The following is a 72,089-nucleotide window of genomic DNA, read 5'->3' on the forward strand; positions in this document are numbered from 1 at the left end:
CCTATCATAATGAAAATATAAAATTGAAAATTGATTACAATGGTTGCAATTATTAGTATCTAAAATTGGGAATGAAAAGCTGATAATATCTATAATATTCTCAAGTACTACAATATATATTTAACATAGCAATACATAGTTGCATATGAAGACAGCAATAAGAATACATAAATAATTAATGATACCAAAAGTTATCCTTAGTGTTTGGGTTTTGCACTCTTATTCAAATCTAATGTCAAATTTGGGCCAGATATACACAAATTAAGTAGTATTTTAGGATTGAATGTTCTATATCTTTCTCTTAAACTACAATGTTACTTTTTTTACAAATTTTTGGTAGAATTGGTGTTGTTATTATCATTATTTTTTTTTATCAAAATTGAATATTTCAAAAAAAAATTTCCACGTCAAAAGGCTAGTAGCACTTTGTTTTTTATTTAGTGATTTCATAATTTGGATTTCACAAATGGTACCATTCTTGATTTTTTAAATCCACGACATTATTTCATGAATATTTTTTTTATTTAATTTTGCCCTTTTACTTAGGATTACTAAGTTAAAAGATAAAATATTGTCATTTACTTTTTTACTTTTACTAAGTTTGGCAATGCTTTTTTTTTATTTACCCTCCCACTAATAAACTTCAAACCAAATTCCTATATAAGTGGAGTCACTACTTTTTTAAATTAGAAAGGCATGGAAGCTACTTCTTACTTAAGAAAATATTATTTGCACTCCATTTTTTATTATTTGCAATTCGACTATTTGTTTTATCATTTAGTATAATTAATGAAAATTATATAATCAAATTGATTATTGAAGTGTGGATAACAAAAATGGAGTTTAAATAATCTTACTTATTTAAATTAATAAGAAAGTATGAAAAGATGTTATATTTCTTATCTCTTCTTATGGTCTTATAGAAGTTTTAATTGTTGTAGAATCATAAATGCCGCAAGGCAATCGGAAACGTGATGGGTTGAAGTTCAAATAGGATAACATGCATATTAACCAACAATTTGAAATGAAATGATTTTAAAAAGTAGCCAACAATTTCAAATGTGAAGAGTAGATGTGGAAGTTGAGAGAAATATATTTTATAAATTAAATTAAATGTGAAATGCTAGAAAAATGGAATTGGTAGTGGGAAGATGCGTAGAGGCTTGTTGCTAAAAATCCCTTCTCAAATTTATATAGATATAGATTACCAGTAGTTCACCAGAAAATAAAACAAATTTTCCATCGAGAAAAATACAAATGATTCTTGTAATCGCGGTATTAACTGCTTCGTGGTGGAAAAAATAATTCCTCATTCCTTGGAGAATGAATATCATAATTTATAGTCTGAATATAAACCAAAAAAAAAAAAACTAAATGTTCCTCGAGATATACACAAATACTTGTAAGTTAAATTTGGTGTTAATTCCATCATGATGGAAAATATAATTCCTCATTCCTTGGAGAATCTCTATCTTAATTTAGAGTCTGCGTATAAATGTAATAATAATAAGGTAAGCAAAATGAATTATATAGCGAATAAATTGAAAGAATTATCTGCAAACGTAGAGGTAGAGGGGCAGAATTTTTTTTTTTTTTTTTAAGTTTACAAGCACGATAAACATATTTAGAAATGTCAAAAACATGAGTAGATTTGTTACATGTTTATTTTCAGCAAAACATGTAAATAGCTCATGTCTAATTCATGTTTTTTTCAAGGTCCTAATCCATGTTTCATCACATAGTTTTCCTTTCACAGAGTGTTAATTTGTTAACATATGATGAAATGATAAGACCAGAAAATAATTTACAAATAGTAATTAGAATTCTTTATAAAAGATAGATAATGCCTATATATGCATCATTTTTGTTGGCAACATTCTTTTCTCACCTTTTTTTGGCAAAACACTAATTTATTTATATGCATCATTCTGATTGTGGTTAACTATGCAAAGAAGTCAACAACAATAATATAAGAAATAAATTACTATCTACAAATTGAAAAGATTTTGAAAATTTTAAAATAAATTATAGCATATGAAAGCACTGAACAAAAAACGGATGAACAACTATTCCTTCACAAGTTGCTAAAATTTTTCTGAAAAGAAATTAGTTATTACAATGTTCTTCAGCTATTAAAATAATGTACCAACAGTAGCCAGCAAATATTTGTAGCATAACTCACCAATTAAGATTGATGCATAAGCATCATCTACCTTAAAAAACAACAAGTCCAACTATTTATTTGTAAATAATTTGATTTTTTTCTCAGTAATTGTCTCGTTTCTTTGTAAATAAAATTAAAACAAAATTGTATATTTTTTTTCCAACTTTTTTCATCTCTAGCAACAATTCCCTGGCATTTGAGTAATTTCAAACATGAAACTGGCCATTATAGAAATGTTAAGAAAGTAAACTTTAGGAAATTTAAAAAATGCACGTTTGTGTTAATTTCATAATTTATACTTTAGTTGTCAAATCTCTTAGTTTTTTTCATAGACACACACACACTTAATGTAAACGAACGCAGAGGTTAACACCGAACACACCGGTCCAAACGAGCAATCTAAGGTGGGAGCCACGAGAAACATCCAGTCAAATCTCTTAGTCACGTTTATGAATTCGAAAGTCAGTAATTAATTTTTTAAGGAAATGGTCGTTGATTTTGAAACTTCAAATAGGGATTAGGGTTTGTCAAAATATCAAAAGTCCTTTGGGCTTGGAAAAAAAAAAAATAGGAGGAAAAATAAATTTTGCCATGCAGAAACACTAGTCAAACTAGCCCTGTATTATTCATCATAGCTGATCAATTAATTGCAATTGTCGGTTTGATTTTGTTATGGATAAGTTGCTTAAACCTGACTTAATTGTGTGATGCTTTGCAACAAATTATGTGGCAGGAAAAGCAAATCAATTTACTACAGTACATGTTTAGAGTTTCTTCTTGGCTGCCCTTAAGTTATTGATACATTATGTACGTAAGCAGTTGTATTTGGACAGAAAAATTATTGAGAAAATTTATATAAATTTTTTTTCTCGGTAATGGTTTCGTTTCTTCATAAATAAAATTAAAATATATCATGAAACGTTTCTTTCCAACACTTATTTCATCTCTAACAACAAATCCAAAGCGTCTAAGTGATTTCAAATATGAAGTTGGCCATTATAGAAACGCTAAGACAGTAATTAGCTTAAGTACGTTTCAAAAATGCAGACTATAGTGTTTGTTTTCCATGATGACAACTCTGCTCCTTTCTTTTGCTTTTAACATTAATTTATGATAATATTGTTGGAAATTGTTTTACACTGGTTTTCATTCAAGTTTTATCTAACTCTCACTCACCATCCGCTTCAAATCATCTATCCCGGATTTTGGCTCTGTCCGTCTATCTCGATTTTGTTTAACTTCCACGTGTATTGTGCTGTTGGACTTATTCACAATAGAATCTTAAAAGCTATTAATCATTCTTCGATAAAATCCTAAGAGTTATTGATTGTTGGACTTATCCACAACAAAATCTTAAAAACTATTAAACAATATACTGGTAGTTAAGTAAGGATATGATAGAATGGTCAAAGACAAAAATAGGGACGAGAGAGACGGGACAAAGACAAAATTTGGGACAAATGATTTCAAGTGGGCGTCATTAAACCTAGTGTAAGTTTATTACAAGTAGATTTTTTGAAAAGCATTTCAAATCTTGGTTAGCAAGATTTGCAAAAAAAAAAAAAAAAAATCAAATTCTGTTCTGCTTATATCGCAAGCACAATTTTCAATCACCCTTTTTTATCTCACAAATATTATATCATAAAAAACGCTACAGTAATTATTTCAAATAAATATTTCAAATAGCCTCCTATCCAAACACGCTCATCAACTTCACCCTGAATTTTCAACAAAATACTGCACGATATACTGATATCAGATTTTTCTTGCGAGTGCCCCGAGCACTCTTTAAGACTGGATTTGTCTTGTACCTTTCTACTTTGAATTTCATCTCGCTAGAATACTTTAATGGCCTTAGCTTACCATTCCTCAAAATTCTCGTCATTGAATTCATCACTGATTGTGCATTGATATGTATTGAAAAGATACAGAAGGGATTCATTGTACGTAAATGAACCTTAATCTTGGGAGAAAGAGCTGGAAAACCCACGTGATCAGCATGCTTGATTAGTTTAGATTCCTATGATGCATTATTGGTAAAAGTATTATGATTTAAAAAAGTATAGGGTAATTTTTTTTTCTCTTCAAATTAATTAAATAATTGTCTCTAAAAATATCTACCAAACTTTTGTATAATTTGCAATATTTGATGAATATTATTACACTACCATGAATTTATATAAAAAAAAAGTTTTGAAAAATTGACATGGTAGCTCGATATTTAGAAATTTGTGTTTGGATTACACATTATTTTCACCTTATTTACACACACTGAGTTGCTTGCATCACCAACACGTTTTTCAATTACATTTTTATCTCACATATATCACATTAAAAAAAAATGCTACAGTTATTTTTGCACAAAATTATCTCAAATAATCTACCATCCAAACATTAATTTTTCTAAAATAAGTATTAATACGTTTGTAAGAATTTGTCTTTTATATCTCTTCTCTTGGATATGCAGGGTTGTACAGGTTGAGAACTAATAATAAAAAAAAATGAAAAAAAAGGAATCCATGCCATATAATTGTTTGGTCAATGTTCTGGCTTTCTGTTGGGATCAAATATTCAAACTATGTCCAAATTGAAAACAACATCTATTCAAAATTGGCAATCCAAAGCTTACTAATTCTATCGTCAACAGCATAGCCAGATTAGTTTCCCAATTTTTCCTAGTTTATATCGGTCTTCGCTGACTCATTCTCACGCTCGTATCTATTAGATTAGAATCAATTTGTTGGTATCGGATAAGATCTTAGTAAGTTACAGTTGTTCGCTGACTCATACCTACCTCAGCTGACTCACGCCCTTGCATCGAATCAAGGAGGCTTGAATTTAGTACTTTCTATTTGCAATTATCTAACCCTCTAACAAACTTTAGTAATTGATTGAAAACCAATAAAAATATTCGAAACAAATTGTGAACCTCATTAATTCTAGATTAGATTATAGATATAGGCCACGTTTGATAATATAATTCAACATTTTAATTTAATGGGTTCAAATTTTAACATGTTTGGATTTGTTTACTAACAAAAAAAAACATTTGAATTAATTAAATGACACTGAAATTTTTAGGTAAAACTTACTCCAAGAAATAAGTGATGAATTATTTACTTATCACTTAATATGATATACATTTAAATATATTAGAATTAGTGGTTAACAAAATAACTTCAGATTCTATTTTTTATCAGATGCATTCGTAATCGAGGGAGAAAGGATGAGTTGAATGTTTAGGAGGGGAGTGTAAGTAAAAGGTCCCAGTTTAAGATATCCTACTTACATTAAAAAGAAAAAAAAAACCCATAATTTGTTCTTTCTATATATAAAGAGAGAGGTAGAGATTTGAGGTTAACACTTTTTTGTCACTTTATATACTTTGCCCTTATAAAAATAACTTACTAGCAAAATATTAACTTTGCCTATAAATATTGGAATTATCAAAATAATCATTATTTAATGGGAAAAAAAAAGGTTAAAATGCCACAATTTGTTCAAGTTTCATGCAAAATTAATTCATAAAAAAGTATTCTCCTCGATTCAATTGCACACACATGACATGACACATTGCATGTGCCTTTTAGCACTAGTTCAAAGCAACATTATGCGACCGGTAACTAATTGATCAATCCTTTTCTATTGCGTCTTTTTTTCTCCTGACTTGTAAATAGGGGAAGTTATCCGATTAGCCGACAACAACTCCTGTAGTTGCAATTTCCGTCCAAATTAGCAATCCAAATTCCTACTTCTACCGTCAACAACTCCGCAGATTTTCATCAGCCATTAATACGATTACTTTTCCAATTAGCCTATTATTTACTGGCTGACTCATGGTTACATCTGTATGCTGTAGATGCCATTTGTTTGTATTCGATAAAATCTTTTGACTTTCTCTTATTCGCTGACTCATACTTGACTCAGTATCTCGGATTTTGCGTGACAAGATAGTATTTTATCCGAATGGAATCAGCCACCTAACAAATTTATTAATTGATCAAAAATCAACAAAAAATACTCCTAATCATATCTCCAGCTTCTTCTCAGTTAGATTAGATAGATGTAATTGGATTAAGATTTTATGACGGTTATTTATCCATATCAATAAAAACTTGTCTAATTATCTCCTTATTATTATTATTCTTCTAGAAGCAGACCTTCTTTCGTGCGAGCTGGCAAACTCTCTTTCACACCCAGCTTACCCATGAACGTTGGAAGTTACCTTTTTTTTTTTTTTTTGTGGCTAATCTTCATATTATTCCACTCTATAAATAACATGCTGCCTCAACTCATTGCTTCGCTCTATAAATAAGATACCTCAACTCAGTTGCTACTACTACGTCTTACGTTGTTGGTGATAGTTTGTTTTCATTGAGAGACTAAGTATTCGCTTCCTCATTGAGAGACTCGGGATTTGTTCATTGCAATGGCGCAGACACAAGAAGCAAGCAAGACTGCTGGGAAGCCCATCCGTTGCAGAGGTAAATCTGCAGCGACGACTAGCATATTCGTAGTGTAATATATTACTTAGCTGTTGAGTTGCAAAAGTATGATGGATTGTCATTGTTTAGTTATTATATGTTTTGTCATAAATGTTATTGTTCTTCCATTCCCTGGAAATTTCTTCCCTCTTTTTCACAGCCAGGAGGCTAGGACTATGTTTAAACTCTGTGTGTGTGTGTGTGTGTCTTTCTCTCTCTCTCTCAATATCAGAATCAATGGTTGGTTGGTTGGTTGGTTGATATACATTCATGGGCCTGTTTAATTTTTTGAACCATGATTTTAAGTTTCTTTAATAGCCCTTCTGCCATGGAGTACTACCTAGTTTGTATGAATTAATTTTTCTCCAACTCAAGTAACACATTCTTGTGCATGTGTAAATCTATTGGTATTCCTTTCTCAATTCAGCCTTTTTCATTACTTCATTCTTTTTATCAGTCAGCCTCTCCAAAATCCCGAAGTTTGTTTTCTGTGATTTGATACAAGCGTCATTGTGTGTATTCACTGTGTATGTTCTCAAACGAATGGTTTTTCTTCAGAAACGTTGAATTTCGATCTTTTCTTGGCTCCTTAAATTGTATAAGGTCGTTCCTGTCAACTTTTTTGGTACATGATCTCTGTTACACAGATTCGTAAGTTTCTCTGTTAAATAATAGATCCTATGCTTGCCATCACGGGATTCCCTTGTGTGTATACTTGTTTCAACAAACAGATGTCGATTTAGTTGTTTCATGAATCTGCTAGAAGATGTGTATTTACTTTGTTTGTTGGATGCAGCTGCTGTTGCCAGGAAAGCAGGGGAGCCATTAGAGATAGAGGAAATTACAGTTGCCCCTCCAAAAGCCCGTGAGCTTCGCGTTCGAGTCTTGTGCTCCGCCCTCTGCTTCAGTGACATCCATTTCTGGAGGCTCAAAGTATGAATCTCTTGTCCTTTAATCACACACGGATCAGCATCACACTGCACATGAATCTATACTCAGCTCATATTCTGACATATTTTCTTGTTCTGTTTGAAGGAACCTCATGGGTATTATCCAAGAATTTTTGGTCATGAAACTGTTGGGTGAGTTTTTTCATCCATGCTAAGTACTAACAAGGTCATGACTTTGCTCAAAGCATTTTAGTCGATTTCTGATCATGTTTGATTTTGTTTAATGTAGGGTTGTCGAGAGCGTTGGAGAGGGAATCGAGGATGTAAAGGTGGGAGACACTGTCATCCCGTCATTCTTGGCTTACTGCGGAGAATGTCCTGATTGCACATCCATCAAAAGCAACCAATGCTCCAAATTGAGATTCGAATTGTCTCCTTATATTAGAGATGGGACTAGCCGGTTTTCTGATACCAAAGGAGAGACAATTTACCACTTTGGCTACACATCAGGTTTTAGTGAGTATACTGTGGTTGACATCACTCACGTTACAAAAGTAGATCCTGCAATTCCACCGAGTAAAGCATGCCTGCTTGGCTGTGGAGTATCGACTGGTAATGCCATTCGCTTCGATTCTTCCTGGCACAATTTGATTCATTTTGAACTTGTTACTAGGACCTATTTACATTTTCGATCACAGATCTGAAGAATATAGCTTACTGGTACATTTTTTCTATTGAATCTACTGCTAGAGCCATGACTTACCATCTTGAAAACCTGAACTCTTCTTCCAGGTGTAGGTGCTGCGTGGAAAACAGCCGATATTGAAGCAGGTACAACTGTAGCTATTTTTGGACTGGGAGTTATTGGATTAGCGGTAAGATCTTGCAGCATTCCTATAAGTATCAAAGTTTCTTCATTCTTGCTGCATTAGATCTGCTATAGTAGACCAACAAAAAGTATTGATTGAGGATTGGAAAATTTAGGTTGCTGAAGGAGCAAGACTTCGTGGAGCTAAGACAATTATCGGTGTGGATTTGAACCCTGATAAGGTTGAAATAGGTAAATACTATTACATACTATTTGAGAAGTCTTCAGTGTTTAGTTTATTCATCATAGTCTGGGAGTCTGAGTTGAAGTTACAATCCCCCATATTTGATTTTCTTCAGGTAAAAAGTTTGGCGTCACTCATTTTATCAACCCAAAGGAACTTGGGGGAAAACTTGCTAGCGAGGTATACATCTGCTGATATTGTTCCCGCAATCTCCAATGTATTTTTACTATATGGTATCAGCAACGACAGGGCTACTGCTTTTGTAAAACAGAGATTATTATGTATTGCAACTATGCTTTTTCACTACAGCCCAATATTCACAATTGGTTTGTTGATGCCAACTGCTTGCTCTTTTTCTGTACAAATTAGGTGATTCTTGGGATGACTGACGGGCTTGGTGCTGATTACTGCTTTGAATGCGTCGGCTTACCATCCCTATCACAAGAAGCATTTGCTTGCTGCAGAAAGGTTCGTCTCTTGAATTTTGCACATCTTGATCTGTCCTATAGCATTTGAAAACAATATGGAAAGAAAAGAGAACTTGCTGTTTTGCAGCTACTAAAAATATGAGATTTTCTGTACAATCTTTAACTTCAGGGATGGGGCAAGACCGTTATATTAGGAGTGGACAAGCCAGATTCAAAGTTTATCCTCAACTCCCTAGTGAATAATCATAGTGGGAAGACCATCACAGGAGTCCAATATGGTGGTCTCAAGCCTAATATTGATATTGCCATTCTTGGAAAGCGTTATTTGGACAAGGTACTAATCATTTTCTAGGCTTTATCTTCCTAAGCATATTAACTTTACAAATTCAAAAAAATGACATCTGTTCCTGATTGCTTAAATCTTGAACACCAATGCAGGAGCTTCAGCTGGACTTGTTTGTCACGCACCAGATCAAGCTTGAAGACATCAACAAGGCTTTCAAGTTACTTATTGAGGGAAAGTGCCTCCGGACTGTGATTTGGTTGGATCGGGAGAGGGCAAGTGCCGATGGTGTGACCTTTGATGAAATATAGATAGCTAGATTCACAAGTATTAGGCTTTGTTCTTTCGTATTTTCCCTTGAGGAATATGTTAAATGGTCTCATCTAATTGAGAACCATAGTTCTGAATTTGCTCAACGTTTGTTACAGAAGCAGCTTAAGTTATGGTCTTAAATTACAAGTCCTATGCACCTTCTTTTGTTTTCTTTGATGAGGTTCTCTTTCAATTTGTTCTGCCGTGGATATTGATTCTTGAATTATTGGGATATGGGCTTGCAATATGAGGACTCTCGTTCAACCATCTGTACAAGATTAATGTTTCTAGGCATCGTTCCTGTATTGCATATTACCTAGAGGTATCAATCACAGTCCATTTGTATTGACTTATTCGAACCAAGTGAGCAAGCCAACAAGGGACGTAAATAAGTGGACTTAAGACACAAGGGACTTGGATATGCAATTTCCTTTGGAATGTGTTTAAATGGGTAACTCAATTATAGACCCTTTTAATTGATGGATGATGGGTTGACTTGTTTTATTCGTTTACATTGATATAAAAATAATTACAATTTTTGGTAGATTTTTAAAAAATAAACTTGAATTTCTAATCTAATAACAATAGAATATGTTGTTATTTCTATTTCAAGTGAATCATAAATAGATAATATCCATATCCATTTAGTAAATAGGTATAAATAGATTGTTGAAACTCACTCGAATCACCTATTTTAATATCTCTATTATTACATACGGACTATACTTGGCCAAAAATAGAGGAAAAGAATGAGAATTGGTAGAACTCTGCCCAAGATTCAGAAGAAGAAAAATACCGCAAATCAAGTTTCAGTTCTCTTTCATCTCAAGTCTAGAAAATGAAACCCTAGCGTGCGCGCACATATATAAGGCGTGGCTTTTGTTTTTTTGCCCATTTCTTAAGCAAAATAGTCTCATAAGAAACTAAGGGTGGATTTGATAAAACTGAAATCTAAAAATTGTTTGATAAAACTGAAATCTAAAAATTGAAGTCTGAAATCTGAAGTTTGAATCAATTAAATTATTAAATTATTAAGTATTAAATCTAATACATTTCAGTATATATCACATTCAATGATAAGTGAATAGTTTATCACTTAATTTTGAGAGCAAATTTTGTCTAAACAATTCAATGTCACTTAATTAATTCAAATATTCAAATTTTGGTTATCAAACGATCTGAATATGTTAAGATCTGATTCTATTAACTTGAAGTACTGAATTGGGTTATCACACATGGCCTAGGTTATGATGCTTTTTTACCCGGTCCACATTTTCAGGACAAAAAATGATTGAAACGATATTTGAAGAAGATTTTTTTTTTGTTTACACATGGGTGTCCAGGTCAATCCTTACGGAGCCCGACTAATCCCCTGCGGCCCGACCAAGCGGCCCAGCCCAACCCAAGCACGATATGTGCGCGGAGGAATCCAGCAGAGCAGAGACTCGAACTTGGGACCTCTCGATATTTGAAGAAGATGCTTGGGCAAAATATTCCTTGATGGTTCATGTGAGAGTTGGCTACTTTCAAACGTGTGATATATAACCATGCTGAAGTATTCCAAAACGTGTGATATATAACCATGCTGATGTATAATGAAAGAATTCCTTCAACAGCTAGACATCACTCATTAGCAGGCACGTTTAAAGCCTGAAAAAATGATTCTTAGCTAGTGAACTATTTTGTTTACACGCTTTGATCTCTGATGAGAGCCACGAAGGTGTCACCGAGTACTGCAACGTGCTAAATCGAAAGTCATCCAAGAATGCGAGAAGTTTCAAGAAAGAGTTGGAAATGAGATTGGTCTAATTCATATGAACGACATAACATATGCACCAGTATCTGTGTTTTGCAAGAATGGCACCGCTAGTCTGGTAATTAAGCAACTTAATTTTCCCTTTTCTCAAGCACTAAGAACAATTTAAGGACCTTAAACCTCTTGAGTGGAATGGTTCCAACTTCCAAGGAGATTTGGTCCCTCAACAATGTACAAGGATTCGGTGTGGTCGTGTTTTGTGCGATTTTGTTTGATTATTATACATGTTTCAACTTTTTATTTACAAAAAAAATACATTTTAACGTCATATTGAATATATTTCAAGTATTTTATTTATATTTATCACTTTTACTCTAAAAATAACAATTATTTCAGTGTTTGGATACCAAAATTATTTTAAATAATATTTTGTTTGCATCACAAACACATTTCTCAATCTACTTTTTTATATTTACAATCACCTTTTTATCTCACATACATTATATCACAAAAAGTGTTACAGTAATTATTTCAAATAATACACTATCCAAACAAATGTAACATAACAATCGTATAGCAAATAATGTAACGAGTATAACAACCAGATCGAAATTGCACGAACCCAACAACACGGAGTCCATTCTCTCCAAGAAGGGACGGTCCTTGGTATTTGAGTGACAAAATATTGCAATTAGGCCCAACAGAGAGTCAACAAGTGAATGGATCATGCTTTTTCCTTTTTGGGTAGATGAAAAACATGATACCAATTAGATTTAAGATGGCTCTTTGCTGGCTTTTTTTTTTTTTTTTAAGGAAAACTAGAAAAGACTTGTGGACCTCGCACTGATGCAAGTGTGAACAATGATCTTTAAACAGCAGAAGTCCAATCCGCTATTCATGCAATACCAGAGACAGGAGTCATTGCAGGGCAAATTCAAGATAAATTGACCTTCTAATTTGCTTCCATTACTCAAAAAAATGTGCAGTTATATCGACTCATGGGCTGGTCCATTAGATACCATTCTGCCAACCATTAATCAGCTCGGCAAAGAGGGCATCAGGCTCTTGCTGTATAGGCTGCTATCAACTAAAAATTGTTCACAACCTTTGATAAAGTGGTCCTTTTGCAACCCTCCAATACAATTTGCATGCCAAGGTTTCTTTTAATTTTCCATACATCCTAGCTAGTGTGATGCTTGTAAATTGAGATATCTCAAATTGCCCCATCATATCAAACTTTCAAATAAGGGTAGACATGAGGTTATAAAAAAAAAAAAAAAAAAGGAAGGAAGGTAGACAAGAGGTATTTTTGTCTTTCCCTCTGGCCATCTACTAGTTGGGATGCACGGGTTACACTTTCTTCCCTCTGTTAGCGTGTTTGAATAGTAAATTATTTGAGATAAATTTTTTAAATAAACACTGTAGCACTTTTTTTTTTAATGTATTGTATGAAAGATAAAAAGACGGTTGAAAATTGTGTTGATGATATAAACAAATAAAATTGTACAATTTCTTTGGAAGTAAAAAAAAAGGCCAGCGACTGTGGCAACAAATAATTTTTTTAAGTGTAACTAAAAGGTCTCAAAACTGGAATCTTTCATTACACTTTCTTCTTTTATTAGTTCTATGCCACTCAACCTATCCCTCCTGCCAACAAATAATTTTTCTCAAGATGTACCCCTGTTTGGAAGCTGAGTTTTTTGGGAGTTTGTCTAAAACTTTACTGTAACTTACTATAGAAGTTTTTAAAAAATTTTTTTGAAATGTGTAGATTTTTGAATATTTTGAAGTGTATAGTTTAAAAATTTTGAAATTTTTTTTGAGATTACTGTAGCTAAAGTTTTTAAAAAACTTGTAGCAGACAAACTTGACAAAAAACTTAGATTCCAAACAAGGTTGCATCAACTAGGTATGCCTTAAAAAGTCTTCAGCTTCCAAGCACTAAACCTTGGTATCCGTGGCATTCTGGTGATGATAATGAGGTAATCATTTTGCATTACAGTAGCTTTCATAAATTTAATTAGGTGGTTTTTCAGTGTTTCTTGGATGTTATCATTTTGAAGATCTAAATTATGACATCTTGATTATGGCTAATTACACACGTGTGAATGAAGCACAAGATCATATACCATAAAATTTAGATATTATGTTACACTAATATCACTTTTAAGTTTTTATACATGTTAAGAGACTTTGCAATACTTGAATTTTATCACATTTCTATCACATGATTTATATGAATATAATGTAAAATGTAAATAAGTGTTATTTTGCACATGAATTCATAAACTATATCCATATCATAATCCAAATTTATCACAAGGGTTAGTATAATTTGAATCGCTCAAGTACAAAAATTTTATTAGGTAATTCGAACATTAAATTAAGGTATATGAATAATGCAAATGAATGTGCAAAATACCAATTTTACATGTTATATATTAACTACAACTAGCACCATATTTACAAAAAAAAAAGAGATTTCTTTCTAAAAATGTTTAAATTGTGATATTGCTTATATCATTTTCCCCTCTTTTTTTTTCTTTACAAATTGCAAAACAAAATGAAATGAAAAAAAAGAGGGCAAAAAAGAGGAAGTAGAATTAGAAAAAAGAAAAAAGAAAAAAAGAAAGAATTATATATATAATTTTTTTTCCCCTCCTCAATTCTGATTTCTGACTCACCCGTCAGTCACTACCGCTCAATTAAAAAGCAAAACCTCCCACCAAAAATAAAATCCCCCAAGTCATCATTTCCTGCCCCCAAACTCAAAACCCTAATCCAACGAATTGTTCCTCTCGTCTTCCACAAATTTACCCCTTTTTTCTCAATTAATCCCTCCATTTCCCGAATGATCATTCCCTGGTGAAAATTCGCCTCACATTCTCCCAAATTTCCCCCAAAAAAAGTCCGTCACCGAAATGACAGACCCCCAGAGGCCAGCTGCGCCGTCTGCGGACAACAAAAACGCTCTTTTATCTCCGACAAGCTCCCGCTCCGTCACTGAGACGGTGAATGGGTCCCATAAGTTTGTAATTCAGGGGTATTCTTTGGCGAAAGGCATGGGAATCGGTAAGCACATCGCCAGCGATAATTTTACAGTCGGAGGGTATCAATGGGCGATTTATTTCTACCCTGACGGCAAGAATCCCGAGGATAATTCGACTTATGTGTCCGTTTTCATCGCATTAGCGAGTGAAGGCACCGATGTTAGGGCTTTGTTTGAATTGACGCTAATGGATCAGAGTGGAAAAGGGAAACATAAGGTTCATAGTCATTTCGATCGCTCGCTTGAGAGTGGACCTTACACCTTAAAATACCGTGGGAGCATGTGGTAAAATTTTTACTCACTTTTTCAGCTTCTTAGCTGTCTTGAATGAGATGTTCGAATTCAGGAACACTTTGATGTAAATTTTATATTTTTTTTTTGGGTTTGTCGATAGTTTATTTATTATATGTCTAGACATACATTTGCTGTATATAATGGCAGCATTTAGTAGATAGTTTTCATTGGCATTCCGATTCAAACTGTATGATTTATTGCTGAATTGTGCTTTGTTATGTTGTTTGATTATTGACGATCATGTGCTGAAAATTGAAATCTTTGCGGGCATGTGTCACAGGATTCTGTTTCATTATAGCTCATGTATAGGCAAATGAGAGATTGAGAGGGTTAATTATCTGTGAGTTTCAAGTACATGTTTGTTTTATGCAAATTCGTGGCAAGATGTCATGCACAATGATTCTATATGATAATGTTGCGATTAAGTGAAGCAGGTGATGCTAGTAGATAGAGAGATTCACTATTTTTTTGGAGTTTGCTATGCACATGCACAGATGCTGTAGACTCTGTTGATTTTGTTGTACAAATATTTTGATTTATTTGGAAGAGTTCTTTTGGTGATATTGAAACAGTGCTGATTTCACTGCATCAACTTGTGAAATCAACCACATTTTAGCACTTCTTCACCAGCGTGTTCAACTTGCAATGAGGTCATTTAATATGTCGTGTTAATTTTACCTCAGGAAAATCAGTCGTTACTTTCTTTAAGAAGTTAAGTGATTGACAGAAAGTCAAATGACTGGCGGTTAACTGGTAAGATAAGGACGAGAACAAGTTCTAGTGCTGGAAAAAGTACTTCTGACCCAATATTTTATCTCCTGAATTGGACAAGTTGGAGGAGTGAAGCAGAATATTCTCCTATTGATATTATTTTGTATTCAAAATCTAAACAAGTAGAATACATGATGGATAAGGAATGGAGGAAGGTGTGGTTGACTGTGACGAGGTTGCCTATTGCCTTCTCTCCAACTGAAAGGCATCCTCTGAGTTCAGCAGATAAAGTGCAGTGTGTCCTTTAAATCAGTTATATATTGATAACAATAAGTCTCCTTTGTCCTCTCAAGAGAAAATTTTCCTGGACAGAATCTTGCAAATTAGGTGACTTTTTAATCGTAGAAGTTGGGGAACCTGGTCGAGAGAAGGATCTAGACCTGCATTTGCCAAGAAGGTCGAGGTATAAGTGATTTGGCGTAGTTGTATTTATCAAAAAAGCAAGCTAGTGGCAGAATACATTAGGCTCAAGAACTTGCCTTGTTCGAGTTTGCTATGTTCATGACCATGCGTAGTTGTACACGTGTTTATCATATGCTTTGGCAATGCCCACTGTGAAGATACATCCCTTGTCATTTTCCAAGGGTTGCCTTCTTACTTCATTCATTTTTATGTCACCACTTTAACATAGAAACTATTTGCCTAGTTTTCATTTTTTTGGTCATACAATTCGCATAGATTTTGGGGATCAACAGTGTTGACTGTACAATTAGATCATGGTTGAGAATAGTGACTTCTTTTCTTGGTTTCTTCTGCTGTATAGAGACATTGGTTTTGCTGTTAATGCTTGCTTATTTTTTGTATAAGATATCATCTTGTTATGACTTATAAAAGGGTGTGATGTGGTCTATGTTTTTGTATATGGTTTTTTGCTCGTGTTGTAGAATTATATGGACAAAAAAAACTTTCTTAGAATATTTAATTAGCCCAAAGAAATATAAATGAATGGGAAGTATATATTTTTTCTCATGTCTCTTTTTCATCTTTATGTGTCCTGAATCAGGAAGAAGAAACCGAGAGATTGGGAGGAAATTGGATATTCTGCCTTTCCAATCTTTAGTTTCTATATTGCTGCAGGTCACAACTCATTAGTTACTTGGAGCTGAAAAATGCGGGCCCATTGTGAATGTTTGAAGAAGAGTCCTATGCTTACGCTTTTGCAGTTTGAGCATTCTGGATGATGGCGTGATTTAGTAGTGATCTTTAGATACATTTTAACTTTATTTCCTTGCACTTCTACTTGGACTAAATGTTTAAAGATGACCTTTCTGACTGATAATGTAGCTATAGTGCTTACTTATTGCTTGCACACATTTGGGGCATGTCTTTGAACTTCTCCCTGTCCCTCCCCTCAAATTTCCTTATGTCTTTTCTAATCCTTTTTATAAAAATGCCACTAACTGTGTATAGTTGTAATTATTTGAAGGGGTTATAAACGGTTTTTCAGACGAGCAATGCTTGAAAGTTCAGATTATCTCAAGGATGATTGCTTGAAAATCAATTGTACTGTTGGAGTCGTGGTCTCTGCAATAGACTGTTCAAGGCTACATTCAATTCAGGTCCCTGATTCTGATATTGGAGCACATTTCGGCATGCTGTTGGAAAACATGGAAGGTTCGGACATTATTTTTAACGTGTCTGGTGAAACATTTCATGCCCATAAATTGGTATTGGCTGCTCGTTCCCCTATATTTCGCTCCGACTTTTTTGATGGTTCAGAAGGCAATCTTCAGGAAATTATGGTTACCGATATGGAACCCAAGGTCTTTGAGGTGATGAGTTGAACTTATACTATCAAAACAATTTAATTGCTACTTATGTTCTGTATGTGTGTGTGTGTGTGTCTCTCTTATTCTGGTTTCCTGTCTGTGTGTTAACTGCTGGAAAATCAATATTTATTCCTCTTCCCTAGCAAGAGTAGCTAACTTGGTTACTGATTCTCTCATTAATTTCACCCCAATATTATATATTGTGGCACAGGCTATGCTGCATTTCATATATAGAGATACTCTTGTAGAAGATGAGCTGGTAGCTTCTAGCTCTTCTTCTAATCCTTCTGATTCATTGACGGCGAAGTTGCTGGCAGCAGCTGATCGATATGATTTGGGAAGGCTAAGAAGGATGTGTGAATCCTATCTCTGCAAGGAGATATGTGTGAACTCTGTTGCTAAAACTCTTGCCCTGGCTGACTGCTATCATGCTGCAGAATTAAAAGCTGTTTGCCTCAGATTTGCTGCTGAAAACCTTGCTGGTAAGATGCTCAATTTCTATTGGTTTACTAGTCATGTAATTACATGTAATTTGAGTAAAGACTTTGTTCTTTTTTTTTTTTTTTTAATCTTCAACATAAATTCTTATCAGGAAGTTCTATTGCGTCACATTATTTCCCCAAAAGTTGACCAATGCCAGAAGGGATCATATCTTTTAGCATCTAGCTTTAAATTTGAACTTGACATTGGAATATGGAAATGTTTTGTAACTTATTGCATACGTATCTTAGCATATGATTTTAGCAACTTAGTGTTTATACACATTCTAATCTTGGTGCCCATTATTTTGAATCAAATACTGCAACAGCAAACTGGAAATATGAGCATTGGCATTCAGACTATTCAATATTTCATGTTCTGTGGAATTAAAATCCCAGATCACATTCCAGTGCAGTTTCACTTCCTGCCTATCAAGCAGTCCTAAGAGGATGAAGCTGTAAACTGTGCTTTCTGCTTCACTAAAAAAGAGTCTCCTATTCAGGAAGTCAGACTAATAATCCTAGCGACTTGTTTTTAGACTTGAGATTTAGCTACCTGTCATCTTTGTTTCTTGGTAAACTTTGAGGCTGGTTGATACAAAACTTTCCTTGCTGTTGTTTCTTCCTTTTTAAAGGTTAATACTTGTTTGATAGCTCGAGGGATGAAGTTGTACCTACACCTACTGCATCCTTGTTTAGTTCTTTTCTTCCATTCAAGTCTCTTATTTTATTATTATTTTTTTAGAAAGCACTAGTTGTAATTTTTTTATGTTCGCTAAGTGGCTGTATGAAGAAAATATTTGACTCATCGGGATGCAGCTTCAACTTGCTTAAAGGGCACACATTCATAATGTGTGGCTTGTCATGTGGTTTCTCAGGTCCACTGGAAAGTAACGTCTTTTATCTCCATTTGAGCACAATAAGTAGATTCTGGTGCTGCATGTGAGAGATTGTGTTTTGAGGAAAACTTGTGCTGACAGGCTGTTAATCCAAGTTCATTTACTCTTGATGACTGAAAGTGGAATGAAAAGTAATATTAAGAACGTGAAAATAAAACTTACTGCAGGCCTCTGAACCTCTTTTCAGACACAAGCCATGGAGAAGAATATTTATATTTCCATTTTGTGATAATGTGCTTAACAATCAGCCTGATTCTAGCGGTGCATGTGTAAGATATTCTACATTTTTCTTATCAAGTGGCACAACAAAAATGTAAAACTCAAAACAGAAGTCATTGGCAGAAATTACTTGTTACGGAGGTTGCATATCTTGCGTATGGAAGGCATTTACTGCTGATAAACAGAGATGTTTAGGTGTTGGGAAATTGGAATCCTCAATTCTAAAACCCAAAAACCCTTGCTTCCTGCTTAAGAATGTTATGTCCCAGCTGCAGTACCAATTAACAGCTAATTATCCATTTGTTTTGTTTCCTTTTGTTATTGTTTTTGGGAGAGATAAGGGAGCTTTACAAGGAAAAGGCATTCTTTTGAATAGATTCCTGTTTCTGGGTGTCATAGTATTTGGCTAATGCACTGAAGATGGGATCTGTGTTTGTAGAGGTCCTTGTAGAGTAGCTTGGACATTTTGCTGTTTCTATATATAACCAAGAAACTTGCGAAGTCTTAAGCGTTGCATCTGAGGATTATATTTGGTGGCAGAAGCATAGAGGGGTCAGACAGATTTAAGCATTTTTTGTTGAGATTTCAGGATCAACTATGCATGAGGTTTTAACTGCTGAGGCTGTTGAGTTCAATAAGAGGATATTGCAGTCTGATTTTTCAGACAATTGTGTAATATCAATGACTGAGCACACAAATGTTTCTGTTTCTGTTTCTTGTGATTAATATTCTTCCCCATTTACCCAATTTCTTCTCACGCAGCTGTAATGCGGTCAGATGGCTTTGAATACCTCAGAGAGAACTGCCCTTCTCTGCAATCTGAGATCTTGAAGACTGTAGCTGGTTGCGAGGAGGATTGTAGCAGTGGCGGTGGGAAGTCTCGAAGTGTCTGGGCCCAGCTATCCGACGGTGGTGATACCAATGGTAGGAGAGTAAGGCAAAGGACATAGTTTTAGATGTAGAAAACTGTTAATTGTTGTACCTTATGATACTGTAGAAATAATTTTTTTTTCAAGGTTATATCATGTCTTCGTGAATAGTACTTCTGTGGTGAGCGTAAATTGGAAAAGCAAAAAAAAAAAATGTAAACTAATGTCTTTCGAAAGTCTTCACTATGAGCTTAAATATAGGCTGATGTGGGCTGACATCTTAGCTTGCTAATTTTGCGAGGATCGGTCGTTTTCCAATCATCATAACCTTGGATCGGATCGACTATGGAAGATGGTTTAGGTGTGGTTGACCCGAGTTTGATGCTCATAGAGTTTCAAGTTCCCTCCTATTAGCATGCCTTGCAAGGTGCCAGCCTGCAACAGCTAACTTGATGGTAATAATCTCCTATAGTATTCAACATGTTGGCTTATGCTTTTGCAGACCCTTTTCAGTCAAGAAATAAGCAAGCCTGGTATCAAATAGCGAGTTAACGTACGTATCGTGCAACTAATCCAGTGTATATGGACAATAGATATGTATACACATACTTATCTAGACTAGATACGCACGTGTTTAAACCAAAAAAAAAAGATGACTAATTGTTTATTTAGTGACTTTTCCTCCCTCGGCCATTGATGTGTCATACAATTGGTCCAAGCTGTGAACGACGCAATTATTGAAGAAAATGGTGAGGAAGATTATTTTAAATTGAAAGACGAGACTAATTTTCATCATTGCCCCCTCTTATTGGACATTTTGATAGCACGTGAAGGATTAAACCATGCCGCGGAGGCATATTTGCACGCATAAAGATACGTGTGAGAAGAGGAGTTCAATAATCATAAACGCGTGAAGCACATCTGACTCTCGTATCGAGATCGACATAAATTATCTAAGCTGAGTTGATTATACAACAAAACGATACTAAAACACCCCACGTACGGTCAATATGACTTGATAATTAAAAAATTATTAAAGGTTCACTGGGGATTGCGGTAATTTATTGAAAAATATTTTTCCGATAGAGTTTTTAATAAAAGTGCTTATTATGCGTTTAAGTGCTTTCAAGTATATTGTTTGGAAGTATAATTCAACGAGTACTTATTGTATTGGATAATGTGTAATTTGAAACTTTTAAATGTATTTATCTCTTTATTAGTTGATAAAATAGGATAAAATTATTAAATCTTAAACAAGTAAACAACTAAAATTTGACTACACTTGAAAAACTTCTAAATAGAAAATAAGAAGCATCGACTATTAAAGAAGCTTGATACAATTATGCCAACACATTTGAAGAAACTGTATTTAGCTGCAGCCTTGATTAAAAGGACGCTATCAGCTAGAAATTAAAAATTTATGGACTAATTTAACTGAAACATACGAGTTTAGGGACTATAATTGTTTTAATAAAAAGTTTAGAGGACCAAACAAAAGATTTTGCCCATGCCTTTAGTCTCACCAATAGTTCCCTTTTCTTCTATTATCTTCCTCAATTAGAAAAGGTAAAAGGAAAAATATCACAGCTTTTTTTTTTTTTTTATTGGAAGATGGATAAATAAATATACTCATGAAGAAAATGGCCTCTCTAGCCCCCTAGATTCCTGGTCATGGTTGTCAAAAGATTTAATGAGGGTCCCTTCTTTTTTTCTTTCTTTATTTACTTTGCTTCTTTGGGGTTGAAAAAGAGCATAAAAAGACAGCACTGTCTTGTTAATATAATACATGAAAATTTGTAATTGTCAATGGTATTTTTTGGCACTGTCAAGTAATACAAAAGATAACAAATAATTATTTAAAGATGCAAAATGGGTATTTCACAAAAATAAAATCGGTATTCCATAGTGAGTGACGAATCATGAATGATTTTTCACATTGCCATAAATAGTATAGTATGACTCATATAATACAGGAAGGTAGTTAAGTACCAAGGATTTTACTTTCCATTCATTTTCCAATTGTGGTATAAGGGGAAATTAAATGCCAAGCATTAGATGCTCATATGTAGTTTGACTACTTACAGGTAATCTAGAGAAAGAGGTATTTTGTACCATGATTTGTCTTTATTTTCCAGTTGTTTATGGAAAAAAAAAATTGGCTTATTCCTCAATTTGTTGTTCATTTCACAGTCTACTTTCAAAGAGCAATTCTAGCCTTATGACTGACACATTTAGGTAATGGTCACTTACTCTATAAAGTTTTGAACCATCTAAAGCTGTTAAACAAATTTTGAAACTACCCCAACATCTTCTTACTGACCAGTACAAGGGAGTACTTAATACAGGAATCAACTTAACTTAGAATAAAATGATTTTACAATACCACATTAACATGTAGCATTTACTGGGCCTAGAATTTTCTGGGCTCTCTCACCAAAATAGAAAAACAACAATCCTTATTTAGATCATTTTTAAGCACTACAAATTTTATTCAGCAGGCAGACGCAAAAGCAAAGTGGAGTTTTGACTCTGTGCCGGATCCTTTTAGGCTGGCAAAATGAACCAGACGTGGCCTTGGATCCGGTTTCTCTGCACAAGTGGGTTTGAGGCCAAATCTTTGCTAGACGGTCAGAATTTTTTTGATACCCTTTCTCATGCCAAACTGGTGGTTATTTTGACATCAAAAGCTAATTGTTTTCATAAGACATGATTGCTGACTAAAGCAATTGCAGAGACCCAAATCTTGACCACATTAGCTTGATCCAATCTGGATTTGGCAATGGACCCAAATTCTCTGTGCCTGCACTTGCACAACCGCAGAGAGCATTCAACGGCAGAGATCAGTTGAAGAGAACAACCTGATCTCTCCCCGACTGATCTTGGCCGTTAATGGTGTGGTTGCACTAGCATTTGATTGAGAAGGGTAGTAGTTGGCTTCATTTTTTGAGCTTGAAGGAGCAAAAATTAAAGCAATGAAACAGACAAATTATCTAATTTTAAGGCTCATACACAAGTTTATCTGCAGCCCAAAAAATAGTAGGAGCGCTATCTTGTAGCGTCGCAGATGCTTATTGCGGCGAACCAAGAACTTGTTTTGAGCAGACAGTTTTCCAAACATGAGCAGAAAAGTTTTCAGTACCATCTTTACCAAACAAAAAGTGAATATGGCTGACAATCCCTGGAGTGGCAAGGAAGAAGGCCATTACAATGTCTAAACTGGTTCTAATGAATGTAAATATTTCGTCTTTACTTCACAACGACAATAACAGTAACAATGAAGCAGTCAAATGCATTAAAAATGCAAGAGACTTCCTAGACTTTAGAAAGAAGCCCAGATAGAAGATTATCCAGCAAAGAGAACCACACCCAGTCTTGATCTGAGAGGACAATATAGTGCAAATTTGTCTGTAGTCCAAGCCAAAATTGTCACCAAGAAGTGCCCCAGCTGCATCTTTCAGCATGGAGTTGTTCTTTCCCGTACTCTCCCTTGGGACCAAAGCAGTTCGATGCTAGTAAAAAATCTGGCCTTGAGAAGATCATGTTGTTTGAGTTGAAGGCATCATCATTTCCACAGAACTGTGTTGGGACCATTTCTTCTGCTTCTTGTTTAACTTTGCCTCCTTCATAATTACACGAGTCACGGTCAAGCCAAGGCAGCCGGAAGTGTTAATCTGGAGATCAACTCAATTATCATAAGAACAAATTAACAAAATTCATACCTGGTGTATTCTCAAGTGACTGAAGTTCATCCATTGAGCTTCTGCTGATGGGGGTGTATTCACTCAACACTGATGCAGCAGAGTGGCCTCGAGGAGATATGGGGTCACCATATGCTTCCCATTCTGCCTCATGAAGATCCTGCAGTGAGTTATCCATTACTTCTCCCTGAGCCATGGACACACTAGACATATGCTGGCACGAACTGCTCTTGAAGTTTTTCAGAGACTGCGATTCATAAAGTACAGCGTCTAACAGGCCACTATTTCGAGGCGAGAGACTACCTGATTGGGTGTGCTCAGTTGGGGGAGACTGGATTAAAGTATCCACAGACTCAAGGGAAGGCAGTGGGGAAGAAGGTGAGCCCCAACTACCAATCTGGGTTTGGAGTGAAGGGAGCTCCAGCTTCATTGCCCATGAGGGCTCCGAGGAGGAGGGGTTGCCATTTAGAAGGGCATGGCTGCCAGGAAGTACACAGGATGTTGATTGGTTGTCTGAAGTTAGATTCTGATCATATGCAGAGGTGATCCCAAATGATTGAAGATTCTGTGCAGAACCATCATTGTGATATTTACTGCAGTTTGTGAAGGCACCAGTAAAACTGGTAGCCAAGCCAGGGAACAAGGACTCAGATTGTCGAAGACGTTTTGTTGGATGGACTGCTGATAGCAAAATTTTGCCGCCATAGGAAGAATGAAGACCTTGGGCCAGCAGGCTACTAGCAGGAATATCAAGCAAACCACGACCTGGAACATCGAGAAGTGGTGATGGATACAACTGGTGATTGAGTTCCAAATTTTTGAATTCTACAGCTGGAATCTCAAAGCTGTTAATTGGTAAGAGATCAGGATGTTGTGTCTCCACCGACGAGAAACTAGACAGATTCTCACTTTGTTTGCTCTCGCTCAAAGCTTGCAAACAGATATCAGGAGGATAGATTGGCAAGCCAGCACGCTGTCGTCTCTTGATTCTAGTATTCCAATAGTTTTTTATCTCATTATCTGTACGGCCAGGTAACTGAAAGAAAATACAACATTAAAACAGAAAGAGCAGGCATATGAATAAGCACAGAGATTAACACAATGGCAAGATCCAAATATACTATCCATTCCGTAAATGTGAAGAAAACCACACCCTTTGCTAGTATGGGATGCATTCATAAAACGTTAAAAAAGAACTCCAGGATTCAACATTTTTACATGGAAGAGAAAAGTCAATGGAAACATCTGCATTCTGACTTCTAGAGGGAAAGCGAATTGAACAGACAGTAGAGAAGTAGACTCCTTGTTCCATGATAAGTTCTGAAATTACTAATGCAACATTACAATGCTAACCATTACTAAAGGCATTTACAGGGACTTCAGACTAAATTCTGCCACAATAGAGGCTTGGCAATATAGAAGCTTGGATTTGCTCAGTATTTTATGCTACAGTTCTACCTGACAAAAATTATATGCATTTCCTTATCACCTCTGTATGAAACCATACATAAAGAGGGGGGGGGGGTAGGGGCCTTTGAAAATTGAAGCAGCAGAAAAGCTCTCAAAATCCACAAGTAAGATTGAACTTTATAACCATTCTTCAGCCATAGTCCAACGCAGAAAAGTTTTGGAAACATCACTTCTTAGATCATGCTCACAGAAAGTACTTGTAATTTGCTCGAACCCAAACTTTTCTGTACCCCAAAAAAAAAAATCTGTTGGCACTTGAGTTGCCAACTTGCCGTGACATAAAACAGAAAGAGGTAGAGAATTAAATGCAACAGAGTCTGTCTTTTAAAATGGCATGGCTTAATTACAGAAAGAAAATAAGGAGACAGATTGAGGCATACCTCAGCAGCCATTCTTGCCCATTTGTTTCCCATTTTAGCATGGAGTTCAATGATACGCCGCTCCTCCTCAGGAGTGAACGCACCTTTTTTCAGATCTGGCCTCAGGTGATTTGCCCATCTTAAACGACAACTCTTTCCACAGCGGGCAAGTCCTGAATGCTTCTGGACTGCATTCCAGTTCCCCTCTCCATGCTTAGTCACATACTCAACCAAAATTGCATCTTCTGCAGAAGTCCAGGGACCTTTCTTCAGAGGACCATTCACTCCGAAGTTTCCTCCACCACTAGTTTCTTCAACGGATGGTGAACCTATGGCACCTTTAGGCACCATCCGGTCTTCACTTTCACTCGTCATACTCATGTTCTGTCAATAAAAATCAAAATGCGTGCGGCGCATGATAAATAATGCATTTCGGTTGGAATACGTAAGCACATACATAGAAAAGAAAACGACAAAAAAAAAAAAAATGAAGGACACAGCTCAGAAAGGTGAGCTCATATAACGGAGACTAGAGGTTGATATATAAATAATAAAAAATAACTAACAAAATTAAAAATAGACAGCATTATGAACAAAGGTTTGATTCAAAGCAGTAGATGACAACAACCACAGTAATTCAAACGCTTCAAACTTAACATTTTTATCTTCAAAAACTAGCCTATCACCTTCAAATATCCTAAATCCCATCCATTTGGTAGCATGATTCGATAAATGCGATCATATCCAATTGCAGAGGTCAAAACCACTGAAAAATACAGAGGAATGGATATTATATAATTAATGCTGATACAATAAGCACAATAAATGGCTGACGAAGAAACAGAATACGTCATTTCCTTTACCTTTAAACCAATTATCATTTCTTGAAAACACCAATAAAAATCACTTTGAGGTCACAATACAAAGTATCCTTCAGATACCTTTATCGATCATAGAGCTAAATTACTATTTTTATTTGGCGAACTAATATATGGGAATAATATTAAATTATCAGATTGGACAATGAAGACCACATATAGGAGCAGACAATAAACAGACACAACCAATGGCGCAACATTTGCGGCCAACGAATGAACTCATGCGAGTAATTTACATCACCAGCAAAAATTTCATAAGAAGAGATAAAAGAGTATAGAATAAACACATCGTTAATCGAACAAACTTAATCAGCAGCATACTTTACTGGTATCAAACAAAAGAATGCAGACTATCAAGGAGGAGAGAGATACATCTAGCATCTCTGAAGCACTCACTAAGCTCAATTACCTGTTCGTATTCCTAGATACTAAGGAGTATATACTATCCTCAATCACCAAGTTACAGATGCACATATTTTTTTCCACGAAAATAATCAGGAAGGATACAACTTAAAATTCTGTACAGAACATGATGAAATACAACAGCAAATATCTGAATAGAATCCACCTAAAACTTTGGTAACTACGAAGAACTTTTTCTTAGCTCAATTGGTTTGGCAGTAGCTTTAATAATTCCTAGATCCATCAATATGAACCATCAAATCATCCAGATAAATTAAATAAAAAATAAAAATTTAACAGATCAAATATGAATAATCCACTGCATGCAGCAGGAGCAATCAATAGCTCTCAAAAATTAAAAAATAAATAATTAAATCCCAACAAGTTCCAGTAACAATAATACCATTTTATTCCAATTCTACCATAAAAACGATACACATGCAAGATTATATGCAATTACAATTTTACTAACATTAAAATAACCCGTTAATTCAATTGATTTGATTAATCATTTTACCTCAACGAAGAAGACTGCTGAAGCTGCAATGCACCCTTTGGAGCAAGTGATCACTGATCAGTCCCTCAGGCAACAAAAATGTCAAAAAAAAAATGACACTAAAACCATCAGATTTCAACAATAGCAAGCCTAGAAAAACTAACAACAAATCCTTAAACCTCCCCAGAAATTGAGCAACGAAAACGACTACAGAATATTCCTCCTTGCCATGAAAACCAAGCCCACACCCTGATTCACGTAACCAGGGATTTAATCAAAATCCCACGAATCATTCACCAATAAAACTCAAAACCCAGCTGACAAAAGCTACAAAAATGCGAACCCACCAACCAAAAACAAAAAAAAAATACCGCCTGATACGATATGGGCTCTTCAAAAATGGAAAGGAAAATGAAAAATATAGCAACCCTTTTGTGATCAGTGAACAAGGAGGCAGAAAATTACAAGATCCACCTAAAAGAAATGCAGAGAGATAGAGAGAGAAAGCAAGAAAGAGAAAGCGGAGAGCGAAAGAAAGAGAGAGGAATAGCGGTGTCAGCTGATTATGGAATTTTGGAAAAGAAAGCCGAAATGGAAAAGAAAGAAAGAAAGAGGAAAAAGAGAGAGAGAGAGAGAGAAGTAATAGTAAAGATTAAATAGATGGCTAATGAAGAGGGAAGTTAGCTGAGAAAGATCTGCGCTAAGAAACACCTCACTCACTAATTAATTCACTCATTAGCTAATTTAATTCTTCCAAGTTTAATTAATTAGCAAGTATTCTAATAGTGACAAATTTGAGGAATAATTAAAACTTTACCCGAAATTTAAAAAAAAAAGGGGACCGACTTGCATGATGATCTTGTTGCTCAATTTGGCTCATGCCTAAATAAGATTTTTTCTAATTTTTTTTTAATTCATCATGTTTCCAGAAAGAGTATAAAATTGTTTCTCTCACACACAGTACACACAGTGAGAGATTGGGAGGGAGGGAGAGAGAGAGAAGGGATAATTAGTGCTAGTTGAATATTGATTGTTATTTATGAGGGAACAAGATTGGAGATTTGACTTTGGTTTGAGGGTATAATTAATGGTGATTAGTTTATGTTTAAGCTGGAGTAGTATTTGGGTTGTGGTGGGAAATTATCAAATTAAAAATGATTTGAGGTGGTCAGTAAAGTCTTTGGGGTGCTTCCTTCATACCAAAAAAAAAAAAAAAAAAAAGGTCTTTGGAGTGCTTGGACTGGCAAACATGGAACAAAGTACAGGTATGGAAAGTGCAATTCAGAGGTTTTTACATGGAAAATGTGTTCAACACTTCTTCATATGATGGTATTGTTGTGTTGGCTTGGCTTTTTATTTTTGTACTTACTCTTTTAATGATATGTCACTTATTTTTGTACTTACTCCATTTTGCCTAGGAAAAAAGACAAAAACATTTCAAGTAACATCAAGCTTGTATCATTTAAGCCAAATTGCACATTCTATTTTTCTTTTCCATTATGTGGTAAGGACATTTGCAACTTGCAAATTGATGTGTACCCTCAATTTTTTTCAGGTTACTTTGACTGTGCTTGTAAAATCTTGTAAAATCTTTTTCATTTGGTGGTGGGGACTAGTATGGTGGGGTTTCTTGGATTTGGGGTTTGTGGTTAGATGTGAACAAGATATTTTGGTGAATTGGTCAAATTGTGTTTGAAGTTTGAGGCCATTGGAAATCTTTGACAGACAAAGTGAGGCAAGTCCATGGACTTCTGCAACTTACAGGAGGAGCTGGTTAAGTGTGGAAGTCTACTTGGTGTGTGTGTATATATATATATATATATTTTGTTGTAACAGGTGTTGATATACAGCTAGGATAGAGTGTTGCAGCATCCCATTCCTCCTAATATATCTTCAATTACAAAATTGAACTTCTTGTTTTTGATTTCTTGCTTATCTCAAGATTTAAGCAAAAAAAAAAAAAAAAAAAACCCATAATCCTCACTAAAATTTTTTAAAAAAATTATTATGGAATGTAAGCTATGATGGGATTAATTAGTACAAGTTTGTGTTATAAAATCAAGGATGAGAATTGAAGAATTCTTCTACATATAGTTTTATAGTGATTTAATTGTTCCTTAATTAATTTGTAAAAATTTCTTTGGTTAGTGATGGGAAAAGTATCAAATATGGTCATGCATTTATTGAAGAGGTGCTTATGATCTGTCTCTAAGTCTAGAAGAAATTAATCAATCCAATCATTAGCCACAAAACCTCACTCCATATCTAAATTTGAACTTTAATTTATTTGGCTCAGATAAAATTGATTGTCAGCCTTTGGGATGCATTAATTTGAAGGTGAGATCTATCTGCATTAAGTCTAATCTTCAATGGACATGAAATCCCTTAAATATCGAGCTAGATTTTTCTTTTTCTTTTTTTTTAGTTTTATCTTATATATGTAGCATGGTTAGATTAGTATCTAAACTGCATCTTTAAAGATTCTACAAATTTTATTTTATAACCTTGAACAATAGATAAATGATGCACATTTTCTTAAGAAAGCAGATTTGCCATTGAAATTTTACATGTGATAAAAGTGCACCCAAAAAAAAAAAAAGACCAAGTTTGTGTACATTATGTATTTACGTGTGTACACAATAAAAGTACAAAAGTTTCATCTAATAGAAAAATGCAACCATTGATTTGGTTTAATGGCCCAATAATGACCTCCTGGGCTGATTTGTGGAGGGGACATAGTGATAGATTTATCTTATCAATTTTTTTTTGGGAAATGTTACTTACACTCCTATCATTTGTTTAATCATGTAGTCTAATAAAATAAAAATTATATGATTAAATTGACAGCGAAAGTATGAATAACAAAAATGGGAGTGTAGATAATATTTATCTTCTTTTTTTTTTTTTGAGGTTTAATTTGTGAGTGTGTTTTTAATACACTGTCAATGTATAATTTTTTTACACTAACAGATTTAGATTATGCCACATAACATGAATTCAAATTTAAAATTCAAATCCTGCACATATATCATACATTCGCTATTGCTAGTATAAGAAAATCACTATATTGTAAGTACACAAAAAGTTAATCCTTAATTTATATGTAAACGATTCAAATTATCTCGTGTTTGACTCGATTTTGACTTGATACAAGTCCATTTAAATTTGCCTCGAACATAATTAAATTAGGATAACTTTTTTATACATTGTCAAAGTAAAGATTTATTTTTTACACAAATAGATTTAAGTCATGCCATATAAAAAAATTAATCAACTTTTTGTACACTGATAGTATAGCGATTAAATTCATATTAACCATTGAAGGTACTATTGCAGTATTTGGAGAGAACCACTGTCGCCCACCCATCAATTTTGCACTTCCATTAACCTTTCGAGAATTTAGGAAAATTGTTGTTGCATGAGGAGTGAGGACACCAATTTTGCCTTTCCATTAACCCTTCGAACATTAAGGAAAACTGTTGTTGCATGAATATGGTTTGCTATATTTGCACGCTTTAAACTCCGTGAACGACTCCTTGAAATAATGTGCATCCATGCCCATTGTGATTCATTGATCTCTATACCCTTGTTGAGATGATTGTTGAAATTAGAGCAAATTGCTTGGTTATCCACTAAGCTTTTGAAATGGTATAGTTTTGATCATTCAATTTTTAAAAGTATGATGTTATAAATTCAACTTCCAGTTATGTGCATATTTTGAGTTACTCCGTTTAATTTCACTGTCAAATCTATTTTTAAAATGGTATATTTTGATTCGTGTGAGTCCTTAGATAAGGCAGATTTGACGGTGAAAATAGATTGAATAGCCAAATTGAAATTAGAGCAAATAACCAAATCGAAATGGTATAGTTTAGATCATTCAATTTCTAAAAGTATGATGTTATAAACTCAACCTCTACGTGTGCATATTTTGGTTCATATTTGTCTATTTTCACTGTCAAATCTGCCTTTGAATTATGTCTCGTGGTTCGTGCGAGTCATTAAATATGGTGGACTTGATGTAAAAATGGATCAAGCAGTCCAAAATATAAACTGAGTAGGTAATTTTATGAATTAACTTTTTATATACTAACAGTGTGGTATTTTTTTTTTAACACTAGCACTAATAGTTTTGAATATATACTATTTATGCATGATTTGAATTTTAAATTTGAATTCATATTATGTGGCATGATCTAAACCAACTGATGTAAAAAATATTATACATTGACAGTGTATAAAAAAAGTTATTCTAATTTTATACTCCTAAAAGTTGAGTGACGAAAAATACACCATTTCAAAAGTTTAGTGGATAATCGGGTAATTTGCTCTTGAAATTATTAACCCATTAGAATATCTCATGTCAAAGAAAAATAAATTTCATTGAACAATTGGAGTATCTTATGTGAAAAGAAAAAGAAATCATTAAACTACTGCACTACGTCAAACTATGCAACTTGAGGGATATTTCTTGGAAATTGCATAATTTATGTCATAGTCAAGCCCACATTCTTTCCATTGGTTACTTGTTATGCAGAAACTTGGATGATGCAATCATGCAACCATTGCATTTTTATTTTTTTTTACCTTCTATATATTTTTAAAGACAATTGGCATAACAATTCACTTTCTTCTTGATGCATTCTGCCTTTTTCCTTTTTTTTTTTTTTCCAAAGAAGAACAATTACGGATTATATAAGCATCTAGTAATTTTTTTCTCTTGCATTTTTGAAGTAGGTATTAATTAGAAAGGGAAAAAAAAATCACTAGTGATTTAGGAAGGCATCTTGCAATAACAATTATCTCGAATCTGTTAAATTAAAGTTGATCCTGTTCTTCTAACTAATCATAATTTGGTATATAAAAATTGATCTCGTTCATCTAAATAATCATAATTTTGTATACAAAATTTTTTAAAAATTCGCCGAAAATATTAAACAAGAAATTACTAGCTAGTATTTACTACACTTGAAATCATTAACAAAAAAGGGTTCATCAAAAACTTAATTACATTAATGATCAATCGCATATTGCCCCTTTCTGGTCCTTATATTTTATTCGGCAAATTCCCTTCCAGTTTTTTGCACCATTTATTACATCATTGAAAAATATGAAGTACCATCTTCGGCAAAATTTTGACCTAAAATTCCATTCCTAGAATACAAAAATCGTTATTTGATAATGATGTTGAAATATCTAATGTGGAATTTTAATTCATCAAAGGCCTGAAAACAGATATAAAACTGGTTTATCCTACTTAATAAATTTGTTTTATCCCCTATTCGTTTCTTAAATCTTACCCCCTCCCTATTAATTTTTTTTTAAAAAAAATATAATTCCACTGTAAAAAACCATCACTAGTTAAAAGATTCAAAAGGCCAAATAAGAAAACAAGTATTAATTAATCTCAGAAAAGGTGAAAAAAAAGAAAGGAATTAGAAATCTTTTATGGTAAACTTCTGTAGAAATTCAATAAGCAAAAAGCCAAAAACCAAGAACAGAAAATAAGAATGACGTTTCCAAAGGTGCCCTCAAATTTCGTGTTATCCGAAATCTCCATCCCTGCATGTAATGTAAGCCACGTGTATTACCGCATATGCTAAGATCAGCAATGGCACCACTTTATTCAAAACTCCACACACATATAAGAAAGTTCTGACACAAACAATTTGGCCAATATGCCAATTTGCTTTCTTTTCTAACTGTCCAAAAATTGAACAAAAAAATTTCAAGAAAAAAAAAATCAGACCATATGGAAATTATAGTAAATACTGAGTCTCTTTCCTATGTTAAGCTTCTTCCTAAACCTTTATCTCCAGCTTTAGTATTCCCATCCAGAGCTAATGTTTTGTCCCATAATTTTAATTGTTTGCCTAGAAAGCTGCAATGTGGTGCTAAGCAGTTGAGAAACTTGGGAGCCATTTATGCTTCTGGAGCTGATAGCAGTTCAACAAATGTTGTTGAGAAATGGATTCTTGAACCTATAGGTTAGTAATCTATCGTCCCTTTTTGTTTTTTGTTCAGTGATCAAGGCAATTTAGCACAGGCAATCATTGAAATTATTGTTCTAGATGATGAAATCTTATGCTGAAGAGTAATTGATGAAACTGTCTCATGGTGTTGTTTAATTGTTTCATATGCTTACTTTGTTAGGATCAATCGAAGTCTTGTAGCTTCTGCCTAGAACTTTTTCCGTTGTTTAATTACCTGGTGTGAAAACTGTCTTCTCAACAAATGCTAAAAATTATCAATAGAACCTGTCTTGTAGCCAAATGCTTAATTGCTTTCATTTGCTTTCCTTGCTGGGATTAATTGTAGTCTTATAGCTTGTGCGTTGAACTGTTTCTGTCGCTATCAGCTTTCTTTCTTGCTGAATTTGTTTAATTACCTGGTGTGCCAGTATATTTCATGAGTTTTGAACATTATGGATTAGTTTTTAGTGTTTGTAGGTATAAGAAGAGCTTTTAGCTACCCTCGAGTAATTATATTTGTTCATTAGACAGCAATTTGATAATTTCAGATGACTACTTTGTGATGTATTAGGTGACGGTGATACAAAGCACCTAGGTGTTAAGATTGCAATGCCAAATGCATTTGAGATAGCTTCTGTAAGTATATGAATTGTCAGCTTTTGAGTGTTTATCATGATAAGATATAGATGGAAATTTTTTGCTATGATTCAGAGTGTGATTACTATAGGACGCACTGCTGACAAGGTAGATGTGGCCATTCCCGTCCCAACAGGTACTCATATTCACCAGGGCTTAAGCTCTTTTACGAATTCCTTACCTAATCTTTGCAGTTGATACTTACATCTTATGATGTTCATTTGATTTTTCCAGAGCATGACTAGTAATGAAACATAATAGCACCTTTCCTTTTTAAACTATAAGATGAAAACAATAATATGGTAATTTACATGGTTTTAGTTTCTTCACGAGATCTGATTCATCGCGAAGTTTTGTCTATGTTATTACTCAGACTTTGAAATTTTAGTTTTGGAGATCTTAAATCCTGGTGCACTTCAAAGATTATTATAGCGTGCATCTATGCATTAGGCCTATATCACTTTCTTAGTCCTCACTAGCCACAGTAGTTTCAGATCTTGAGAAATAGACTGCTATAAATTTTCTCAGGATTCAATTGTTTGAAGACTATATACCTAAAGAGTTACGTGATTTCTGAACTAATATTTGCTATTGCATGTATCAACCTGTGTGTTCACACGGGAAAAAACAGTATCTGCTGTGCATGCCAGGATTGAGAAGGCAGAAAAGAGTCTTGTGATCACAGATTTGGACAGCACAAATGGTACATTTATTGATCAAAGGCGCCTCAAACCTGGTGTTCCTGCTTTTGCAGTACCTGGGAGCAGAATTACCTTTGGTATATTCTTTTCTGTCCCGATTTTATTTGCTTTTTCTGATTCTGAAATGAGTCGTGTTGTTGACAAGTTTGATTCTTATAAAATAATTAGGATATTTAGTTAGAAATCCCCCGAAGTCTTCTTGCAAATCCTGTTGAAACCTTGATAAAACTGTACTTCCTAAACTTATATATCTAGTGGAATGAGAATTGATTTGATTATATTTGGCTAAACTGTAGGCATAGTTGCAGAGAGTCACACGCCTTGCCTTTTTCCTCATTTTGCCTTCCAACCTATAACATGTAACAAGATGAATCCTTCCCTCGTAGGTTGCCATAAGTCCTAATATTCTCGCATAACAGTAAAATCAAATGGTGCAGATCATTCCAAAAGATGTAGTAGCAGAACTTTGCTAAGTATTTCCTGAGCGCCTTGGCTTGTTCATTTTTTGTTTCACTTATCCAAAGATAAGCGGTATTTCATTAATTGTAAGCAGCTTAAACCTGGCGTTGCTGCCACTGATTCACCTGAGGGTAAATTAATATCTTGAAGCCTATTCTTATTGGCTTCCGGTTTATTTTTGTCATTCTGCTTTTGATATAAAAGGTGTTACAGAAAAGCTTAAGGTCTTCCCGAATAAATAGCATCTATGAAGTATGGGAGTCAAGTTTAAAGTCCTGGCGGAACAGGACTATTACTGCTTAAACCTGATTTATATGAACATGAAGTTGCTTCTGCATAATTGTGAATTCAGTAGTTTATTGTTGGATCAGAGCAGCCTGAGTTGGTACTCGGATTCAGCAATGAATAGATGGTAGTATTACCATGACAATAATTTCAATGATGCCACAGGAAAAAGTTGTGCACTGTCCTAGAATCATGAGCTGATCATTTTATGATCTCCATTCACATTCAGAAGCTTTGTATCGGCAGTTAAGCTCTAGGCATATCTGATATCATATATGAAGCTCTCTATTTAAGTTACAATGGTCAAATATTTTTTATCAGTTGAATATTCTGAAGGCATGATTAAGACTTGTCTACTTACCATGCATGGTGCTTTAGCAAGATTGCTTGAAAAGGAGGTGCACTGGTTTCTATTGATAATAACTACAAATAAGAAAGATGAGGAAAAAAAAAGATGCTTGTGAATGTACTCCAAAACGAGACCTTCCTTGCAGCAGTGCAAGGTTAAAATTGAATGTACTGGTTTTCATGAATCAGATTGGTATTGCTGAAGCAATACAGGAATTTGTACTGCACTATCCGAATTGATAGAATGGGTGGCCAGGACATGATTAGTAGCTGCTCTAGTTGAATTTGTTATACTCAGACTTCTGATTCCATTACAATCACGCTCATGGAATCAAACTATCAAGAACATTGCACTTTGCAGGCTGCCTTATTTTGTATTAAAGGAGTAAGCCTTCTTTCAGATGTCTCGTACTGTTTGACAGAACCACTGCTGCTTTTTCGTTCAATATATCAAAACTGCTGCAGATTTGTATCCTATACCAGTAAACATTCTAGACAAAAGAATTGCTACAGAATAGAAAAGTAGTGTGTGGTTTTCACATAGTCCATGAGAAAAGGTGTTAGATCATTCATTCTTCAACTCAAATTCCCTTTCTCGTCCCATTAGAATTCTGTAAATGGAGACTTTTACGAGAGTCCAGAAATTGCATAGACGTGCAGTATCTAAAATGACAGAATCCTCTTCCATTTGTATATCTCTTGCTATTTGCTCTATTGAATGTTTTTCTTCATGCTCAAAGGATCTTTTCTACTGTGCAGGGGACGTGCATTTAGCAGTATTCAGGGTCTCAAAGCTTGAGGTAGAGGAACCTAGCAATGAACCAGAAGCTGAAGCTAAAGTAGAGGAGGGAGCAGACAGCAACTGAAGAATCCACAGTTTTGTTCTTGGAACTTCCATCTGTAATTACGCATCCAAAGTCTAGAATAAAAGGTTCCGTGCTATTTGAACAATTACATTTCTGCAGATGTACAATTTTCGATTACCGATCAAAAGCAAAACAAAGAGAATTAAAGAAATATCTATAGACTTATTTGAATCAAGTCAACTCTGGCAATCTCTCCCCCAAAAACCTTATGCATTGTTGCCAAATATTTGGGTCTGGAAACGATAGTCTCTTGCTTAAAAAGATAAAGTACCAGAACAGGTTCATTGCTTACATATATCAGCAAGTGCTAGTCCTACCGTTATGATGCTTTTATCAACTTATAATGTTTAGTGCTTGTACCAAATAAGAACTTTGAAAATGAATCATCACACTCTTTAACCAAATTAGGTTGGAAGCCTGAAAGGCTGTCAGGAAGGAGAGGCTGCAGGTTCCGGCCGGCCTTCCGGTAAGAATGTACCTTCCAGCAAAGGGATTCTCCGACTCATTTTTGCGATTAGTAGCAATCTCAGGCGCAACGAATTAAAGCAATCACTCCCATTATTGATTACTTTTAAGGATTCTGTGGACCAAATTACAGCGTGCACATTCAACCTATAGCTGGAATTACATGCTTTATGCCCTAAGAGTTTTCCAAACATCAAGTAGAAAATTAAAATCAGGCACTTTGTTAAACAGCTTGTCACACTTAGCAATGTTAATGCAGTCTAACATCCAAAACTCCACAAGTCAAAGTCCGTCCAGATCTATCGTAGGGCATCAGCAAATCTTGACTGTTAAGCCCTCTATCAATGCAAATAGGATCATAAAATTGCAAATGGACATGTTCCTCTCCCCTCTTCCACCTTTTCTTCCCACCAACCAGTAGAGTGGTCTAGAAACATACTTCTTAAAACATACAATGTTCACTACCAATGCTCGTGATTGTATACCATATTTTGCTTCAAGCAACAAAATAGACTCAAGATCTTAACCTTTATGTGCCTTCCATTCATTAATTTGTAACATGTTATGCCAACATAAGTCAAACTGGTATGATAAAACTTCCATATTTCACATTTTAATACCGGTGCCAAATTCAGATCACTGTCAAAACAGGAAAAGCAAGGAAAATAAAACCTACCAGCACGGAACTGAAACGGTTGTAGACTTATAAGTCAATTCTGCAGATAAGCGGAGGTATGCCTAATTGATATCACATAGTTGATCGGGTTTGAACCTCTCAGCTCAGAAGAAAGCACTATTTTATAAGTAAAAGGGTTAAGAGAAACGACGGTTGAACCCAAAATACAGTTCACTATTGCTAAGAGACAGCAACCATATGATTAATATGTCAAAAGCGATATTAAGAATTAGGAGACACCTGGAAACTAGACCATAAGATAAATGATTAGAAAACAGAGAAACTTCAATAGCAGGCAGATCTTAAAGACAATCAGAAGTTCTCTTCAAGCCTTCAATTTCCCACTCACCCTACGCCTGTTGTGCCAGCTATTCCTGTCACCGCCAATTTGATTTTTCTTAGCTGCAACTGAACATTGGTCACTCCGGCCAGTTTTTGAACTCATTTCAGTCTGGAGCTTACGCCTCCTCATTCTGTTTTCCAATCTTAAGCCTCGCAACGCACGTACCCTCTTCTCAATCTCCAATGCTTGAGAGAAGTTCCAGATCCTGACAACACCTTCTTCACCTCCGCAAACGATACGATCAGGACCAACATCCACTGAGAACAAATTACTCCCGAATCCATGAAGCATCCTCTGTGGAGGCTCTACATTTTTCTCATCCAGGTGAACAACCTTGGAAGATTTTTCAGTCAACGAATCCCTGCTCATCTTCAAAAGCTTTCTGACATCAATCAGTGAGAGCTTCCCATCACTAGATGCTGAAACAAGCCAAGGGAACTCAAATGCAAGAGAAAAAACAGGACCAGTGTGAGGAATCCATTTTGCGATCTTCTGAACCTTACAACCCAAATTAGTAGTAACCTCAAACATATGAATGGCTCCATCTTCACCTCCTGTAAATAACAGCTTTCCAGTGTGACTTCGTGCCAAAGAATAAGAATTCCCAACATGAGCATTGTTGATAACAGCAAGTTGCATCCCTGTATTAATGTCCCAGATATAAACATCTGAACCTGCAGCAGTTGCCACAGTACTTTCATGAGGAACAAGGCTCCAAACCCAGTCACTATGCACCAGAACATTCAGACATTTCAAAGTAGATCGATCCCAAATACGTACTGTCATATCCCAAGAACCACTATAAATCCTAGTAAAATCCAACGCAACACATGTAATTGGCCCTTCATGCTCCCAAAGACGGAATTCCAAGTTTTGGTTTTGAGCCTTCAGGTCAAACAGATGAGGATTTCCATCCTCTGTCCTCCACCCATGTATAAATCCATCTGTTCCACCAGCTACCAAGAGTCTTGCATCAGCAGCAACAGCACGAATTGTGCAGCCAAGAGGGCGGGACGATGCAATAGACAACCCTTCTTCCATGTTCCACATCCGCACTATCTGATCATACCCTGACGTAAAAATAAGTTTCTTCGATGCCAGAACAAACACAGTTCTCACAGCTTCCGTGTGCCCATACAGCGCATCAATACTATAACGCCCCAGAAATGTTTTACTACGAAACTCCCTCTCCACGAAGAGCTCCTTCCACGACCTCTCATCTGTATCCTCCAGCTCTAAGGCTGGAGTTATCGGATGCCCCCACCTCTCACAATAGAACTCCTTCCACACATCATGCTCAGATGCAAGCCAATACAAGAATTTACTAACACAAGAAACAATCCCAAGCTCCTTAGGGTCTAAGCAGTTGAGGATTTCAGATATCAAGGCTTGAGGAAGATCAGTAATCGACCGACACGAATTTGGCAAAACCTCAGCAGCAGGCACCAAACTTTCGCTAGTTGAGCTCGAGTTCCCACCTTTTGCATGAAAACTTGATTTGGGTTTTACTTTTCCAAACTCAAATATGACTTTCTTTTGATTGTTAGATGTAATTATTTGATCAGTATCAACTTCTTGATCAGCAAAATTATCTGAAAAATCCGCTAAATCCTTTTTCAAACAAATCCCAGTATCCTTTTGGCATTCAAATGCCATAAAAATGTTTTTGCTCCTAAAGATCTAACCTCCAAAAAGGAACCTTAAACCTAACAATATATACAAACAAATTCCCTAAAATCAGCAAAACTACAAAAACCCAATTCAATCACAACCTCAAGGTACAAACTAAAGTAGAGATTCAACCTAAAGAGAAAACCCAAGTCACCAAATTACAAGAAAACCTTGTAAAAAAACACCCAATTCAATCACACCCCGTAGAAGATCAGAAAAAAGTATCCTAATTTAGAAAGTCAAACTCTAGTTTTACAAAGACTAATGATTACTGGAACTACTCTCAAACTCGAGTTATATATCTTTTCAGATTGTACACGATTTTCTTGACAAGAAAATCAAAGGGTCGATGAAATTGTCTTCAAAAATTAAAAATGAAAAAAAAAGCACAGAAATTCAAAGAATAAAAGAGGAGATGAGAAACCGCTAAAGGGTGTGAATTGAAATTGAGTGCAAAGGGTACCTTTCTTTAGGGAAGGATGGCTATCTCCTGTTTTGATTTTGATGATTTTTCTTTTGGAATTTGGAAAACAAAAAAATTGGATATTTGTGGAAATCGAAGAGAGAGAAAAGGCTTTTCAGGGTCTCTGGAAACCGTCTTGTGGTGCAAGCGTACAAGTATATTCTCTTTTTTCTTTACCCTTTTTTCCACTTTTCTCTTTTTTATTTTTTCCCCTGTTATATTAGTTAAATTATAATAACCTCCCTTAAAGTTTGAAGGCATCATTAAAAATACAGTTTTAATACTCAAATTTAGACACATGAACGATTTTAGTCTCTAAATTTTAGACAAAAATAAATCTAATACCCAAACTTTCAACTTTTGAATACATTTATATCCTTGACGATTTTTTTTCAAATTATTACCTAAAAAAGTCAGGTGACAATCACGTATTCGGTAACTATTGTATAAAAAAAAATGCCAAAAAAATGTAAACTATCCTTCTATCACTAAGGTGAAGATGAAATACAGCAAAAGAAGGATAAAAATGAATAAGGTGGCGTTTGGTTTGTACATCAGAATCGGACTCGGATTCGGAATCGGAATTGGATATCTTGGGTTTAGAATGAGATCATTCATTCCAATACATTTGTTTGGTTCAAGTACCTGGAATGTGTATCATTACTATAGTTAATGTTGGCTCGTCGACTCTTTCGAAATAGAATATAATAAATATATTATAAATCACATCGTAAATGATAGTTATTGGCTCTTTGTAAATGGGATTTAAGAAATTTTCACTAATTAAATATATTAGTATAAATGTATTAGTACATTTAGTCTAACTAATTAATAATTTCTATTAGTAAACATGTATAATTATTAGTATAATTGATAATATTAATTATATTACATAAATTAATATACATTATATAATACATATAACTAATAATAATATTATTATAAGTTTGTAACTAATTAAATTAAATATTAAATATATAATTAAATATAAATATACAAATGTTATAATATAAATATAAATATATAATTATATAATATATACAAATATTAATTATACTACTATTTTATATAAATATAATATATATTACATATTAAATATAGTTATTATTATATATTATTATATTTAAAATAATAATTATTATTATTATTATATAACTTATTAATATTACATACATGTATATATTATAATTATATGCACATATAATATACATTTATAAATATACATATATATATTATAAATATATTATTATATAATATTAATAAACTTATAATATATATTATATAGGTATAATTATATTTAACTAAATAATTATATAATATAATAATATCATTATTATAAGTTTGTAACTAATTGAATTAAATATTATATATATAATTAATTCTAATTATACAAATGTTATAATATAAATATATAATTATAATTATATAATATATAAATATTAATTGTACTAATATTTTATATAAATATAATGCATATTAATATTAGATATAGTTATTATTATATTTAAAATAATAAATATAAATATAAATATAATTATATAATTTATTAATATTATATACATGTATATATTATAATTATATGCACATATAATATACATTTAAAAATATACATATATTATAAATATATTATTATATGATATTAATAAATTTATATTATATAAATATAATTATATTTAACTAAATAATTATAATATATATTTATATAATATACTAATATTATAATAAAATATTATAATTGTAATATATTATAATATAAATATATAATATATATAAATATTAATTATACTAAATATTATGTAATTATAAGATTTTGGAAGTACACTTGGGTTTTGGATAAAACCCACCTTTTTACTAGGGAATGGAGAGATGCCAAATTTTTAGAAATCATTCCAAAATTTCAATTCCCATACCAGTGAACCAAACACCAGTTATGGAGTTTATTCCATTACTTCATTCCGATACCCTTTTACCAAACGCCCCCAAGATGAACAAAGTTAGGCAAGTGGTTAAAGTTTTAAAAATATCTTTCTTGGTTTTTTAGTGTCAGAAGGATATTTGAAATTTTTTCATACAATAGTTGCCGGACACATGACTATTACGTGACTTTTTCGATAGCAATTTGGAAAAAAATTATCAAGGATACTAAATGTATTCAAAAATTGAAAATTTGGGCATCAAATTATTTTTGTCCAAAGTTTAGAGACTAAAATAACTGATGTGTCAAAGTTTGGATACTTAAATGGAATTTTTCTCCGTCATATTTAAACCTCACCAAAACTTTACCTTCAATTTTTTTTTTCTTTTTTGGCCCCAGCAACTCGTGTCCTACTTGACTAGAGGAAAGCCGCGTGATAAAAACTGAAGTAAAGAAAGCAAGAAATTACAAGAAGGCAACAATTGAGAGAAAATATGCTGTTGTCGGTAGTTTCGTAAGATATTGTGGTAACTATAAAATAAATTTCCTCTATGGAATGCTGCAGCACAAAATGGAGGAGATTGAGAGAAAACACCAGACTTTTCATTTTCGAGAACATTTTTCCTTTCTGTTGGGTGTTCAAAGATTTTTTTAACTTTTCTGCAAACAGAAGCACAAAATAAAGGAAGGGAAACAAAAGCAAAGAAAAAAAATGAAGACGGGCATGACTGGCATAAAATCTTGGATTCAAAAAAGATAGGTCTCGGGAAAATTTCCCAACTCAAATAGAGGGCAGAATTAGGATAGATCTAGATCAAACTAAAAATATTGAATATTTTGATATTTGAGAGAAAATGAATTCTTTCGTCTCAAAATTTAATTAATATTCATTATTTAAATTAAAGTGGTTCTTTCGATCATTCAACATTAAAAAAAGACAGCCTTGTTTGAATTACATTTTTTTGAATTTTTTATAAAAAAAATTATTATAATGATTTGATATATGTAAAGTAAAAAGGTGATTGAAAAATATGTTCACAGGAAAACGTAACACTGTCCAAACAAGTCTTAAATTGTCAAATCCCACAACCACCACCTCACAAAAATGCAATCTTTCATAGTAGACTTGATTATCACATAAAACTTATTAGCAATTGAATTAGAATATTAGCTACAGCAATTGAACTAGAATATTAGCTACTCTCCCTTGTCCATTTGGATTTAGGGACTTGATTACATTAAGCATCTAAGAGAAACTAACTAAGCCATGATAATTTCATAGCCATTTAATCATCTTTATTTGCCCATAGCACTAGGGCCGTACGTCTTTAGTGTAAATTTCTCGCTTGATTGTTGGATCAATAGCTCTAGATGAACAGTGGGATGCTTACCTTACTATTATGATATGAAGCAGAGGAGAAAAGGGTTTTTTTTTTTTTTTTTTTTTTTTTAGATTAGGACGTGAGTAGGGTCATTTTGATGGATTACTGATGCAATCAATGAAAAATCAAATATTTAACTAAACGGAATCTAAAATCAAGCAAAATAATCTACCAAACACCCAATCATATATATGGTCGGTAAACAACTCTTGTCAAAAATTTTCATAAAATAACAATCTAATGACTAATGGAATGGAAACAACTCTTGTCAAACTTATTTTAAAGAGAAGTTAACGGTATAATGACTAATGGAATGGAAAACAACTCTTATCAAACTTATTTTAAAGAGAATTAACTGAGTAAAAGTAGCACTTAAGCAATGACCAACTTTAAATATTGCAACAATTGGATGCTTATCAATAAACACCCAATAGCTTAAGAGTAAATTTTATATACACGGTCAGTGTATACACTATCACCAGTAGATGGATGACACATGAATAAATTTTGAAGGGAAAATGACCTGTTTCATCCTTCACATTTCGCAAAAATATTCTTTTCATCCCTCACTTTTATAATGAAGCAAATTCGTCCCTGGCATTTAAAAATTAAAGCTATTACATTCCTGAACCTAATTTTCAATCTGAATCAAACCATTCAATAACCCAGTAATAAATTTCAGAAATAGAATTGATAGATCACTCGGTCAATTTCATCATATTCACATGACATTTATTAAACCAAAAAAATAAAAATTATGACATAAAAGGCGATTCTTTGTCTTGGAATAGTAGAGTTTTTTTTTTTGGTAAATCTTTTCATGCAAGTATATCCGCTTGCGAATCTAGATGTGTATCATAAATATAAATTTTGGTGTTTAAATTTAAATTGAAATGATATGACGGTACATAAAACCATCAGTGTATACAATGATAATGTAGGAAAGATTAATCTTTCTTTTTTATGTTATAATTTTTTATTTTTTCTTTTTGGCTTCATTAAATTTTATATGAATATCAAGTTGAGTTAATCAAGTAATCTACCAATTACACCCCCAAAATTTATAATCAGGTTGATTGGTGGTTTGATTTAGATTGAAATTTGGATTCAAGGATGTAAGAACTCCAGTTTTTAAATGTCAAGAACGAAAATGATTCGTTTTAAAAGTGAGGGACGAAAAGAATATTTTTGTAAAATGTGAAGGATGAAACCGATCATTTTCCCAATTTTGAATTTTAAATTTAAATTTTACATATGTATCATATATCTAATGGTGATAGTGTATATACTGACATTGTATATAAGATTAATTCATTACTTAATTTATTTACGGATTGATAAGATTTTATTTAATTGATAAAAAAGTTTCCTTAATATATATATATATATATCATATCTAAGTCATATAAGGAAGTGCATTGTGGGAAGAGTGAAATAAAGTGGGGTAAATAAAAAGGAAACTAAGTTTCCCACATGTGTTTGGTTAATAAGAAAATGGTGCAAGAAAATACAAATTCTTATCTTTGTTTAATTGGAAAGTTATCGAAAAATTGGTTAGTATGCTCGTTGATAGAAATATTATGTATTGGAATTCCTCTTTTTTTTGGTATTTAAAATATACAAAAAATGTAATAAATATAAAGTTTTGCATATTGGAACAATTGTTTCCCTTAAATTTAATCACATTTTTTAACAATAAGTTTATATATAAAGACATAAATATATATATATATATATTATATGTGTAGACATGTGATGTGTGGGTATAATTTGTGTATATGAATGCATAGACACAAAAAAAGAGCATAAAATGTAATAGAAAAAATGCTAATATAATATAAATCTAACAAATTACTAATTTATTAAATGGATAAAATAAAAATAAAATTTCTAAACTACAAACATTTTTTTGAATTTTAATTAGGGTTAATTTCACTTTGCACCCCTGAACTAACATTGGGTCCTACCATGCACCCTCAACTATCAATTTCAACAGTCAACTGCCTCGAACTTTTAGTTTACAAGCAATGTAGTCTAATTTGCAAATCTCCAGCAAATTAAAACGAATTTCAGGTTAATGTGGCTTGGTAAAAGACCATTTCACCCATTGTTAACTTTCTCTCCTCCTTTTGTCAAGAAATAGCGCCAAAGCCAAAAATTTTCCCTCCAACATAAAGTTAAAGGATAAAGCCAAATCATCCATTTTTTTTTTAATTAAAATTGAAGTAGCTTCCTTCATTTGGCTTCCCCCATTTTTTTTTTTTCAAAATACACCCATTAAAAAAATCAAAATCAAGTCATATCTGTATCTCTCTCTCTAAATATGGCCAATATAGGTGATCGACACAAACTTCGGATTTATGGTATGATTGTGGGCTGATTGCACCAATTAAGATGTCATTTATAATTGACCACCTGGTAAAGAGGCTAAGGCGGCTTTAGTAATTATAAGATAAGAATAAATTTTTATAACATTGAATTTTGACAAAAAGGAAATGATGGTCGAAAAGTTATGGAAAGATTGGTTAGTATGCTTGTTATAGTAACATTGTGTATTGAACTTCCTTTTTTTTAATTTAAAATATACAAAGACATGTAACAAATGTAAAGTTTTGCATATTGGAAGAGTTGTTTACCTCAAATTTAATCACATTTTTAATAATAAATTTATATATAAAGACATAAATATATTTATTATATATGTAGACATATGTAATGTGTGGGTGTAATTTGTGTGCATAAGCCATTTTACAAATGTACAGGCAGAAAAAGAGCATAAAGTGTAATAAAAAAAATACTAATGGAATATAAATCTAACATATTAATAATTTATTAAGTGGATAAAATACAAATAAAATTTTTAACTACAAGCATTTTTTAATTTCAATTATAAGTTTAAGATGTTTAAATTTATATAGAAGTTTAGGTTAGAGAAAATATTTTAAAAATAAAAAATTGTAAAAAAAATTCAAATTTTACCCATGACTCATCTTGCTCGATTTCTAGAAGAAAAGTATGTGATGAATCTCATTAATTTCTAGACAACCAAAGGTTCAAAACTTACAAAAAAGTTATTTACCTGCCATTTCTACTTTTCTCAAACTTCGCCAGCATAATTCTTTAACCCTAAGTTACTCTAACCACCCGACCTCTTCTTCGCTTCTCCACCAAATGCAGGATAGGGTCCTATTTCACTCTTATTGCTCTCAAATTTCCCCGGTGCAATACTTAGCCCTAATTTACTCCAATCATACCAACTTCTTCTTCACTTCTCCACCAAATTTCCCCTCTCCCATGCAATGGAGAGATAGGGTCCTAAGTCCACCTAACGCTAGTCTATTAGGATTGAGGAGGCAAAATTTCTTCTCCGTCTCCTTCTTTTTTTTCAATAATTGTTTGAATTCTCCATTTCGTGTAGATTTTTTGTTTTGTTGCATCATCAACGTGTTTTGGTCTTCTTCTTATTTTGAATTCAACCACCTTTATGCACATCATATCACATAAAACACTATTTGATTATCCTAAAAAATGTTTTCAAATGGTTTTATTTTTAAAAACACACTATTTTGGATTTTTCTAGTTGTATATTAATGTCCAAATATTGTGATTAATTTTTCTTCCAAAGATAGAATGAAGAAGGCAAATTGGCATAGACAAATTTGCATATTTCCCCTCTCTTTTTTTTTCATTTTTTAATGATTGTCGAGCTCATGTTAAAATGTGTTAATATTTGTTTGGACCTCCAGATTCCAGATAATAAGCCAGTGGAATCAATGGTCAATTGTTTAGACCTCCTTATTCCATATAATAAGCCAACAAAATCAATCGTTAAATTTTTGATAATTCATCTCATCATATATATATATAATAAAGTCGTATCCTCATGCTTATCCCTTCATGTTTTCTCTTTCCTACGTGGCTTAACGAGACGGCAAGTAGTTTCCTACGTGACTTGCTCCTTTTTGTTTAGATATATATCAATTCTTATTTCCTATAAGAATTCTTAATATTATATGATTCTTATTTCCTAGCCAAAAAAGGAACTGAAAAGTAATGCAATATAAATAAAAGAGACATAAATATCTCTATTAGATATATCTCCAAATTCATGCCAATAATTTGTGTACTGCATAGGGAACCGAAGTAAATAAGAATTGTTATCACTACAAGAAGTAGAAAAGTAACTAATTTCAAAAGGAACCATTAATAACAGAAGTCAATATCTGATGTTGGAAATAGGATTCTTAATAGATTTTATTATTAGGTGCGTTGTCAAGACATAGTGCATAGTACAAAATTTATGGAAAAGAAAAAGTTAATTGAATCCAATTAACTATATGTATTTGACCCGTACGGTCAAATATAAATTCCTATTTGAGCACGGGTTTGTAAATTCTTATAAACCCGTTCGTTGTTAATCAAAACATGCAGGTTATACTCATTGCTAGATTATAGGATTCACAGTACATCTCTGCTCAGATGGTGGGGGGTATTTAGTGTGTGGACCCACACCATAGGAGTCCATGCACTTAAAGAACTCGATATAGTTGAGGTGGTCTTTTACGGTAGGTAAAATCTGTCTTGAGAACGCACTTTTATTTCCTATAAGAATTCTTAATATTATAGGATTCATATATATATACATATATATACATAAAGTCGTATTCTCATCCTTATCCTTTTAGTTTATCTCTTTCCTACGTAGCTTATTGAAATAGCAAGTAGGTGCAACGCGCTCTATGAGTTAAACCTCTAATAACCTACGCTATTCTATCCCTCTTTTTTCTCTTGACTTTACAATTCTAGATAATCCTTCCATAATTATCTCTTCCATTCTCTCACCCTTTTTTTCCTTAACCCTAATCATCAAGCCTAAATTTCTTGGGAATTAGTATAAATAATTTTGAATTATGTTTTTAACTCTCTTTCATCTTCAACTCAAAAGTTCGAAATATCAATTCAAATATTAGATTATCTTTATCAGATTATCGCTATCGAAGATGTTCTACATTTTTACTCATATATATGGTTATCGATCTATTACTCATCACTTTATCAAGCAGTGCACATGTTTACACTTTTCCACAATGTTTTTGGAAAGTTCTTTTTTTTTTTTACTTCAATGCAAGGACCGGATTTGGAACTTTGTTTTTATTCCCTTCGCTGTATGTGGTCTATAATTTCCTACACATTCTTCATAGCTAGGTCATTGAATTTGAATTTTCTAAATCTTCAAAAGTTACAGTTTGGTTTTTATTTCTAGCAAAGTTTTTGTAATTAATTTGTTATTTCAATTTATAGATTCACTCTTCAATTCAAGTATAACACATATTGCTTTTTTGGTTAATGATTTAAAAGTGGCCTTTTGAACTATGTGTTTTCACATGATTTTTTAATTGCCTTTGACAATTTATTAATTGTCTTCAACAATGTATTAATTTTTTTTTGTTTTCTAGGTTTCTGGGGTTAAAAAAATTTTGTGCAATTTTCAATGTTTTTTTTCAGACTTTGGTAGAAACCTTCTAAAGAATAAGAAGGTGTCACTGATTACATAAATGGCAAGGCATCAAGTTCATTGTCATACAGCAGTTCACGTCATGCAATATACATTAGACTATTTAGATTTTTTATGTTTTTGACTTTATAGCAAAATACATCTTATGTTTTCGTTTGGGTTTCTATTAGCCATGAATAGATTTAGAAGGTTGCTGTATTCCTATGACTTGATTGATTCTGAATTCTTATATTTTATTAATATTTCATTCGGCTTCTTTTCTTTTCACATTAATCTTTAAGCCATTTATATTAAGTACCAAAATTGATGTTTTGGTAACGGGTTGGCCATTATTTTGTTTACAGAAGATCAACCAAGATTTGATCTTCCATATTTTCAAGTTTTTGAATGTCATCATATTGTCGATTTTTTTCTGCATTTTTGAATTATTAATCACTGAATTAGATGTTTAAATTTACATTATAAGACTATTTTTGAATAATAATGTATTTAAGAAAGGTTATAATAGATTATACAATAAGTTTGTATTTTATGCAAATATTTTTATGAACTACACTAAATAATTTATTATTTTTAGACAATTCCCATTCAACGGATGGGTACAAAACTAGTTATGTATTATATTATCATTATGTATTATATTATTGAGTTTTGATCTGACAGCTTGCCATACACCCTTGCCTTGCCAATCAGATATGGTACATTTAGTACATTTGATTTGATTAGTAAGATGAGTTTAGTGATGATACAATTCTTATTTATACATTCTTTTGGCGACCTCGAGAATTAGGAAATAGGTTCTAATCCTTAATGGGAGTCTCCAACAAGAACTGACATATGCTATATATAATGGGAGATGGAGATGACCTATGCTCTGCATATAATGGGAGTCTTCAATTAAGCAGAAGACATACGGTAAGTTTGGTGACAACTATGAGAGGCTAAAGACCAAAAGGGAGACCAGGGTTTTGTTTGACTATTTGAACTTTGAAACGCTACTAATAATTTAAGCACACTCTAACCACTACATTAATCAAATCAAATAATAAGGAAACAAGGTAACAAGTGTTAGTGAGAATTTTTTTTTTATTTATCTCTTAATATGAACATTGTCGTTAACTATAGTTTGATTTTATCGTTAAAATAATTGCTCTTATCATTAAACTAACTGACTATAGTTAGTTTGCTTTCATCAGTGAACTAACTGAGGTTTGAAAGGTTTAGAAGGATTAGGATGAGTTAGGTTAGTATGGACACTTGTTAGTTTGAAAGAGAATGAGATAGAAAGTGAGACAGAGAGTAAGACGGATGATCCATTGTGGGCTAAATTTAGTGGTACAAAAAGTGACAGACAAATGTTTATGCCAAAATTAGGCACAATGGCTTTATCATTGTAGCAACCAGTGCTAAATGCATACTCAATTTGAAATGCATAATATTATGATGAATGAATTTCATATAAAGTTTTCATTGTTAAAGTAGTGTTTGAAACTTATACTATATATATAATATGTTCTTATCTTAATTACTATTTTAGTAATTATAACACTTCACAATATTTTATATAGTAGACACAAGAAATGGTATCATGTTTATTGCTAGCCATACACATAATCAGTTAATGTTTGAAAGTTATACTTTATATATACTTATCTAGAATTATTATTTAGTAATTATATCACTTTACAATATTTCATACAATAGACATAAGAAAGCATATTATAGCTTTAATTGGTTGCCACCTAGCTAGGGTTTAGTTTTTGACAATTCTTAAAAATTTGCACACGTACATTTGTTAGAGCATTTGATTTTTAGTAATTATCTTATTTTAGTAACTTCACCACCAATCAATCTTTAGTAAATATTCCATTTTAGGAACTTTAGGAACAATTTTTGGCCACCAATATTGCCACATGACATATAATTATGACTATTATAAGAGAACTTATTACCTAAAGACAAGAAAGCTTATTACCTAAGGAAAAAAAACTACTACTTGCATAGCAAGACTTATCATTTATATTTGGTGGCTTGGTATGCTTTCGAAACATATCCATATATTCTTATATTGAGAAACTCAAAATCCTAAGTACTTTTTTGTGCACCAACACTAAAGGATCTCAAATTAACAAAAAAACATGAGTTTAGTTGCCCTGTAAAGAGAAAATAGCCCTTGTTTTCTACTATCAATTTTCAGTTAGGTAATATAAATAGAGGGATAGAGGGAGGACTAGTCCTAGTACTTAGGCAACTAAAAATCGAAGAAAAAAGGACTATAGGAAACTGCAAGTGTTCTCGAATTTGGCTATCGATCCACAATGCAGAGGACTCTAGACCATGCCAATCACATGAACTTGAAGACACAAACAGTTTTGACACATGAAATAATTGTCTTTCTTCTTTAGACTCATTTCTAATTAGAACGTCAGCCTATCAAAACAATTATCAAAATCTTCCTAGGCAGGATTACCTCATTTCATGTACTGTCTGACTTTGGCTTTCCAATTGCTAGTATCAATGGGTTTGTTTGGATTGAGCATTATTTCCCCAATTTTATTTGCTTATATCATCATTACAATTTTCAATACACCTTTTTATTTTTTCAATTAACTTTTTATCTCACATACATCACGTCACAAAAAGTGCTACAGTAAAAATATCCCAAATAACTTACAATCCAAACAAATATTTCCTTGTTGACTTTGAGTTTGCCTCCCGTCCCCTTCATTGCCAGGTTGTTGAGCCTCTTCTTTATCTTTACCTCCTTCATATTAAATACCTATTTCTTGATGGAGAAAGTCATCCTTATTGCAAAAACCAACATAACTAGTCATTATAAAAGATGAAATGCAGATTTGCTATGCATTCCTTGGCATGTTCGGTATTTCTCTCCCTACACAACTCAAGCCAAACGTTATAGAATACCAGTCCAAACGATGGCAGAGTGAGAAAATTTACTCTCAAGGGGTGAACTTAATTTTTTTATAAGATCTAGATTTTGACATTAAGTATTACCAAGATCTAGTGCCTTTAGTGCAGCAATAACTTGTGGATGAAGTTTACTCTTGTTAGAGACATGGAGTTATAAATATTATATGCTTAATAAACAATCACCCTTTATTAACTTTGGCTCGTCCACCCTATTATAGAGAATAACTTACCTTATGTTTCTCAATTGGACACCTCCAAGTGATGTATTATGTTTGCCCTTCCACATCACCAGAGCTACTACCTCCTATAGGTTGGAATCCCTCAATTGATGACTCTACCTCCCTATCATGAGAGCTTTCTGAACCCATGGTGCCTCCTGTAGGTTTCAAACCCTCAACCTATGCCTGTCGATAAGAGCTCCCCAGTCCTATTGTGCCTCCTGCAGGCTCAAAACCTTCAACTTGTTCATGTTGATGAGTGCTCTCTTGACTCGTGAAGCCTCCTGTAGGCTCAAAACCCTCAAATTGTGACTGTTGTGGCTCCATCATCTCCATATTGTGAGAGCTCTCAGGAATTGTGCTGCTACTAGTATGCTCGAATCCCTCATCCATGCTGCCCTCATAGTCTCATTTGCCCTACAAAACAATGTGGTAGAATAGTTTGAAGAGAGAGAGCTTAACATAAATATATATAGTGCTGAATTGATGTCCCCAAAAAAGAAAAAAAAAAGAGAAATAGATCAATATCCAAATTATTCTAACCTAGGCGAGTCTTCTACCCCAGTACTTTAAGGACTGAGTTGGCAAAATCTACAGCCAAATCTTTGGTATTCTGATCACCGTATCCATCATACTTTGCGTTGATGGCTTCCAACCTTTTTCTATAATACTCCTTTTTGCTCTCAGTCAATGTCACCTCATGCTCGGGGTGCTCTTCAGTAGGCGGTAACTACGTACGTTTGAATTTTTGGCTTTCTGCTCCCACATTGCCACCTTGTTGCTGTTCTTGACATTGACCTTGCTGCTCTTCTTGCAGAGTGGTACCTTGGCGGTCTTCCATTTATAACTACAACTTAACCACTGAAAAACCAGGACAAACGCCCGCTGAAAAGAGAATATGTGTGATGCTAAAGGCAGTAGAAATCCCAAATCCAATTCCAAGAGAACAAGACACTGAAGAATGTTCTTGGAAGAACAAGAATCACGGAAATTAGAGAGAGAGGAAGAAGCTAGCTGATCTCTCTTGTTTTTTTCCTCATTTTTATTTGCTTTAGGGCAAAAAACTGACTAACTAGCCACCAGCAATAACGCAAATAACTAACATCGACATCAACATCAACAAAATAACTGTCAAGATTCCCTTGACATTCCCTATTGATTACAATCAAGAATTGCTAACTCTGATAATCAATCATCAAACCATGCAAAAATAACAAAATAACTCAATAATGCATCAGAATCCAAATTAATTTCGTGCGTTAATTATATAAAAAATGTACATCACAACATATGTCTACACAGTTTAGGGAAAATTCTTAAATTGTGATGAAAAAAAAAAGTTATTCTACAAAGGGGGTAATTTGTGGAGTTCGTTCCTGACTTGTGATCTTCGCATTTGTAAAATGCGAGTTCAGGTACCTCGCATTTCACAAATGCGAGGTAAGTCTTTTCACGAAAAAAGAAAAAGAAGATCGCATTCTCCAAATGCGAGCTTACTCAGCTCGCATTAGGAGAATGCGAGATTAGGGACCTCGCATTTCATAAATGCGAGGTACTCAATTTGAAATCAATCAGACTTCCCAATTTCGCATTCCTCTTCCGTCGTGGCTACCTGTACTCTTTCCGTGCAGCCTTTCACTCTCAAAATTATCTTGGTCTGAGCTTTGTCATCGGAAAGCAGAGCCACAGCTTTGTCGTCGGAATCTGTCGGCCTTCTCCTCGGAAGCTCTGCAATGTTGTAGAGTTGCGGCGTTTCTCCTCGGGCGAAACCAGAAAGGCGGCATTTCTTCCCGTCCGAAGCTGTCATCGGAAGCTCTCTGCCATTGCAGAGCTTCCCCTTTGGGAACCCATCTCTGGTAGCTAGCTCCATTTAAGTCCGGTATCCGTCTTTCTCCATTTACCATTCCTTTCACCAGAAACAGCATAAGAGGTAAGATTTTTTTTTTTCTGAGTTTTAATTTTTTTCTGGGATTTTTTGTTTTTACGAATTGAAGTGGCTTTTATGATTTGGTAATTTATTGGACATTGTTGTTGTTTCGGTTGGCAATTTATTTGTGACATTGCATTGCTTGTTATCGGAGCTAAGTTTCTTCTTGTGGTTGATTACAAGAATGGGCTGTCCTAAGTTTCGGTTGGTGTAATGATAAATGTAGACAATAAAGAAGATAGCATGTCAGATACCTTAAAGATGAATCATGCTATGAAAATTCATAAAGGACAGGAATCTTTTTACGTGCACACAATGCGCAGGAGTGCTTGAATATCCTCATATAATAAATTTTTTTTGATCTAGCAATTAAAGATCTAGCAAGTAAATCTGATATAACTTTTAAGATCATGCTATCCTTTGAATTTTTTCCCCTGTTGCTGTCTGTACTTTGAAAAATAAATGGAGTAAGAATTTGTTTATGCACTTACAAAAAATTAAAATAAAAACAATTTATTTACACACTTTCGAATTTATCCATTAATTCTTTGTCTATCCTTTTCATTTTTCATTTTTGCAATTGAAGCATGTTAATTACTTAATCTTCTTATGCCAAGTTGTTATTAAGTTATCCTTAATGGTGTAACAATGTTTTGGACAAATCAAATGTTGGAAAAAAAAATCTAAGTCCATAATGACAACAACTACTCAAACAATTATACTTGAATTTAAACACTCTTATCCTTCCAAATTTTTAAACCCTGTATACGAAGTTTATATTAAGCACCATTTACTAAAGCTAACATTTATGGAGAAAATTCTTAAAGTGTGATGAAAAAAAAGTTATTCTACAAATGGGGTAATTTTTGAGACTTGTGATCTTCGCATTTGTGAAATGCGAGTTCTGATACTTCGCATTTCACAAATGCGAGTTCTGATACTTCGCATTTCACAAATGCGAGTTCTGATACTTCGCATTTCACAAATGCGAGGTCAGTCTTTTACGAAAAAAAGAAAAATAATGCGGTTGCATCCACATACTTTTTCTTTTATTTTGATTAATTTTGCTGGAGGTTAGCAGTTAGCTATTGCTTTCATGTGGAGGCAACATGGGATTAACGTGGATCAATATTGTATTGCAGAAACATGAAAGAGAAAAAAAGGAAAAACAGCAATCAATATTGCATTCCAGAAACATGAAAGAGAAAAAAAAAGGAAAAGCAGCAATCTAAGAACCATAGCTAGTTAATGCCAAGTTCTAAGTAGCTAGCTAGCCTACCAAAAAAATAAAATCTTTAAGAAGCCATGCCGAAGCTGCAAAGAAACTTTGTCCTGGCTTTCTTAGTATTTAGTCTAAAACACCCTGCCTCAAAGATATTAGTTGTCGCATGTGGTGATTACAGTATTGCTTAATTGGTTTATAGGTTTGGACTTAGTTAAAGTTTTCCTTAAGCATATGGTATGATAGGCTTCATGAAGTTGCCCAGTTTTTTTTACAGAAATGGAGCAGAGGATCTGCCTAGTTGGTGGGCTATCATGCTATTACAATGTTTACACATTTGACTGCTATGTGTTTTATCATAGTCTACGGTATCTGAGTAGCTTCTGGTATAATTTCTACTTTTACTGCTACTAGGGGCATCTGTACTTGGAAGTACTGGCACCCTCATGCTATCCATGCTAGCTTTAGGATCCATCACACTTTCCTACAAACTCTGGAGAAAATTCTTAAATTGTGATGAAAAAAAAAAGTTATTCTACAAAGGGGGTGATTTGTGAAGTTGGTTCCATAAATGTGATTTTCGCATTTGTGAAATGCGAGTTCAGGTTTTGTGCTCATACATTTTGCTTTTACTCAGGAAAAGTAATTAAAAATATGGCTTGGTAGCAGCAAAACTTTTTTTGTTTATTTTCTTTTTAATGGACTGACTATAACCATTACTTGCTAATTGTCGATATGAAAATGATGCTATATATATCAGATTCAAGCCATAGTTAAATTGTTTGGCATTAAAAGTGAAGGAAATGGTAAAGAGCATAAACTGTAAGACTCGCATATGAGAAATGCGAACCTAGCACAGATCGCATTTATAGAATGCGAACACCTCCCTTGTCGGAATAGGACACCAAAGTAACCCCCTTCGTGGACCTTTTTTATTTTCTATAAGTATGTTTTCTATACCTATGTTATTTAGTTTACCAACGCATATTTTCTTTGAAATTGGGGGAATAGATCCAAAAAGGTATATCGGAACAAGCAAGATCTACGGGAACGAGGTGGTTCATCTGAACAAATCCCTCATTGCACCCCAGATCCTCTGCTCCAGTACCTTATCTTGGTTTTCTGTGATCTCCATCATATTCATGTAGGTGCATACAAAGTTTTCGACACAAGCCAGGAGACTTGAAGAGGCTTTGATTGGTGCCACTAGGAAGTTGTACGCACAAGTGCATCTTCAGAATCTGAGGCAAATCATTGGGTAAGTCATGTAGTTTACAAGTAGATTTAATTGTAGTCATATTAATGTTCTAATTTTTTGAACTTTGCTTGGATTCGTTTTATGGTGAATTCATGAATGTAAAGTGAGACCCTTTACTGTAGTATATTTTTGAATTGCATGTTATGTTGGTTGACAGGGGAGTATAAGAAATTATTGTTGTTTCACACTCTACTATATACATTATATTATTATTGTAGGTTTGTCAAATATCACAGTTCCTTGTCTTCTATAAGAAATTATTGTATATGAAATTATTCTACCGTATTTGCAGTGGTGTAAATTATCTCATATTTCTCAATTGTTTGAAAATCGATGTGCCTATGTTGGTTGGCAGGGAGTTTTAACCAGTTACAGGGGAAACTCTGTCAAAATTTTTTTAAAATATTTTTGGGTGGTTTTGATTAGTTATTGCCTTAAGAGTATAATAAGACAAATTGGCGACAATATGGACTCAAAAGGGGGGGTGCTTGGAAACGTTAAATAAAACAAGATATCTGCCTACATTTAATAAACTTATACTCCATTTAATTAGGAATTCTTGACTAACATTTTGGCATGATGCGTAATAATGTATAGGCGGTTAGAGGGAATATTAACTTAGGTATAGAATTAAAAATATGTATACAAGACAAGCATGTATCACATTTGCTTGTACTACTAAAATATGAGAAAATTCTTAAATTGTGATGAAAAAAAAAGATATTCTACAAAGGGGCTAATTTCATGCCAACTTGTTATTAATGACAAGAACTACTCAAACAATTATACTTGAATTTACGCACCCTTATCCTTACAAATTTTTAAACCCTGTGTACGAACTTTATATTACACACCCCTTACTAAAGCTAACATTTATGGAGGTAAAGGCAAGGTTTGAAGTGAAAATGTTTAATATTCCCGCTCCACTACTTTTGTCTTTTATACCAATCCTATATTTAGTATCGATATTTGGAACCTATACCTTTTGCTAAAAACAGTGGGAAAATATAAACTATTTATGATTTGACAATTCTAGTTATTATTAATTCCCTAAACACCCCTTTTCTCGATTTTTAGTCTTCTTACGTTAACCTCTGTTTAAATTATCCTCATCATTCTAACCATTATATATGCAAAAAACAAGAGGATAATAAAACTATACCTACATAGTTGAATGTGATGCAAAGTTTAGATTTGGTGTGAAATTTGGATAAAAAAATGATGTGGGTTGTGCTATTTTGTTCCATTTTTCCTGGGTAATTCAGTGGTAAATTTGGACCACATAAAAAAGTAGGGATTGTTATTTGTTATATATTCTTGTACCACATGAGCTAACTTATTTTATTCCAAAATAGGGATTCTTTTCACACGTATGTCTATAGAAAGACTTGTGCGAGTGTCTCTTTATTGGGGAGGTAGAATACACTACGAGGATGGGTCAATTTGTTACTTGCCTCGTACGTGCAACTGTACATTCTCATTACGATCCAAAATTGGATATGATGAGTTGGTGGATAGAATTTATCAATATATGGGGGTCGATAGGGGGTTGTTCAAGTTGAATATATTTCTCCGCCAACCTTGTGGTCGGAGCTCTTATAATGTCTCCCCAGTGGTGGATGATGAAACTCTGGAGATAATGTATGATGTATGGAACGAAATTGTTCCATACATCGCAGAACTTTATATCGAGAAGGAGGAAATATTCCAAAATCCTCGAGTCACCGGGACATTCATTTCACCAAATACCAATTGTGGTCCGATGATGTCGCTTGTCCATGCATGCATAGATCCAACAAGGTTTCGACCAAACTTTAGTACATCAGTACCTGAGACAGCATCGGTATCACAATTGGCCAAGGGGGATTGTGTTAGGGATTCGTTAGAGCCACGTCTTCCATCAGGCTTAAGGACGGATGTTGAATCTGTTCAAGGCCTAAACTCGATTCAAAGTTTTAGAGATCGAGAATCACCGGAACATGTTGGTAGTTATGGCTTGGATTTCACTGCCGGTCCAAGTCATTGTAACAGCCCCCTAGCTGATGATTCAGAGCATGATGTGGAAGATGTACAGAAATCTGAGTCGGTTGATGTGTCAGGCAGTGACTCAGATGGCGAAATTGAACAACGTGGAGTCCACCAGGATGTCGAGAACCATCAGCCCTTTGATGCATTTGGCAACCTCTCATATGCTCCACGAGGATTGAAATTTTTCTCTAATCTTGGAAACATAGATGATGACGAGCATCTCACTGATGAAAGTGAGTTGGAGCGCAATGTGATATTCAGTGAGGAGAAAAATAATATAAGGATGCATATGAGATTTGAAAGCAAACAACAGCTGAGCAGGGCTATTAGAATGTGGTCTATCAATAATAATAGGGAGTTCAGGGTTGTTGAGAGTAAGAGTAACACCTGGGTTGCCAAATGTAAATCTGCAGTTCAAAGAAGTTTCACCACTGCGGCCGACTCATCGGAACCTCCATGCGACTGGTGTGTCCGAGCAGTGAAAAAAAAGACACATGGATTGTGGCAAATAACTAAGTGGGTGAACGATCACAATTGTCTAGGTGATTTGATCAGTAATAGCAATGCTAGCCTCACATCGTCGGTTATTGCTAGACACATTGTTCATAACATTGAAGACGATCCTGGGTACAAAGTAAAGAGCATAGTAAGTCATGTTAAAGAAGTGCTGAAGGTGGATGTTTCTTATAAAAATGCTTGGTACGGCAGACGCAAAGCTATTGAACTTGTATTTGGTTCTTGGGATGCCAATTTTGCCGACCTACCAAGATATGTTGATGCACTTATGAAGTCAAATCAGGATACTGTGATCAGGTGGTTGCACCGTTCTGATAGTACGGATCACGTGAAGACATTTAAATATGTGTTCTGGGCCTTTGGACCGGCTATTGATGCATTTCACATGTGTCGACCGGTTATATGTGTTGATGGCACGCATTTGCGTGGCGAATATAAAGGCAAACTACTTGTTGCAGTCACGCAAGATGCCAACAACAGGATTATTCCAATAGCTTATGCCATTGTCGACGAAGAGACTATTTCTAATTGGTCTTGGTTCATGGAGCAATTTAGGTACCACGTGGCCCGTGATCGGTGTCCTATTTGTGTCATTTCAGATCGGCATAATGGTATCATTCATGCCATGACACATTTTGACTATTGGCAGGAACCTTTGGCATTTCATAGGTATTGCCTGCGACACGTTAGGAGTAACCTAATGACTCACTTCAAAGGTTTGCACCTAAAAAGGTTGTGTTGGGCAATGGGAAGAGCCAGACAATTGCGCAAGTGGCGGGCATTCAAACGGGAATTGCGGAGCACGTTTCCAGGCGCATGGACTTATCTGTCTAACATTGAAATCGAAAAGTGGTGTCTAACACATGACGGTGAGCATCGGTGGGGTATTTTGACAACCAACATATCCGAAAGTTATACTAATGTACTTAGAGAAGCACGTCATTTGCCTATCCGGGCTTGTATTGATTTGACTTTTCATCGGACAGTTGAGTTGTTTAAAACAAGAAGGGAGGAGGCCAGACATTGCCGTAATCCATTTCCTCCTAAGATATGGCGGAAGTTTAAGAATTCGGATCAGAAAGCGGGATGTCACAGGGTTGTTGAGTTCGATGGCTCTTCCGGGGTGTATAAAGTTGTTACAGGCCGACGTGTGGATGGCAAAGGGGGTAATACACAAACGGTCAAATATTTTGAAAACACTTGCTCTTGTGGTAAGTGGCAGTGTTACAGACTGCCCTGTTCGCACGTGTTGGCTGTGTGCAGGCATCGAAGGGATAATCCAGGAGCGCTTGTAGACCCTCAGTTCACAAAAAGGCGATGGGCAGTGCAGTATTCAGGAAAGTTTAACCCTTTGCCACATCGGGATACTTGGCTCCAACCAGATTGGGAGCTGCAGGCAGATAGAAGTAAATATGTTGCCCGTCGGGCGGGAAGGATACGAGCTAGAAGAATTCGGAATGAGATGGATGAGAGAGACCTTGAGGAACTAAGAAGGTGTACAAATTGTCATCAGTCGGGCCACAATTGAAGAAATTCCCTGTACTAAACTGTTAAATTCCCTGTACTTCACTTTTAAATTCCACCAACGGCCTTAGTAAAAGTTTTTTTCTTTTGGTATTATCTGAAAAATGGATTAAAAAAAAGAGAAAAAAAGGTCGTCGGACTTTAAGTTGGACAGCCTATCATATGGTCCCTTGTGTCACTTAATTTAGTAATTCATAACCACGTCATTGTGGAGTTGTATTATAATTTGATATTGAAGCATGTAGAAAGTTTAACTCTAATTCAAGTACTTCCATTTGGCGAAATGGGATGAATTTTTGGCACGTTTGATTACTTGGTGAAGTGAAGTGAGAATTTGACAGAAGCTTCCAAAACATGTTTCTCAGTTGTTGAACAAATCTTATTGTTTGTCTTGTCAGGTTAATATAACAGGTTAACATAGATATAATAACCATGACTCTTTCAATAATAATCTCATACTACCATTTATCATAGTTGCCAGTCTTTCAATAGATGTGCTATTATAGGTAAACACTTAATCCTATAATTAGAAAACTTTATTAACCAAAGTGCAGTGACACAAAGATTCTATAATGAAACAGAATTTTATTTTCTGTACAGCAAGGTTTTTTTCTTTCTTTGGCCAAAGCTTTTTCTGCTTATGTCTACAGTGACCAAATGTTTATACATATCTGGTTTCTATCTTTTTGGTTTAAATTCTTCAAATCATCTTTTCTACAATCCACCATTAGTGTATTTGACAGAAGCTCAAATGCTAGTCCACATATGAAATAATATAAGTCCCTTGCTAGAGCAGGGCTACTAAATCATTCCGTGACCTCCTGTTTCTGAAAGCCCTTTTACTTCCATTAGATCGAAAACCTTTTGTCCGTGGGTCACAATTGAAAACCTTTTGAGGAGATTAATTAGGTGTTGTTTGATTTAATCAGTTTTGGTCAACGAAGCAACGTTGCAAACTTGAGTCAGTTGACAATGCCACCTAGGAATGCAAAAGGAGGCACACGAAAGAGGAGTCGGGACCAAAACAGCACTGCTAGCACCAGTGCAGGCCCCAACTTCGATGTTAGTAGGTTCACTTCAGTTGAAAATCAAGATTGGTATCTCGTTCGTGCTAATTATACAGTTCTAGTTGAAGTGGACCTTGATCCTGTCTTTGATCGGAAATTTCACTTTCGAGAACAGTTTGCAACAATGGGGTGGGACTGTATGTTGAATCTACCTCGACGGTATTACCCAAATTTGGTGCGGCAATTCTATGCTAACATCTCGAATAAAGGGTTTGTCAATTCTGTAGAACTACAGAGTTATGTGAAAGGGGTACATATAACTCTAACGAGACAGACTCTGTCCGAGATTTTAAGAGGTGATGACGAGGGTCCCGTGTTTGAACATGGAAAGTACATAGTCCGAGGGGATCCAACATGGCAATTCGAGGTCACTCTCCCTAAGTATACCAATAGCTTTAGTTCTTTTAAAACCATAGTGGATCCTGTCACGGGGGACTCAAGAATGGAATCAACACCTATTCCCACTAAGAGTCTTACGCTCCGGCACAGTTTATTGGTATATTTGTTGAACCACAACATTCTGCCGGCTTCAAGCAGCAAGAATGAAGTCCGGGTAATGGATGTGTATTTCCTAGACAAATTAGAGGCTGGTTTAGGCAATGTATCAGGGATTCCGATATCCACAATCATACTCGGTGCCATGTCAAGAACTGCAGGGTTTAAGGGGGCTAAGAAAGCACTACCCTATGCTAGGACACTAACGCGTATCTTTGAGCACTTCGGTGTAAATTTGATTGGCGAATCGTACAACACTGCATCAGCAATAGTGAACCAAGCCACAATGGACCGAATTGCCTATCGCGATGAAACGGAATTGGGTGAGGAAGAACAACAAGAAGAGGGCGAAAACAGGCAGGCCACAACTGATGCAGGGTCTTCTCAGGCTACAAATGGGCGAACAATTCAAGACATGATTGGAGCTGTGATCACTGAGATGCGTGCAATGCGTGAAGTGGTTGATCGGTTGGATGGGAGAGTACATGCAGTCGAGGGGCGATTGTCTGCGATCGAAGACAGATTGGAGGCATTGAGTGGTGGTTAAAACACAAGCCGAGTGGAGCGAAATGAACACGGAAATTAGTCACAGGCTATAATCTTTGTTTTTAGATTAATCTTTTGTAGCTAATGTGCTACGCATATGTTACAAGTCTAACACAGTTGACATGTCAATATATTGTTATTTCAATGTAGGACTTATTGTTCAGATTAAGTGTTGTCTATTTTGGATTTGCTGGCAGGGAGTTTAGGCCACTTTTAAGGGGAGACTCTGTCAAATTTTTTCCAAAAATAAAAAGTAAATGTATATATGTATGTATATTAATCACAATAAATTACAATAAACAAATAAGCAAATGTAAGTTATAAATAATCACGTAATAATCATTTCATAAAGGGTTAATGCAAATAACCCCTACAAACTATATTTTTATATATTTATAATATATTTGTATAAATATTATATATTTTTATAAATTAAATATAATATAAATATGTAATTATACATTTATTTAAATATTATATATTTAACATATATATAATATATATTATACATTTATGTATACGTATTTATGTAATTATACATTTGTATGCATTTATATTAACATTTATGTATATTTATAATATACATTAATATTATGTATTATGTATAATATAATACATTTATACATTTATATTAATATACATAATATTAATAATACATTTATATTAATTATATTAATACATTTATACATAAATTTAATATATGTATTTATAATATATTAATTTATACATTTATATAATATTCATTTTTAATTTATACAATTAATACATTTATATTATATTTATATTATGTATTATATACAATATAATATATTTTTGTATTTTTATATAAATATATAAATATATTTATTTATAAATATTTATAAATTTATTACAAACACATAAATGTATATAAATATTTAAACAATAAAAATTTTAAATTACAAATAATATGAATTATACATTTATAAATAATATTAATATATATTTATAAATTATAATTTATAGATTTATATAATATTCAAATATAATTTATATTAATTATACATTTATAAATATATTTATATTACGTATACATTTATAAATACATTTACAGATTTTTTTATCAATACGTAAATACATTTATTTACAAATATTTATAAATGTATTATAAATGTCATTTAAGAAATTTAACTTTTCCACTACATAATAGCAAATTAGAGAAATTGATTAATCAATTATTAGTAGTATCAATAACAAAAAAATAAAATACTATTCTTGTTCATTCTTATTATTTATTTCACTGTAAATAATAATTGCTAACTTTTCTTTTTATGTGGTATATAATAAGTTACTTTTAATATAAGTAGTTGACTAACTACGAATTCTCAATTAGTTTATAGATACTTAAATTATTGAATTACTAGATTAATGCACTTTGCAAAAATTGTTGACGTACTAGATTAATACACTTTACAATATCAGCTACATATATTTTTTAACAACAAAGAGTTTATGGTAAATTATTAAGAATGAATTTAACAAATACACAAATTTTAAAAGTAATTTAAAAAATATTTGAATTTTTTTATGCAATTTTTCTAGGAATTCGTATTTATCGGATGCAAGATAAAGTCCAACCAAAAAGCTTGCTAGATTGGTTAAGATTTATTCCCCCAAATTATTATCAACTATTGATGTCAATATTATGGGATCTTTTTTTTTTCCAGTTGTGATGAATTTAGAGCCTTAAGTAGTAAAATTTGTAGAAATTTGCAATGAAATCATAAAGCAAGAGAAAATGGCATTACAACTGAAGCAAAAAGAAAAATTTTTAGGCAAAATCTAGAATCCTGTTGTTGGAAAGCAAACAACATAGGTACATAGTGAATACTGATCACTAGCAATAATCATAAGTGTAAAATTGCAGCTTGCAGCGCCCACTGGACAACGGAGGCTTTGTGGTTTGATGCGAGGTACATGACCTCGCATTTCAGAAATGCGAGGTACATATACCTCGCATTTGTGAAATGCGAAGTCATGCACCTCGCATTTCAGCTTTTGTTTTTTGATTTTTTTTTTAATTTCGGTGGTAGAAAATTGAAGGAGAGTTCGCATTCAGCAAATGCGAGCTCAAGGGACTCGCATTTGATGAATGCGAAGATCCTAAAAACAGAAACCAGTACACAAAATACCCCCTTTGTAGAATTTTTTTTAAAAATCATCATAATTTTAGGAATTTTTCCACAGTTTAGCACCTTGAACGAGATCATGCATGCATGCACACATGCATGGCAAGTAGAAAACAATACAAGAAACAAGAAGAATTAAGATGTATGCAAAATAATTACCTCGCTAAATGGCTTGATCCCAAGATGTGAAGTAACTGCAACTTGTTTGAGATTTTAGAATTTCTAGGGTGGACAAAGACAAAATGGCCTCCTATTTATAATGACCTTTTGACTGAAAATTGGGTTTCAAGAACTTCCAATTTCTGCTTTTGGAAGGTGGACAAAGTTTCGTGCATGTCCAACCTTATGGAAGCTTTCTATATATTTCCTTTGATGTATTTCATTTTAGGAAACCACTCTAATCCTTTTCAAGTCATGAAAACGAAGAATTAACAAATCTGAAGTAATATCTAATTGTAAACGTGCAACGCAACTAGAATATGAATTTTGGTTTATATTCTTGTGACTTTAGTTTAATGTTGGAAAATATGTTACTCAGAACATATATGGAACTTTGATTTGAATCTATCAAACTCTATTAACTTTTGCTTGGATTTGTTCAAAGTGGTGAAAAGTGGAAATGAAGAGAAATAGAATATAGAGTTAGATTGGTTCAAACATTTTTAGGTTTTAATTTTCTCCTAACCAAACTTGAAAACTTAATCTTCGAAGTAGTTAGCAAACCAACGTATTGAAATTTACTCAAGAATCATAAGAATTATGCATAATATTTATTGATCAACATGAATAGGTACCATCACTCAATGGTAATAGAAATAAGTGTAGTATTAATTATGTTCTTTATTGGTTAAGATTGAGGCGCATAGAAATTAGAGATCCTGACTTCTAATTCTTCTTTCCTCTTTCTATTTCTTGAATCTCAACCCTCTCATCTAAATAATTATAAAAAAAATCAATGTTACGCTTATCTTTTCTGTTCATGGTTGGAAAACATGGTCGATTAAGTGGTGATAACGTATTATATGAAAAAAAAATTTCTTATTGTTCAGAAACTTTATAGTTCCATTAATTTTTAATGGCATATAGTTTCATTTTTGTGAGGAAGCTTCTTTTCCATTTAGCCGCGGACAAAATATCAAGTCCATTGCAAGGAAGCCTAAGCAACAGTCATGAGAATTGAGTTGAAAACCTTAAAAGTAGAATTTACAGGGATGGAACAGATGAAATAAATAAAACAAAAGCAAAATTTTGTCCAAAAACTTTCCAATGTATACATGCAAGTTTCAGCGCACCAGTTTGAGTTATATTAGTATAATATCTTACGTACAAGCTAATGAATGGAGGCATTGTGTAGTGTTAGTTCTTGAGTTCATTTTATCGCTTAAGTAACAAAAGATATCCATTCATGAGCATTGTTAATGAACATTATACGGTGTGATGAGAAGATGAGGTATACATGTCTGGATCACTCCATCGGTTGGTGGGAAGCAAAGGTGAAGGTGAGCGGGAGGAAAAGTTACCCATTTGCAGACTTGCAGTTTCATTATAACTTGACTTGTGGAGATTTGGATGTCAGGCTGTATTTAGCTGTTAAAAACACGGGGCATAAAAGCTTGGATTTTCAAGCCATAAGTTGAATGTGCAGATTGTATTTTGGACCACAAAATCCTTCATTGCATAATGGTGGGAGTGATTACTCGAATATGTTAGGCCTGAAATGGCCATTAACCACAAAAATAAGCGTAGCAAATTTTTTTTTTTCAAACGTCACTTGGTTTGCATCGAAAATATATTTTTTAATTAATTTTTTATCTTCTCAATTATATTTTTATTTTCTATACATTATATCATAAAAAGTGTTATAATAATTATTCCAAATTATCTCCAATCTAGGTACAAGGTTTCCTAACACCAGTTTAGGCTTTGACCTAATCATCATTACTATATAAAAAACATGAATCTTAGTAAAGTACTTTTTTTATCTTAGTTTTTGCTATCCCTAAATTACCCTCGTGTCTTTTAATTAGAATTATTACATTTCAATGTGCCACTAATTAAAAGAAATAAAATACTCTAATTGTTTACATTTCAATAGTATTGGTAATTATAATTAAAAATTGCTCATTAAAAACTACTTACCTAACCTTGGTCTCCATCTCCAAATATTATAAGTATCAAAATTTTGTAATCGAAGCATGAAAAGTTTCTCATTAATCATTATTTGAGATTGTAAAAAAAAAATCAATATAAAAAATAGATACTTTTTGGAAAAAAGAGAAACATAAAAGAAGAAAAGAGCCCTTATTCATTTGTATATTTTCATACAAATATCATGAGCAAATTTAACAATTATGCACTTTTTACCAATATGAAAAACTGAAAAAAAACAAAATATAAAACAAAACTATTTCAATCAAATGAATTTTAACTAAAAATTAAATAACCAATATAAAATGATTGAGTAATATGAATAATTTACATTCTCTATTGATAACAAAAAAATGCTTAGATAAAATGTAAGTAGTCCAAAATTCATGTTTGAGGGCTTGGATTTGTCCATAATTTAAAATACGAAATGTTTGGTTCTTAATTTGTGCTGCTTATTAATAATTAATCCAATCGCTCACATCTTTCTAGATCAAAAGCCTTCGTAATTGTCAAGCAATCAAAAGTTACAATTCATGACCCAGCTTTGCATCATGTTAACACAGGTGATTTGAGTCATCTAATTTTTTTTTTTTTTAATTTTACTTCTAAAGTTGATGGCCCAAATATGAGTTTTGTCAACTTTGTTTCATCTGAACTATTAATTGTACTTATATAATTGTCCTAAGAAACCACTCTTTAATTTTTCTAATGTAATTATTACCATCCTATGGCATTCGGCAGCATTAGTAGGTCAAAGAACCACTACGAGAGGATCCTAGGCTTTATTGCGTTACTTTATTTATATATGTATGCATGTGTTTTGTGTGGAACACCAGAATTCAAACATGTTTATTCCAGTCTTATGAAATTGTGTGCTTGTGAACAAGGGATCAAAAGTATGGCAGCATTTTGTGCATAGAATGCTAGTGAGGTTCTTTTAATTGTGCAAAATTTGTATTAGTTGGACTCGTATTCACTTAGATTCTATTTAATAACCCAATTCAACACTAAAATTTAATGGATTTAGATCGTAATATATTTAAACGTATTTGATAACAATAAAATAAAACATTTGAATTAATTAAGTGGTACTAAATTTCTTAGGTAAAACTTGCCAAAATAAATAAATGATAAACTATTCACTTATTACTTAATGTGATATACATTCAAATGTATCAGATTTAGTATTTAGAGATTCAGTAACTTAATGAATTACGATTTCATATTATAGATTTCAGAGTTCAGTTTTCAAATTTCAATTTTATCAAACGCACTGCTAATTTCATACGCTAAATGTTCTTTTGTGCAATTTATCATGAACTAGAAATTTTAGTACAATTCATCTCTCAATCTTGGATATTTCAAAAGCACAGAAGAGGTGTGTCATTTGGTTATCATCATTACTTAAGTCCTGTTTGATAACGTAATTCAACACTTAAACTTAATAGAATTAGATCTTAATATATTCAGACCATTTGATAACCAAAAATTAAACATCTAAATTAATTAAGTGGCAATGAATTTTCTAGGCAAAATTTGCTTCCAAAATTAACTGATAAGCTATTCACTTATCATTAAATGTGATATGCACCCAAATATATTAGATTTAATACTTAACAATTCAATAATTTAATAGATTCAGACTTCAAAATTCAGTTTGATGTTAAATTGTCAAAATATATTGTCGTGAAAAGTCAAGTTTGATGTTAAATTGTCAAAATTGCAGTCAAAAATTGATCGTGAAACCTTTTCCTTGGTTGTCAGTTATATCATGGAGATGGGGAAGAAGAAGATGGTATTTAGGTGTAATAGTTAATGAGTACTTTAGGAATTGCAATAGAATTTTCTATTGACTTTACTGAAACTCAAACAATCAACGTTGTTGGATTAGCAGTAGGGGTGCATGTGTTATAAATTTCTCAAGCGAAAGGTCTTTTTGTAGTTTTGCTAAAATTGAGAGTTTGTTTGGTTATTTGGCTAAATCTCAAGCAAAATAAATGTAATTAACCCTAGAACAAAATTACAAACGACACTTCTATTACTTATTTATTTCTTTATTTCTTTAATTTCCCTACATTAAATGTTAGACTTGTAGATTTGGAAAACTCAAAATTCTTGATTTGTAAATAACATCAGTGCTATTAGTATTTAAAGGATGATTACTATTTATGATTAAGATACTAACACTTCAGAGATATCTAGCTAATTTAAAAAACACCAAAACATTTTTATAGAGTATTTGTGTTACGGTGTACAATTTTAATTCTATGTGAATTCAAATTTTAGGTAATTTCTTAATTATTCAAACAAAGAATTTGGGATTTCAATTGAATTACGTATCAATTCTATGCCTTTCCCAAACAAAAAAAAATATCAATTATTTGAAATTCCAGTTCTACAGAATTTCTATTCCAATTCAATTCTAATTTTATAGAACAAACGCAGCCTTAGTATTTTCATGCGTATTCACCATATCCTCTCTGCTAAAGCTTTCTCTTTCTGTCCACGGTCCCTTTTCTCTGCGATTCAAGAAATGTTACTGAGAACAAAACTCAAACACCTCACCTACAAACACATAATCCCCCTTATCCGCTCGCTCTCTTACCTCAATCCTCAGCCTCAGGTGTCCCAGCAGCAGCAGCCTTCTTCTCTACGGCGACAACAAGATCCATACTCCCTCCTAAAAGAAGAACCGATTCAAATCCTCGCGGACCTCTGGGTCAAAACGTTCTCCCAACGCCAACAACCAAAGCCCTTCACCAACCTCACTGGTTTCCTCTCAAAATTCGATCTCTGGGTCCTCGCTTACCAGAGAACTTGCGCCCACGTAAGCGGCACATTCCCACCTCGTAATGCTCTTCACTCGGATGTTCTGTGCGACGTGTTGTCACTGAGAAACGCCGTGGTTCGTAACAAGTTTTCATGGAACTGCAAGACGCATCAGTTTATTCGTGGCCCCAATGAAAAACCCCTCACCAAGTTACTCTCGAGACGCCAACTGAACCCAATTTTGACGTCCAAGAATCCACCGTTTCAAGATCGTGTTGTGCAGGAGGTACTCTTCATGATTCTGGAACCCGTTTTTGATCCACGGTTTTCATCCAAATCACATGCTTTTAGGCCTGGGAGGAATGCGCATACGGTTATTAGGACTCTTAGGAGTAACTTTGCAGGATACTTGTGGTTTTTGAGGGGCGATTTAAGTCCAATTCTTGATGAGGTTGATGTAAATGTGGTAATGCGATGCATTGAAAATGCTGTGAAAGATAAGAAAGTTCTGAACTTGATAAAATCTGGGTTAAAAGGCGCTGTAAATAACTGTTTAACTGATGTTGAATGTGAAGGGAAAATGAAGAAGAGCAAGAGGAAAAAAGGGCGGACAAAGAAGAGAATCTTGAGTGAGAATGAGCCAAAGCCAGACCCGTATTGGTTGAGAACGTTTTTCAATTTTGCACCTGAGGAGGCTGCAAAGGTGCCGAACTATGGATATTGCGGGATACTTAGTCCTTTGCTGGCTAATGTGTGTCTGAATGAGCTTGATCAAATGATGGAAGAGAAGATAATTGAGTTCTTTAAGCCCTGTGAACAAGATTCTATATGGAAGTACTCGATAGAAGATGGCTATCATAACCCTTCTTGGCCGGAGTTCGTTCCATCTGGTGGGAAGGAGAAGACGAGGAAGATGGATTACGTTAGATTTGGGGGTCATTTTCTAATTGGGATTCGGGGAACTAGAGAGGAAGCAGTGGGAATTAGGAAGGATATAATTGAGTTTTGTGAAAACAATTTTGGCATAAGGCTAGACAATTCCAAATTTGAGATTGAGCATATTACTAGGGGAATTGATTTTTTGGATCACACACTGTGTCGTAGGATCATATATCCTACTCTTCGTTACACTGGGACAGGTGGAAAGATAGTCAGTGAGAAAGGTGTAGGAACTCTGCTTTCAGTCACAGCTAGTTTGCAGCAGTGCATTCGTCAATTTAGAAGGCTCGAGTTTGTGAAAGGTGATAGGGACCCAGAGCCACTCCCTTGCACCCCAATGCTTTATTCGGGACAAGCTCATACTAATTCTCAAATGAACAAGTTCCTTGAGACCATGGCAGACTGGTATAGATATGCAGATAACAGAAAGAAAATTGTTGGGTTTTGTGCTTATGTCATTCGAAGTTCTCTTGCTAAACTTTATGCTGCCAGGTATAGATTGAAATCTCGTGCCAAAGTCTACAAGATTGCTACACGTGATCTTAGTCGTCCTTTGAGGGAGAGTAGTAATAACTCTGCACCTGAGTATTCAGATCTTTTGAGGATGGGGCTTGTTGATGCTATTGATGGTGTACAATTTTCTCGCATGTCTTTGATTCCTTCATGTGATTACAGTCCATTCCCTAGGAATTGGATCCCAGACCATGAGAAAGTGTTGCATGAATATATCAACTTACAAGATCCGAAGTTCTTTTATGAACTGCAAAAATCACTCAAGCAACAAGTTCTATCATCACCCCAAGATGACATGTCTGAGATTGTGTGGAGTTGCAAGACACTTGGTATCCAAAACTACTGCCTTAATGGTGCGACAGAGGTGCATGATGCTTCTCCAACAGTTAGAAGGTGAATAAGAAAGCAATTTGATCGCTGAAAATAGAATTTTAGTGATGCTGCTTATTGTAAAAGGACTATTGAGCAAAGCAGATAGTGCTTTCCACAACTTCAGGTTGATACTTCTAAAGTTGGACTTCACTGCTTCCTATAGTATGAGTTATGCTTGAATGAACTTGTGTCCAGTTTTAAATGGCTGTTACAAAGGTGGATAGATGGACATTGGAGATCAGATTTTCTGTTGAAATATTACAATCTAGTTATTCAGTTGATTTGGTACAGGGTTGGGCCCTTGAAAGGGAGGTGGAGTACCTACCAAACAGGTTGTCGATGGATTGATTTGATGTGCCTAAAAGTAACTTGATTCTACATATAGGTTGAAATTGATGTTTATTATCATGTAGTAATTTGTTACATGTTATGAAGTGTGTGGACTGGACTGTTAATTATGTGAGTTGTCGTAGCTGTTCACATACCAAGTGAAGGTTAGTATTGCTAGATGTATAGAAGTGAGATGATTCTTTGATAAAAGTGCCCAATCAAATGGAAGGTAATTAGTTTAAGGAAGTTGACTGTCTATAATACATATACAGATTTCGAATGTATACTCATGAATCTATTGATATCCTTGTATAACTCACTAGTGCCCTTTTCAACAGTCTGAAAACGAATCTGAGAGCAAAGTGACAGGCTTATCTTACCTACTCAAACATTCTGTGCATCCAACTGCCAAGGGTAAGAG

General features: G+C 33.7%; 6 protein-coding genes across 19 annotated transcripts in view; 4 read left to right on the top strand and 2 right to left on the bottom strand.

The window, feature by feature from the left end:
• The first annotated feature begins 6,411 nt into the window (after positions 1-6,411).
• On the top strand, positions 6,412-9,785 carry LOC113703905 (alcohol dehydrogenase-like 7). The gene is made up of 10 exons (XM_027225420.2): positions 6,412-6,648; positions 7,445-7,581; positions 7,684-7,730; positions 7,828-8,150; positions 8,331-8,413; positions 8,523-8,598; positions 8,706-8,770; positions 8,960-9,058; positions 9,188-9,352; positions 9,457-9,785. The coding sequence occupies exons 1-10, from the start codon at positions 6,594-6,596 to the stop codon at positions 9,610-9,612; spliced, it is 1,206 nt and encodes a 401-aa protein (XP_027081221.1). The 5' UTR covers positions 6,412-6,593; the 3' UTR covers positions 9,613-9,785.
• A 4,257-nt stretch (positions 9,786-14,042) lies between these two features.
• On the top strand, positions 14,043-19,954 carry LOC140009873 (BTB/POZ and MATH domain-containing protein 4-like). 2 transcript variants are annotated; one of them, XM_072056207.1, is made up of 4 exons: positions 14,043-14,703; positions 16,910-17,255; positions 17,464-17,734; positions 19,612-19,954. In XM_072056207.1, the coding sequence occupies exons 1-4, from the start codon at positions 14,291-14,293 to the stop codon at positions 19,797-19,799; spliced, it is 1,218 nt and encodes a 405-aa protein (XP_071912308.1). In that variant the 5' UTR covers positions 14,043-14,290; the 3' UTR covers positions 19,800-19,954. The 2 variants fall into 2 exon arrangements, with proteins under 2 accessions (XP_071912308.1, XP_071912311.1); XM_072056210.1 differs by having other exon boundaries at positions 18,061-19,699.
• A 2,881-nt stretch (positions 19,955-22,835) lies between these two features.
• LOC113703926 (transcription factor GAMYB) lies at positions 22,836-27,653 on the bottom strand. Of its 2 annotated transcripts, XM_072056216.1 has the most exons (5): positions 27,043-27,653; positions 25,932-26,011; positions 25,267-25,629; positions 23,438-24,452; positions 22,836-23,338 (listed from the first exon to the last, which is right to left on the bottom strand). In XM_072056216.1, the coding sequence occupies exons 2-5, from the start codon at positions 25,965-25,967 to the stop codon at positions 23,145-23,147; spliced, it is 1,608 nt and encodes a 535-aa protein (XP_071912317.1). In that variant the 5' UTR covers positions 25,968-26,011; positions 27,043-27,653; the 3' UTR covers positions 22,836-23,144. The 2 variants fall into 2 exon arrangements, with proteins under 2 accessions (XP_071912317.1, XP_027081255.2); XM_027225454.2 differs by lacking the exon at positions 25,932-26,011 and having other exon boundaries at positions 27,043-27,652.
• A 5,018-nt stretch (positions 27,654-32,671) lies between these two features.
• LOC113703942 (zeaxanthin epoxidase, chloroplastic-like) lies at positions 32,672-36,463 on the top strand. The gene is made up of 5 exons (XM_027225478.2): positions 32,672-33,008; positions 33,565-33,629; positions 33,705-33,765; positions 34,261-34,407; positions 36,182-36,463. Exons 1-5 carry the CDS (start codon positions 32,774-32,776, stop codon positions 36,286-36,288), a joined length of 615 nt encoding a protein of 204 aa, XP_027081279.1. The 5' UTR covers positions 32,672-32,773; the 3' UTR covers positions 36,289-36,463.
• Positions 36,464-37,533: 1,070 nt separating this feature from the next.
• On the bottom strand, positions 37,534-39,564 carry LOC113703934 (F-box/WD-40 repeat-containing protein At5g21040-like). The gene has a single exon (XM_027225467.2). The coding sequence runs from the start codon at positions 39,426-39,428 to the stop codon at positions 37,755-37,757; it is 1,674 nt and encodes a 557-aa protein (XP_027081268.1). The 5' UTR covers positions 39,429-39,564; the 3' UTR covers positions 37,534-37,754.
• A 29,613-nt stretch (positions 39,565-69,177) lies between these two features.
• Positions 69,178-72,089, top strand: part of LOC113703948 (nuclear intron maturase 1, mitochondrial) — a 6,307-nt gene continuing 3,395 nt past the window's right edge. For 6 of the 12 annotated variants that reach the window (XM_027225530.2, XM_027225522.2, XM_027225578.2 and 3 more), the window contains exon 1: positions 69,178-72,089. This exon is cut by the window's right edge. In XM_027225530.2, coding sequence (XP_027081331.2) covers positions 69,204-71,363 — 2,160 coding nt within the window. In that variant the 5' untranslated portion in view covers positions 69,178-69,203 and the 3' untranslated portion in view covers positions 71,364-72,089. The other 6 variants (XM_027225489.2, XM_027225560.2, XM_027225514.2 and 3 more) reach the window with 5 other exon arrangements.

This window comes from Coffea arabica, chromosome 1e (genome assembly GCF_036785885.1).
Source record: "Coffea arabica cultivar ET-39 chromosome 1e, Coffea Arabica ET-39 HiFi, whole genome shotgun sequence".
Taxonomy (NCBI): domain Eukaryota; kingdom Viridiplantae; phylum Streptophyta; class Magnoliopsida; order Gentianales; family Rubiaceae; genus Coffea; species Coffea arabica.

Bases quoted from the DNA above. Each gene is read 5' to 3' on its own strand.
- LOC140009873 (XM_072056207.1), top strand. From the start codon at position 14,291: ATGACAGACCCCCAGAGGCCAGCTGCGCCGTCTGCGGACAACAAAAAC. The intron at 14,704-16,909 runs GTAAAATTTTTA...AATTATTTGAAG, and splicing joins AAATACCGTGGGAGCATGTG to GGGTTATAAACGGTTTTTCA. The intron at 17,735-19,611 runs GTAAGATGCTCA...CTTCTCACGCAG, and splicing joins TGCTGCTGAAAACCTTGCTG to CTGTAATGCGGTCAGATGGC.
- LOC113703905 (XM_027225420.2), top strand. From the start codon at position 6,594: ATGGCGCAGACACAAGAAGCAAGCAAGACTGCTGGGAAGCCCATCCGT. The intron at 8,151-8,330 runs GTAATGCCATTC...CTCTTCTTCCAG, and splicing joins TGGCTGTGGAGTATCGACTG to GTGTAGGTGCTGCGTGGAAA. The intron at 9,353-9,456 runs GTACTAATCATT...ACACCAATGCAG, and splicing joins GAAAGCGTTATTTGGACAAG to GAGCTTCAGCTGGACTTGTT.
- LOC113703926 (XM_072056216.1), bottom strand. From the start codon at position 25,967: ATGCTACCAAATGGATGGGATTTAGGATATTTGAAG. The intron at 24,453-25,266 runs GTATGCCTCAAT...ATTTTCTTTCAG, and splicing joins GGGCAAGAATGGCTGCTGAG to TTACCTGGCCGTACAGATAA. The intron at 23,339-23,437 runs GTATGAATTTTG...GTAATTATGAAG, and splicing joins GTCACTTGAGAATACACCAG to GAGGCAAAGTTAAACAAGAA.
- LOC113703934 (XM_027225467.2), bottom strand. From the start codon at position 39,428: ATGGCATTTGAATGCCAAAAGGATACTGGGATTTGTTTGAAAAAGGAT.
- LOC113703942 (XM_027225478.2), top strand. From the start codon at position 32,774: ATGGAAATTATAGTAAATACTGAGTCTCTTTCCTATGTTAAGCTTCTT. The intron at 33,009-33,564 runs GTTAGTAATCTA...GTGATGTATTAG, and splicing joins ATGGATTCTTGAACCTATAG to GTGACGGTGATACAAAGCAC. The intron at 34,408-36,181 runs GTATATTCTTTT...TCTACTGTGCAG, and splicing joins TGGGAGCAGAATTACCTTTG to GGGACGTGCATTTAGCAGTA.